Raw genomic sequence first — 71731 nt, 5'->3', positions numbered from 1 at the left:
TAGTTTTATATACTGCCTGCATCCCACAGACGGGGCTTTGCTTGTTTGTGCAGACCAGTTGCTGGCATGCCACAGCCCGATAATGGTCCACGGACTGGGGGTTGGGGACCCCTGTCTTAAATAATTAGGCTCCATGCCATGTAGGGTGTAATGTATTGGGGTGCGTAGGAAGCTTTTTGCTACACATGGGCTGCCAGACATCTTAGTCTCGGACAATGGGGTCCAGTTCACAGCGTCTGAATTTCAGGCCTTTTTGAGGCCCAACCTCATAAGGCACACGTCAGCTCCTTTTCACCCCTCAACTAATGGGCAGGCTGAACGCATGGTGCATACGACAAAAAAGTCACTCAAACGCATTATTTCAGGGGATTGGCACCATAGGCTGGCTGATTTCTTGCCATGCACAGCAACAGGAAAAACCCAGCAGAGCTCTGCTGGGGAAGAAGACTGATCACAAAACTGGACAGGTTGCACCCTGACCGGGTAGCAGCAGACGCCACATGCCCAAAGGCACCAAGGGGGTTGAAAGTGGGTGATGGGGTCTGGGCCCAGAACTATGGGCATGGGAATTTGTGGGTGCCCGCTAAAATTGTTAAGGTCTCAGCACCCTTCTCCTACGAGGTGGTCCTGGAAGGGGAGCAAGTCGTTCACTGACATATTGATCAGCTGCGATGGCAGTTTGCTGAACAATCACTAAACGAGAACTCCCCAGAGGGTCTGTAGCAAGAGCCGGCAGACTACAGTCTAACAGAGCAGTTCACATGCTTTGAGGACTCTTTCAGACATTACAACGGGGAGGTGGCCGTAGATGGACACAGTCTGGAAGTGCAAATTGGGTCTCCAGATGGGGACAACCCGAACAGTGCAGCAACTCCGCTGATCTAGCTACCACACTGGACTTTCGTTTGGGCCGACCAGGAATGGCCGGCCAAAGGAACTTGAATCAATTTGACTCACTTGAACCCAAGAGTCCCGGTCTACTCAGCCCGGCAGGCAAGCAGGTAGACCGGGAGTCACCTGGAGCCCACAGACGTTGTGAATGGTCTCGTAGACCACTGAAATATCTCCAAGACTATGTTATTAAATAATGTGTGTACATTCTAGTGGGGAGGGGTGTAATGTATTGGGGTTTTTACTTGTACTGATTCACGTGTCTGTTTAAATGCTGCTTAAAGGTTGCTCAATGATGTGTCTGTGTAATGGTTACTGACTAAGCCAGACTTGTTGTCTCCAAGAAGTTCATTGGTAGATTTGGGGCGGGAATGGTTTCCTTTAAACCTATTGGCCACTGCCTAGTGGCCAACTGTATAAGTATCTGCGCAGCAGCCACTGTTTCAGTTCTGTTCCTGTTTACTTCAATAAAGCATGTTACTGTTTGCAACCCTCCGTCTCGCTTATTACCTGCAAAGAACCGGCTACACAACATAGGGCTTTAAAGGTGACAAGCACAGAGACCTGGAACAGTGCTACCTTATTATGAACATTTATTTGTCTATGCTATATTTCTCCTTCTCGTTTAAATTGCAATAGAGGTTGAGTGATTGGTTGCTGATAAAGGTGAACACAGGCCCTGCTACCTTTATCTTCTTTCTGAATTACCTTACTTAGCCCAGAGGAAGTTATATATGGAGAATAGAAAAGGCATGATAGATGTACTCACTTATGGTGGATTAAGTCATACCTCTTCTGCTTCTTGTATTAGGCTAATATTTAGCCTTGCTTAGTGTAGATGGAGTCTGACTTACAACCAACTGTGACAGTCATAAAGTAGGTCATCATGTGATCAACTCCATTTTATAACTTTTTGGTGCTCATTAAGTGAATCCCCATGATCGTTAAGTGAACCTGTAGTTATTAAGTGAGCCTATTGTTTGCTATGAGACCTTTTTTTTTGCTGTAAATTGGAAATAATTACCAGTTTTCAGCAAAAACATCATAAACCAGGGTTATATAACCACGGAAAGCTCTAAACAGACATAAATGCGGGCTGGTTGCTGACTGGCCAAAATGCAGTTGTGACCAGTGGATGTTGGTGGCCATCAGAACATTGGAAATTGGTCATAAGTACCTGGGAGGGGGTCGTAACTTTGATTGATCACTAAGCAATTAGTCATAAATCAAGAACTACCTGTATATCAGATTATATTCCTGGATTACTTCCAAATGCATACCTAATTCATCTTTTTCTGTGTTGTACATTTTAAACATTAAAATATAGGAAAAAAGCTGCGAAAAGATAGATGGATTACACATGTAGCATGATAATAAAATATTGTGAATAGCTAAGGCAAAACAATTGCAATATAAAAGCATTGTATGGCAGCCCTCCTGTTTTCTTTGCTTTCTTACTGAGATGTTGCTCTGAATGTTAAAGCTTTCTCTCATCTTTGCTTCATTTGCATGTCTTATCACTTGGCTTGGTCCTGTAAATTTGTTTGAGCTGCTGTAAGGTTTGCCCCAAAGCATCCTCTGTTATGTTTACTTCCTTTCCATATTCTATAAATATGCTCTCCGATCCAGTTCTGCCAGATTTCCTATTTCATATACTTTGGGAATTTAGAAAGAATATTATTCAAAAGAAAATGATGTAAAGGAAAAAAAAATAATTAGTAGGGATTAGGGATTAGTCTGTTTTCAGAGGCTAAAGTAAGAAAAGAAGTTATGTATTACTCAGGATGAAGCATGTATTTGAGAAGTATTATGAACATGTGGGTAGCTTCCAGGAAGTGAACAGATTTTTTTTTCTTTAGATGAACTTCAGAAGCATGAAGAAGAACTGGAAGTTTGTTTAAGGCACCTCCTTCAAAAAGCCACACCTTTTCACATGGCAGCCATGCCGTTTCACGAAAATACACGTTTGCATAAAGGTGGCATTAAAAAGGCAAGACAAGGTACAATGATCGTTCTGCAAATTGCTGATGTCTCTTTAACACAATCGTGTATTTTCCTGGGATTACAGGGCTACCGTGCTAACCTTAGAAAAAAAGACCTTTAAAAACGGTGATAGATGCAACAAAACACATTTCTATTTCCAGGCTGTGAATCTGAATACTGTACATCTTTAATTGCTATTATTTAAGTTAAAATTCACTATTTCTCTCTTTTTTATTGCAATGAACATTGCAATTAAAAACATAAAAAAACAATGCACACTAAAACAAAAAAAATACAAAAATAGAAAGTGAAGAAAAGAAAAAAAACCAAAAATATAAATAAATGATTTTCCCTTCATCAGAAGCATGAATAATTTTTGTAATTTCTCAGCTTCTTTTAAAACATAACAAACGATCTCTTCTTCCCATATTTATTAAATGTTTATGCCGCCCATCTCCCCTGTAAGGTGATTCCAATTTCTTATCTATAAACAAATCCTTAAAGCCTAGTCATTCATTTTTGGTCAGCAAAGGTCCATTAAGAGATAAATATATATAAAAACACTGCCTAACGTGCAAGCAGCCCAGGTTCGAATCTCAGAAGGGTATGACTGACTGATGAGGACTAATGAGTCCGAAATGCATATCAGCCTCCCTAAATTCTTTGTTAGTAATTTAAACAAATATATATATGCGTAGAACTAAAGGTGTAGGCGCAATGTTTCGACGGAATCCCATCCGTCATCATCAGGCTGGTGGCTTTAGCTGATGACGGATGGGATTCTGTCGAAACGTTGCGCCTACACCTTTAGTTCTACGTGGGGAAAAACCCGAATAACCAAAGATCCACATACAAACACCCGCGAAAACCTCAGAAAACATATATATATATATATATATATATATATATATATATATATATATATATATATATATATATATATATATATATATATATATATATATATATATATATATATATATATATATATATATATATATATATATATATATATATATATATATATATATATATATATATATATATATATATATAATCTTGCTCTAATGAATTTTAACAATCTTGATATTTAATCCATTCAAATAACAACCTAGAACTGCAAACTAAATTCTGTAATACCTCTGTTCCCTATGCCATCTGTCTGGTAAACTTGCAAGATTTTTTTTTCTCATCATGCACCATGTATACATAACCCGAACTAGATGGTTGTTTCTCTGTAGGTGTATATGTGCATAATTCTGTATTTATTTATTTATTTTTGTCATATTTATGTACTGTATATGAGGTGGTAACCCTTTGAGAGCTGAATGCAACGAAATTTCATTTTAATGTATGCCAATTAGTATACATTCAAAGTGACAATAAAGTTATTATTCTATTCTATTCTAAAGATCATAACTGAAAAAAGGTCATAAGTCACTTTTTTCAGTGCCATTGAATAGTCATTAAGTGAACTGTTGTAAGTTGAGGACTATCCAGATCCTTTATGTATATCCCTTTTAACTATTAAGACATTGACTGGTTTCATTTGTATATCCAGTATAGCATCTATTCCATATCATTCTTGGAGTTGTCATTTTTTTGATTAAGATTAGTCTCATTCTTGTCAGGTAAAACTTGTTCCTCTTCCATATCATATTTATAGAGGCAGAAGTTCTTAAAATTAACTTATGGGTCCATTGTTCAAAAATATTCTTCAATGCCCAATATTAAATTATTTGGCTTCCTTTTGTATTAGTAAGCCAAATTTAAGTGCTCTTCTCCTGCAATTGTAACTTTTAGTTCCTTTTGGTTCCCTCTAATGTTCAACCTTCATCTTATTTTTTTTGGAAAAAATTCGAAACAAAAGCATTTTCCCATGAGAGGGATTCATAAAAATAATTTAAAAAACTTATTTTAAATCTTTCCAAACCCTGAATCCAATTGTAACTTTCTAAAATCAATGTTCTGATCATCCTTTTGCTGTTTGTTCCAAAAAGCCTTTTTAAAAAGTCTTCAAATTTCTATTTAAAATTTATTTTGCTAAGGATTGAAGGAAATTCACCCATGTTGTAAAACCTGTCTATCCAAAAGTTCCTAATAGCTGAAAAGAAGTTAAGAAGTAATTTCCAAATGTGATTACAAAAGGAAGTATGAGAACTCAGTGCCCATAAAGGCACTAACCACAGTTTGAGCAAAAATGTTGTTCCCACATCTCACGGACCTTTAAACCAGCCAGAGATGGTTGTCTTGCAGTCTCCTTATGAGGAGCAACTGTCTGGAGCACTTGTAGCTAATCTCAGGCCCTTCCCTTATCTGGAGAGGAATTATGAAAAGCCAGTCTATTCACCAGCACTTTATTTTGCTGTGGTGGTCAGCTCCACTTTTAGTGGAGCCATCTTCAGTTCTCCATTTCTTCCCCAATTCCACAAAATTTATTATTTCTCCTCATAATGGAAAAAATATACTAAGTGATCCATGTTTGTTTTGCTCACTGTTTAGGAGGTAGCTCTTAATGATCAGCTTTAAGGCCTCTGTTCCTTATGGTCCAACCCTGCAGTTCTTCAAAGACAGGATTCTTTCAAATATAGGTTGTGAGGAATCTATGGAGGGGCACATGACAACCCATGTGTAACTGCTGTATATCATAATGCAAATGCCATAGCCTATGTACTTTAGGGGTGCAATTAGGTAAGAAGCAAACTTTGTGCAATGATGTCATCTCCTGCATGTTGTGATTTTCACATCATCATCATCATGGCTAGCTGTGTTGGAATGTCCTCTGTAAAACTGGACACATGGCCCACTTTGTTGATCCTGTAGGACCTCATAGTACAAAACATGTACTTACCTGTAGAACACAGAAGAAATCTAAGGAATTTCAGAAGTATTTCTGAAACCAACACAACATGGTCCTGGAGCATGGACCTGTCTCCAGAATCTGCTCAAAGTGGCAACATTTAGTGGAGCCTGCCTTTGCTGAATGACCTTTCCTCATATTGGTACATTTTCCAAGTCCTCTTTCTACTATAAAATCAGCAGATGCAAAAAACCCAGTACAGTTGCTACAATTAAGGTCGCCAGCCCATTCTGTTGGTGATATAAATACCAAGTGAAGAAAATATGCTAGAATAGGCAACTTATTACCTTCATTGCAAGCTGCCCTGGCCCTGCTATTAGTAAAATTGTCCTTAAAAATGAAGCCGGTTATTCAGTTTCAAAGTTTTCAACACTATGGCAGAACTGTCAGAGAAAGGAAGTAGATCAGTTCAGAGATGGTAGTTGTTGGAGAACTAAACAGACATGGTGGGGTTAAGAAATACAGTAGCTATCTCCGATTTTCCTCTCCTGCCTCACAATCGTGTACCAGGAAGAGAATGAGAGGATAGAATCCCACGTCTGTGAAATACAGTTGAACATACGTGCAATTCTTAATGTTCCTCTTTTCCTGAGGCTTGGAATTGTAATGCATAATTATTTTTTCTTTTGATCAAAAGAAACAAGCTCTCTGTGAATCAGTGAGTGTTTTGCAATTAGTCATAATGTAATGACATGCCTAAATTGCAGAGAAACCTAATTAGATTTCAGTAACCTACATTTCAAAATCAAAATCAAAAGTTGGAATTAAGATTGCCGGGAGAAATATCGACAACCTAAGATATGCAGATGATACCACCCTAATGGCAGAAAGTGAAGAGGAACTAAAGAGCCTCTTGTTGCGAGTGAAGAAGGAGAGTGCAAAAGTTGGGTTGAAACTAAACATTAAGAAAACCAAGATCATGGCATCCAGCCCTCTCAATTCCTGGCAAATAGATGGGGAAGAAATGGAGGTAATGACAGATTTTATTTTCCTGGGCTCCAAGATCACCGCAGACGGGGACTGCAGCCAAGAAATTAAAAGACACTTGTTCCTGGGGAGGAAAGCCATGGCAAATCTAGACAGCACACTAAAAAGCAGAGACATCACCCTGCCAACAAAAGTGTGTATAGTCAAGGCTATGGTCTTCTAAGTTGCAATGTATGGCTATGAAAGTTGGACCATAAGAAAGACTGAGCGCCAAAGAATTGAGGCCTTTGAACTCTGGTGCTGGAGAAGACTCCTGCGAGTCCCTTGGACTGCAAGGCGATCAAACCGGTCAGTCCTAGAGGAGATCAGCCCTGACTGCTCTTTAGAAGGCCAGATCCTGAAGTTGAAACTCAAATACTTTGGCCACCTAATGAGAAGGAAGGACGCACTGGAGAAGAGCCAATTGCTGGGAAAGGTTGAGGGCAAGAGAAGAAGGGGACGACAGAGAATGAGGTGGCTGGATGGAGTCACTGAAGGCGTGAGCTTAAATGGACTCCAGAAGATGGTAGAGGACAGGAAGGCCTGGAGGAATGTTTTCCATGGGGTCGTGATGGGTCGGACACGACTTCGCAACTAACAACAACAACAAAAGTACATTTTATTTCCTAGATTAGTCCTGGCTAGTTCAAAAGCCACTTTAATTTGCTCGTTATTTTCTCTAAAGAGTTCAGTGTGTGAGCTTCATCATATTTCTGTTCAATACATCAAGTTCCTCCTGCCCCATACTTGCCATTTGAGTTGCCCAGTGAAGCAGGATAGAGCCAAATAAGAAATAACAAATACAGGTAGTCCTCGACGTCAACCACAACTGAGCCCAAAATTTTGGTTACTAAGTGAGACATTTGTTAAGCAAATTTAGTCCCATTTTTTGACTTTTCTTGCTACAGTGGTTAAGTGAATCACTGCAATTGTTAAGTTAATAACATGGTTGTTAAATGAATCTGGCTTTCCCCCACTGATTTTGCTTGTCAGAAAAAGGTGATCACATGATACCAGTTGCGAAGTGTTTGAATTTTGATCACATGATCATGGTCATAAGTGTGAAAAATGGTCATGTCATTTTCCCCCCCCCAGTGCCGTTGTAACTTTGAACGATCACTAAATGAACTGTTATAAGTCAAGGACTACCTATAATTGACATATACATCATACTTACAAATCCCAAGAGGAAGCATTCACTATTACTAACCTTATTTGAAGCTTGTTGATTACTTATCATGAACTTCATTTCCATTTACAGTCAGCTATCAACAAGTGTCAGTGAAAGTACAATAAACAAACTTAAGCAGCCAGTAAGATGCCATACTTGAAAATCAATACGAATTAGAGGGCAGAGACATAAAGAAATTCTAGATTAATTTATTTCTTTATATCAGTGTTCCCCAATCTTGACACCTTCTATGTATGTAAATATCAACACTCAGAAGTTTCAGAAATGGGTGGAGATTGAGAATCCACAAATTTGGAAAATGACTGATACATTGGCTTTCCTTCATGATGCTCCATGACACACTTCATTCCTCCTCTTTTTAGGTTTACAACAGGCCATTGAGGTAAGTTAAGGTGATGAGTGCTCCATTTTCACTTTAGCTTTAAAAAATTAAAGTGATAATGGAGCATTTTAAATTTAATTAGTAACTGCTGTCAAAAGGAAATGCATTCTCTTGATATTCCTAGATATCGTAATCTAAAAAAAATACTACTTTTATATATTGACTATGAGTCAACAATTTCCCAGAAAGAAAACAAAAGGAAATAAAAGCTTTGCCCACAAACAAATAACTGGCTTGGTCTGGATTTGTGATGGTGTCTTGTTCATCCACATATAGAAGTAATTGGTGCTACAGACTGATGCACATACAGTACATAAATGAATCAGCTTAGTATGTCTTGTTCATCCTGTATTTTTACACCACAAAATGATGTGGTTACATTTTTGTACCCTCAAGCATGTACAGGTGAAACTCGAAAAATTAGAATATCGTGCAAAAGTTCATTTATTTCAGTAATGCAACTTAAAAGGGGAAACTATTGTATGAGATAGATTCATTACACGCAAAGCAAGATAGTTCAAGCCGTGATTTGTCATAATTGTGATGATTATGGCTTACAGCTCATGAAAACCCCAAATACACAATCTCAGAAAATTAGAATGTTACATGCAATCAATAAAACAAGGAGTGTACACAGAACAATATCAGACCTCTGAAAAGTATAAGCATGCATATGTACTCAGTACTTGGTTTGGGCCCCTTTTGCAGCAATTACTGCCTCAATGCGGCGTGGCATGGAAGCTATCAGCCTGTGGCACTGCTGAGGTGTATGGAAGACCAGGATGCTTCAATAGCGGCCTTCAGCTCTTCTGCATTGTTCGGTCTCATGTCTCTCATCTTTCTCTTGGCAATGCCCCATAGATTCTCTATGGGGTTCAGGTCAGGCGAGTTTGCTGGCCAATCAAGCACAGTAATCCCACGGTCATTGAACCAGGTTTTGGTGCTTTTGGCAGTGTGGGCAGGTGCCAAGTCCTGCTGGAAAATGAAGCCAGCATCCCCATAAAGCTCGTCTGCGGAAGGAAGCATGAAGTGCTCCAAAATCTCCTGGTAGACGGCTGCGTTGACCCTGGACTTAATGAAGCACAGTGAACCAACACCAGCAGATGACATGGCTCCCTAAATCAACACAGACTGTGGAAACTTCACACTGGACTTCAAGCATCTTGCAGTGTGTGCCTCTCCATTCTTCCTCCAGACTCTGGGTCCTTGGTTTCCAAATGAGATGCAAAAGTTGCTCTCATCAGAAAAGAGGACTTTGGACCACTGAGCAACAGACCAGGTCTGTTTTTCTTTAGCCCAGGTAAGACGCTTCTGACGTTGTTTGTTGTTCAGAAGCAGCTTGACAAGAGGAATACGACATTTGAAGCCCATGTCCAGGATCCGTCTGTGTGTGGTGGCTCTTGATGCACTGACTCCAGCCTCAGTCCACTCCTTGTGAAAGTCCCCAACACTTGTGAATGGCCTTTTCCTGACAATCCTCTCTAGGCTGCGGTCATCCCTGCTGCTTGTGCACCTTTTTCTTCCACACTTTCCCCTTCCACATAACTTTCTATTAATGTGCTTTGATACAGCACTTTGGGAACATCCAAGTTCTTTTGCAATTATCTTTTGAGGCTTTCCCTCCTTATGGAGGGTGTCAATGATGGTTTTCCGCACAACTGTCAGGTCAGCAGTCTTCCCCATGATTGTGATTCCTACTAAACCAGACTGAGAGACCATTTAAAGGTTCAAGAACCCTTTGCAGGTGTTATGGCTTAATTAGCTGATTAGAGTGGGACACTTTGAGCCTAGAATATTGCACCTTTTCACAATATTCTAATTTTCTGAGATTGTGGATTTGGGGTTTTCATGAGCTGTACGCCATAATCATCACAATTGTGACAAATCATGGCTTGAACTATCTTGCTTTGCATGTAATGAGTCTATCTCATATATTAGTTTCCCCTTTTAAGTTGCATTACTGAAATAAATGAACTTTTGCACGGTATTCAAATTTTTCAATTTTCACCTGTATTTAAATAAGATCTTATAAAACATCTTAAAGGACAATCCTGAAGGGCCATAGGTTGAAAAAAGTTGTGGACTCATCATAAGAGAAATTAAAGCCCAATCCCATTGAAGATAAGTTTTACCTCACATGATCTTTAATGTGTTCTCTGTTTTGATACAGTTGGATCAGATGCTGCAATGGTCACTTGCATTTATAAAATTTAAGTTGTTGGCTGAATGCGCATTTCAATAATTATGAAGCATTGTGTTGGCAGATTTTTCTATCTGGTGTTCTCATAATAGCACTAGATGAGCTTTGAGAGCATACAGACTGTTGATGCTGGTCAGTTGATGAAAGGAAGGCAGGTGAAATTCTTTGGCCTTTAGCAGATCCTTAACAGATGCCAAGTTGGGCATTTGGGGATAGCTACAGCATTATCAAAGAATAAGCCAATGATGACATTGCATTTGTTCCTAGTTAAACATAGCAAAGAATCTGCTCTCCCACTTCTGTAGATATTGTAAAATCAATAACTCTGCTCTCAGCTGAGTAAATGGATCAGTGCTGATTTCAGCCTTTCAATGGTAGTACAGTAACAGGAACTTGGGCTGGGAAACCACTCTATTAGTGTAAATGACATTGAATTTCCCTCCATTTCTGATCAAAGGGCCTTCATGCACAAAGCCTTCTTTAATCTTGTTGTTGTTGTTAGTTGTGAAGTCATGTCTGACCCATCACGACCCCATGGACAACGTTCCTCCAGGCCTTCCTGTCTTCTACCATCTTCTGGAGTCCATTTAAGCTCACGCCTACTGCTTCTGTGACTCCATCCAGCCTCATTCTCTGTCATCCCCTTCTTCTCTTGCCCTCAACCTTTCCCAGTATTAGGCTCTTCTCCAGTGAGTTCTTCTTTCTCATTAGGTGGCCAAAGTATTTGAGTTTCAACTTCAAGATCTGGCCTTCTAATGAGCAGTCAGGGTTGATCTCCTCTAGGACTGACCGGTTTGAACGCCTTGCACTCCAAGGGACTCGCAGGAGTCTTCTCCAGCACCATTGTTCAAAGGCCTCAATTCTTTGGCGCTCAGCCTTTCTTATGGTCCAAATTTCACATCCATACATTGCAACTTGGAAAACCATAGCCTTGACTATACGCACTTTTATTTGCAGGGTGATGTCTTTGCTTTTTAGTATGCTGTCTAGATTCTCTATAGCTTTCCTACCCAGGGACGTTAAGCTGGTTCATGTATAGAGTGTTCTGTGTAGTTTTGCCACCTCTTCTTAATCTCTTCTGCCTCTGTTAGGTCCCTGCCATTTTGGTCCTTTATCATGCCCATCTTTGCATGAAATGTTCCCTTCATATCTCCAATTTTCTTGAAGAGATCTCTGGTCCTCCCTATTCTATTGTTTTCTTCTATTTCTTTGCACTGTTTATTTAAGAAGGCATTCTTATCTCTTCTAGCTATTCTCTGGAATTCTGCATTCAATTGGGTGTATCTTTCTTTTTTCCCCTTGCCTTTCGTTTCCCTCCTTTCTTCAGCTATTTACAAAGCTTCCTCAGACAGCCATTTTGCTTTCTTGCATTTCTTTTTCTTTTGAATGGTTGCTACCTCTTGTACAATGTTGTAAACCTCCGTCCATAGTTCTTCAGGCACTCTGTCTATCAGATCTAATTCCTTAAATCTATTTGTCACCTCCACTGTATATTCGTCAGGGATATGATTTAGTTCATATCTGAGTGGCCTAGTGCTTTTCCCTACTTTCTTCAGTTTAAGCCTAAATTTTGCAACGAGAAGCTCATGATCTGAGCCACAGTCACCTCCTGGTCTTGTTTTTACTGACTGTATAGAGCTTCTCCATCTTTGGCTGCAGAGCACATAGTCAAACTGATTTCTGTGTTGGCTATTTGGTGGTGTCCATGTGTAGAGCCATCTCTTGGGTTGTTGGAAAAGAGTGTTTGCTATGACCATCGTATTCTCTTGACAATATTCTATCAGCCTGTGTCCTGTTTCATTTTGTACTCCAAGGCCAAACTTGCCTGTTATTCCAGTTATCTTTTGGCTTCTTACTTTAGCATTCCAATCCCCCATGATGATGAGGACATCATTTTTTGGTGTTAATTCTATAAGTTGCTGTAGGGCTTCATAGAACCGGTCAATTTCATCCTCTTCAGCACCAGTGGTTGCGGCATAGACTTGGAATACTGTGATATTGAATGAGCCTTGGTGGAGCAGTGGACTAATGCCTCCTTAAGTAACACCAGCTGCCTGCAATTAGTGCAGGTTCGCATCCCACCAGGCTCAAGGTTGACTCAGCCTTCCATCCTTCTGAGGTAGGTAAAATGAGGACCCAGATTGATGGGGGCAATAAGCTGACTTTGTAATAATGCCGCTGGGGGGGGAAAGCCCTAATAAGCAGGCATATACATAGAATGAAGGCTATTGCTAAGCACATTGATTTGTGCTTTAGATTGTAAGCCGCCCCGAGTCTTCAGAGAAGGGCGGAATATAAATGGGATTAAAAAAAAAGAATGGTTTGCCTTCAATTCGCACTGAGATCATTCTGTCACTTTGGGGATTGTAACCCAGTATTGCTTTTCCTACTCTTTTATTGACTATGAAGGCTCCTCCATTTCATCTGAGGGTTTCTTGCCCGCAGTAGTATACCTGATGGTCATCTGAATGAAATTCACCCATTCCTGTCCATTTTAGTTCGCTGATACCTAAGATGTCAAATGTTCAGTCTTGTTATCTCTTCTTTGACCACGTCCAGCTTGTCTTGATTCATGGATCTTACATTCCAGGTTCCTATGGAAAAAAAATCTTTACAGCATTGGACTTTCACCACCAGATACGTCCACAGCTGAGCATCCTTTCGGCTTTGGCAGTCGCTTCATTCTTTCTGGCGCTACTAGTACTAGCCCTCTGCTTTTTTCCCCAGTAGCATATTGGACGCCTTCCGACCTGAGGGGCTCATCTTCCAGCGTCATATCTTTTTGCCTTTTGGTACTGTCCATGGGGTTTTCATGACAAAGATACTGGAGTGGGTTGCCATTTCCTTCTCCAGAGGATCACGTTTTGTCAGAACTCTCTGCTATGACCTGTCCATCTTGGGTGGCCCTGCATGGCATAGCTCATAGCTTCATTGAATTATGCAAGCCCCTTCACCACGACAAGGCAGTAATCCATAAAGGGGTCTTTAATCTTACAATGCTAAAAAAAAATCTGTGAGAGGCAAATATGAACACAGTTGCTTTCATATTCAGATTGTTAAAGAGACAAAAAAGAGCAACATACATTTATGTTTACATTTATTTCTAATATAATTAACAAAAGATAACCACTGATATGTCTCTTGTCCGTTTTACACCATGTAACAAGATTTAATGATATGAGGGAATGACCTTGGGATACACAGAGAAGAGACGCAGCAGAGCAAAGAGTCAAATAAAGGGAAAGAGCCCACAGCAGGAACAAGGGCAAGGCAAGCATCTCAAGAAGAGACCCTCCCTCTTTTCTTGGGATGTAAAAGGGACAGGGAAAGGAGGGAGACATACCTTCAGACTTGCAAGATTAATGCAACTTTACATTAAACTACAATTCGCTCATCTGACTGTTTCCTATCTGATTTACCTTGCAAGGCTGACACAAAGCAATTAATGATATCACTCTTTACGTATCTATTTCAGGATATTTCAATCTTGAGAAGTTTAAGATGTGTGGACTTCAACTCCCAGAAATCCCTAACCAACAACCTATACAAGTACAGAATCCTAAAGAAGTGTGTTCGCTAAGATATGCTTCCTTTCTCTGTGGCTTTCTATCTTCATGAAAAATATCTTCCACACATCAGGGAAAGGATGATTTTCTGGGTGTATGAATTCTGCATTTCTTGAGCATCTCCTACTGAATTACAGTTACTCAGTAAGAACTAGGCCACTGTAAACTGCCATGCCAGCTCAGGAACGATATTACAGGAAGTTTCCATTGCCCTCAGCCCCACATATGATATGCTTGTCAGTTCTCTCCACCCTTCTCTGAGGAGAAATTCCCTTTAGGACGTAGATGAGGTAATATGTAATTTTCATATGCAAACCTGTACAACAAGAGATGATTTTGTTCCAGAGTCTTTTATGCATACATGACAATCTCAGGAGAGGCGTAAAGATTTTAAAACAGATTTGTTTATGTTACTTTTTATATGAGTTGAATGACTGACTATCCTAATAAATGTCCTGATCACATAAATAAACCAATGACCGGCCCTGGCACTTAGGTAGACAATGTACAATTATATTAAAATTGGGCAATAATATGAGCTAACAGAAATGGTGAATAATGGGGCTGTATCTACAGTAGGAAAGATGCATACAAATAATAAGGCAGGCAATTAATTTCCCTCATCCATAAGCTTTCTAAGGGGTTCCAGAATCGCTGAATACATTTGTTGGAAGCAATCATAATATGACAACATCATGTACATGCTTTTTATTTTTCAAGAACTCTTGACTGAATTAAATGGTACATCAAAGAGGAAGGAAAGGGGCGGGTTATGTCTTCAGATGAGGTGAGATGAACCTGGCACATACTTGCAGATTTAGGATGAAGATTCCAGACAGAAGGAGTGGATTTTAGTGTAGAAAGCCTTGAGTCATCTCAGTGTTTCTCAACCTGAGCAACTTTAAGCCATATGGACTTTAACTCTCAGAATTCCTGACTGTGGAATTCTGGGAGTTGAAATTCACACAGCCTAAAGTAGCATTATGAGAGAAAGAAGCAAATAGAATGTTAGTTTCTACCATTTCTAACCTTAGCAAAGCACTTTTGTTCTGGAGAAGGAGAAATATTCTGGATAATCAAGATTAGTTTAATGGCACATCTGTTTAGCTCATTGTTTCTCAAACTTTTCTTCACCACGGACCCCTTTAAATATCTTTTGTGGCCATGGACCATGGCCACAGATCCCCAAGGCTTAACTCAAGATTTAAATCATAACATTTCTTCAAACCTTTGCAGACCCCCCTGTGAAGACATTGTGGCCCCACCAGGTGTTCACAGACCACAGGTAGAGAACCACTGGTTTAGTTTTTTAAATGTAATATCAAATTACTTTGTTTTACTCCCTGACTTCTCTAGGCAGACAGGTTCCAGGTTTTCTTGGAAATAGACTGCCTGAGACCTATGTGACATTTTATTTGCATCCATTTGGCAAGATACAGGGTGAGCATAAAGGAGACACAGCCGGACATTCAGTGATACATATTCAATCTTCAGAGAATGCCTGGGCACAAAACATTTGCAGGATTTAAACTAAAGGTCTCTGTATTGATATCTTACTGGAAAATTGCAGCCTGTTGGCTTCTGGGAGAAGAAATGGTGAACTGAAGACAGTTCTGCTAAAAGTGAAACCAACAACTGCGACGGAATGGAGACCTGTCAAGCAGATCAACTCTTCAAAATATCTCTCGGGAGAAGAAGAGGACTTGGGATCTTCTAGAAGTGGTCCAGACAATTGCACCTTGTGAGAAGACTGCAAGCCAATGGTCTCCAGTGGATTTATTGTTTTGGGAGATGAGAGATGCCATCTTCACCCAAAACCACTGTCAAATTCTTGATGGACACAGAGTTCGCATGCTTCTTTTCCTAACCACTTTTGGAAATTGCTTGTTAAAATGCCTTTTGGCTATTAGGAATCTTTAAAGCATGTTTTTTCCAGTACTAGATGAGTTTCTTTCAATCCTTGATAAAAGAAGTTTAACTTTAAAAATCTTATTTTTTGGAATAAACAAGAGAGATTAGAACCCTAATTTTGGAAAGTTAAAAATGGACTAAAAGGTCTAGGATTTGAAATAAGATTTTGAAATTAATTATAAGAGTGCCTCCCATGGAAAAATGTTTTTTTTAAATTGTTTAAAAAATAATGATAGTATGGGATTAGAAATGCTGAATACCAGAGGAAACCAGAAGAATTAGGGATTACATTTAAAGAAGAAGTACTCTTAAATTTTATTTACGAGTACAGAATGGAGCAAAATACTTAACTGTTGGAGAATTTTGTAAACAATGGATCCAGTAGTAATTTAAGACTGTCTACCATTATAGATAGATTGAATTTAAAACATGATATGGAGAAGGAACAAGTTTTACCAGACAAAATTGAGACTGATTTGAAAGAGGATTTAGAAATAAAAGGATACAAGAATAATATGGAGAAAGATGCAATTACATAGGATATGCAAATGAAACTGACTACTGTTTTCATAATTAAATGGATATACAAATAAAAAATCAAGTGAGTTTCAGTCTAAGAACCTACTAATCAGGACTGCCCCTGACCTGCGTTCATTCCGCCGGGACCTGAAGACTTGGCTCTTTGAGCTCTCTGGCCCAGGCTGAGAATTTTAACTGGGGTTTTATTTTCAGGGATAATTTAATCTTTTTAATTGTCTTTTAACTTTTGTATTTTGTATTGGTGTGATTTTTAAAATGCCCTGTAAACCGCCCTGAGTCCTTCGGGAAAGGGCGGTATATAAATCTAATAAAATAAAATAAATAAATAAATAATAAATAAAAGAGTGACTTGGATAATTTTCCCATCATGGATTTATCAAAGAAACTTCTTAAAGTTTTGAAGACTTTTGTGAGAAAGGACAAAGAAAAAAATGAAACTTGTAGGGCATTGTTTGAAAGGATTAAAGGTCAAGACTGTTAAAAGGACAAGCAAGGAATATAAAGTTGGCTTACATTGTTATCTCCAGTAACAGTGGTCTTTTGCTGACAAGGATTGAATGATGAGGCTTTGAGGATTTGTTTATAGATAAAAGATTAGATACAGGAAAAAGAGATTATTTGTTATGTTTTAAGAGAAATTAATAAGTTACTAAAATTGTTGGGATGAAGAAGGAACTCATTTACCGTATATATTTCTTGTCTTTACTATATTCTTATGTTTTCTTTCTTTTCTATTTTTCTATTTTTGTCTGTGTGCACTTTCTATTTTTTTCTTTTATTATTTTTGTTTTCTGAGGTTGTATTAGTTTTATTAGAGCCGTGGTGGTGCAGTGATTAGACTGCAATATTGACTTCTGTTCTTACTAGGTCAGTAAAATGAGGACCCAGATTGTTGGGGGCAATATGCTAACATTGTAAATCGATCAGACAGTGCTGTAAAGCACTGTGGAGCAGTATATAGGTCTAAGTGCTATTGCCATTTTTTTATTGTAATGCTTAATAAAATTGCTGTTTAAAACTGACAGTTTGTTCTATTTATTTTTGCAGAACTGTAGAATACATTATGAGGAAGGTGACAGGATTGCCCCCCCTCCCTTCAGTAGCCTTGATGAAGATTTCGTTTATTTCAGGAAATTGGCAGAATTTTAAATCATTCTTTGTGATTTTTGCTCCTGTGGGCATGCTACTGGTTCCAGTACCCCTCTCCTTCCATCTTACCATTCTATATTAAATATGAGTTTTCAGAATCAATGCAATGAATGTATGAACAGATACGGCAGGGATGCAAATCAAGTTGCTTGGCCTAGTTTTCCCCCTCCCCTTCTATTGTAGGGAAAATTCAGATTTGGTGGCACTTGATGGGGGAAACCATCTGAGAATTAAGTTATCTCCAGAGCTCAGCACTTTTTAAATGATAAACACAATCTGGTTTACAACTTAGAAATTAGCAACCCAGTGTCATATGAGAGTAAAGCATTTCCAGGTAAGCAATAAAGGCATTTCTTGTAACATTACGCGGGAATGATAGGATGAAGAGCCACGGCCAAGCGAACAGTCAGATAAAAGGCAATTTAGCCTGCAACAGGAATGTGGAAGGAGCAAGTGGCTTACAAGAGATCCTTCCTATTTTCCTGACCTGTAAAGAAGATGGGTGGGGAGATAAGAGAAACGTACTTTCAGATTTGCAGGATACTGTGAATGTAACCTCACAACAAAGTAGGGTTGCCTTATCTTGCCATGTGTCTTGTTTCCTCGCAAGTCAGTTTAATGTGATTTTTTTCATTGTTAATTTTGGAGACTGAGATTGGGTTTTATATATATATATATATATATATATATATATATATATATATATATATATATATATATATATATATATATATATATATATATATATATATATATATATATATATATATATATATATATATATATATGTTTTCTGAGGTTTTCGTGAAAAACCCGAAAAACCAAGGAGATATATATATATATATATATATATATATATATATATATATATATATATATATATATATATATATATATATATATATAGTAGCTTCATCCTTCCAATCCACCAAAATTACCATCCTTCCGAGGTAGGTAAAATGAGGACCCAGATTGTTGGGGGCAATAAGCTGACTTTGTAATAATGCTGCTTGGGGGCCCCCCGAAAGCCCTAATAAGCAGGCATATACATAGAATGAAGGCTATTGCTAAGCACATTGATTTGTGCTTAGATTTTAAGCCGCCCTGAGTCTTCGTTGAAGGGCGGGATATAAATGGGATTAAAATAAAATAAAAAATTAAAAAATACTGAATAAATTAGTAAAATGTACACCTGAATAAACACAGCAAGTTCAAAACGTCAAAAGAAGTCTGTGCAAAAGTACCAGACGGAGTAAATTTTCCTTGGAGGAAACAAATGAAGAATGTGAAAAGCATATTTCATAGAGATCCTCCTTTGATGTCATTCTGTTTGGAAAGAACTAACCTTTGCAGAAGGGTGATAGAAAGGGAGGAAGGATTTGAGATTGATGCTTTATGTCACTCCTGAATAATCAATGTTACATTAAAAGGACCAATGCTATTTTTCTGGTCAACCAAGCAAAATTAAAAGGCATCTGTTTTTGTATAATATAGCAGTGTGAACTGTGTATGTTGCAAGAAAAAGGTAATTGATATATTCAAGCAACAATAATGGCAATGGACCAGGTATTGACTTGCTCTAAACATCTGTGGCACTTTTAATAGTCTGAGCTACTGTTTTCCAAAGAAACAATATAGATTTGTTCAGGAGCTTCACTATCAAGGTGAAGTTGCTCCTTAGGCAGGAGATGTTAAGAGGCAAAAAGCAATGCAAACTGTGGACAAATCTATGTGCCAAGTGGGTATCCATGATCACTCTAGTTGGGGGTCCCCAACCCCCAGTCCGTGGACCGGTACCAGGCCACAGCATGTCAGCAACCGGGCCACACAAACAAGCAAAGCCCCATCCACGAGATGCAGGCAGCACACAAAACCACGCAGCCTCCAGTCCGCGGAAAAATCTCTCTCCACATAACTGGTCCCTTGTGCCCAAAAGGTTGGGGACCCCTACTCTAGTTAACAGCCAGACGCAGCTGCAACAGAACATACTATAACTATACTATATAATGACATGTGCTTTGCTTCAACTGTCTAATCTGGTGAAGTGCTCTGTCTATGCCCCATCTTGTCCTCTGTCTTAATCAGCAATTTTCCCTGGCCCAATCCTTTCAGTTCTAGCTGCAAAAGAGGAAGAGTGTCTGCTTCATTCACAGTTTCTCCATGTGTATTCAAAGAAGCTTTTAAATTGGGTATGGCAGCTGTGTGTTTAGAGCAGGCTTCCCACCATCTCTCCCACTATTTGGCAGTATTTATTCATACACTATTCCAGGAGTGAGTGGAAGGATAAGAAAAATGGAATAAGGTCCAAGAACCCAGGGCAGCTTCCTTGCTCAGGCATTGGCCTAGCTTAAGTAACGAATACACATGCAATGCAGCAAACCTTTGGATACAGATTAAGGAACCTCCCTTTAACATCTGGAAGCAGCCTAGTTTTTCCCGTGTTTCCCTTAAAATAAGACCGGGTCTTATATTACTTTTTGCTGCAAAGGACGCATTAGGAATTATTTTCAGGTTAGGTCTTATTTTCAGGGAAATACGGTATTAAATGCATCCATTTGGCTGATGGTCTTAATTGGGGCTTATTTTGTGGGTGGGGCTTAGATTATGAGTATCCTGAAAAATCACGCTAGGCCTTATTTTCCAGCTGGGGCTTATTTTCAGAGAAACACGATAAGTTCATTGAGTTGGTGGGGGATATGGATAGATGACTTTATTATCTATCTATTAGATTTTTATCCCATCTTTATCACTTTTAAGAATAATACAAGGGAGCAAACATATCTAAAACTCTCTTATCCTCCTATTTTCTCTACAACAACAACCCTGTGAGGTGGGTTGGGCTGAGAGAGAGTGATTGGCTCAAAGTCACCCAGCCAGCTTTCATGCTTACCATACTGTTGTTCTTTTAATTTTGTGTAGCTGCCCAGAGTTGGGCAACCTAGAATTCAAATAAAGAAAGAAATAAGGTTGAAAAGGTGAGTTAAGGGACAGAACACACCCATAATGTGGTATAGTCCCATCTTTCTTACATCTTGTGTGTCCAAAATTTGAACATTCTTGGTAAAATAAGATGATTTTAAACATATATGGATACAAATGTATTTGAATCAGCTTATATCTCTGTTGTTTTAATGCTAAACTGAATGGACGAAAAAAATGAGTTTGTGTGTGTGTGTTTTCTTTGTTGCAGCCTAATGAAGTAGAATATGTGAATTCTGAATATGGAAAGAACGCAGTGAGAATCCTGTACGTGAGACGGGAAGGCCAGGTACACTGCATTAAAGAACTGTCAATCTCTGTGCACATCAGACTCAACACTGTGAATGAATACTTGAATTCCGACAACTCCAGAGTCATCCCTACAGACACCATAAAGAATACAATTGAAGCACTGGCCAAATGCAATGGGGTAGGTTGCAAAACCGTTCACCTTGTCTTATAGCTAGAATTGGATTGCATTTCCTCTTTTTTTTCATTTATAGAATCTGTCTTCAGACAAAGCAATAAACGAAAAAGACAGGGTGCTATATAGGAGAAAGTTTCTAAATTAGATGTGGAAGCTTTTTATGTTTACCCTGCTTGGATTTTATATACACCTCCCCAAAAATATAACTAGTTATATACACATATATAGTTATATATGTTTGTTTTCTGAGGTTTTCGTGAGTGTTTGTATGTAGATCTTTGGTCATTCGGGTTTTTCCCCACGTAGAATTGGAGGTAGTTTCCGACTCTAGGGGCCGGTGCTCATCTCCGTTACAAAACCGAAGAGCCAGCGCTTGTTCGAGGACGTCTCTGTGGTAATGTGGCCGGCATGACTAGGCGCCAAAGGTGCACGGAACGCTGTTAGCTTCCCACTGTAGTGGTCCCTATTTTTCTACTTGCATTTTTACATGCTTTCGAACTGCTAGGTTGGCAGAAGCTGGGACAAGTAACAGGCGCTCACTCTGTTACGCGGCACTCGGGATTCAACCTGCCAAACTGCCGACCTTCTGATCAACAAGCTCAGCGTCCTAACCCACTGAGCCACCGCGTCCCATATATATTAATGATGATGAACATTTATTGTCAAAGTACAGCCATGTATACATTGAGATTAGCTGAGCCTCCCTTCGTGCTCCCACCCCCCAACTCACAGTGACAACAAACCTCCATCTTATTACACCATGTGAACTATATATATGGAAGAACTCAAGATTTAAAGTAACCAAGCGATTTTAGTTTTGTGAACTCAAGGTTCATTGCTCTTTAAAAACAAATCCTGTGTAAAACTTACTTTTATAAAAAAAAAGTGCTAAGAATTTCAACAGTAGTTTATAATAGCCAGTGGATGGTCAGCAGTTATAGTTTATACTTTGTGGATTTCATAATTTCTCATGAGCAACTTTGGGCTTTCCTAGCCAGTATGACAAAATCTTCTATGATACATAAGGTACAATATTAATTCTAAACACTGATTTGAAAATGGAATCTGATCATATCTAACACCTTTTCTTTTTAGATCAGAACAATAGAGGAGTTTGGGCTGGATATCTGTGAGCACTTCATTAAAACTTTCTGCCACGTGGTGTACTGCAATGCCTTTATCCAAGAGGTCCCCTGGCAGCGCCTAGAAAAGGTATAACGAAGCCTACCTTTGAGTCATATCGTAGACAGGGTACACAGTTCCCTGCACAAAGCTAGGGAAGGGACAATGGCAGGGAAGAAATGTGGCATATGATAAGGGGAGTGAAAGTTTCCGTAGGACAGTAGCTTGGCCAGGAGACCAGCTGTCCGTGGTGAGTCAGCTCTTTCATTTATTTTTAGGAATTCCAAGTGCACGGTCGAATGGTTTATTTGCAACTTCAATATGTCATCCTTAATTTCTAGGACAATACTCCCCATGCCCATGCTTTTCTCTACAGTTCTGAAGGAATTCGATTTTGTGAAGTGGAACGGACTCAGGACAGTAAGGAAATGATTTCAATTCCTTTAGTAGAAACACTAGGTACATATTTGCAGGGGGGCAACCGTTCAGAAGCTTGTGAACAAGATAAATCCATTCGTGTTATTCCTGCAGACCAGACCTGAAATAAAAGAAAAACCAAGTAACAAAGCAACACACAGACTTGCACCCTTTTCTTGCATATATAAATTCTGTTCTCAGTAGTAAAAGCTTACCCAGATGACTTTGGCGGATCAACTTTCTCTCAGCTCAATGTGCCCCATAAGATTGATGGTCGGGAAAACAGTTGGAAGAGATATTGCAATGTATTCTGCCTTGAGATGGGAAACCAATCAAACAATCAATTATAATAACCCTTGTATCTTTTTGTAAGATCTACAAGTCCTTTGGAAGCTGCCAGTAACATGCTATGGAATTTATCTTATATGATAAATTTAATACAGATAGTCCTTGACTTATAACTGTAATTGAACCTGGAATTATGGTCCTACATCACAATGGTGGTTAAATGGGTCACCGAGTGACCGGACCCAATTTTACAATCCTTTCAGGAGGGGTTTTAATTAAATCAATTTTATCCAATGGGCTTTTTTTTGCCAGAAGTAAAATTGCCATTATGTAATTGTGGGATGCTGCAAAGGGCTGTAATGGTGAGCCAGGTGACAAGCACTCAAAATACAATCAGGTGTCCACAGTGGGTGTGTGTGGGTGGGGTGGGGGCAGCTGTAACTTCAAAATTGGTTGAAGTAGCTTTTGGGAGATTTATTGTAACTTCGAATGGTTGTTAAAAGTCATAAGTCAAGGACTGCCTGTATGTAACTTTGAAAGTGTAATGTTTGTAATCTTTTAAAATGATATTTTAAACTATGAAATAATTTAGTTCTTAAAGACCAATCCCTCAGGATATTAATGAATAAATAAACATAAGCACACATCTAAACTGCACCTGGGCAACAAAACCCACAACAGGCTAGGGCTCCATTGGGTGACAATTACTCTGCAGTGCTAATATTTGAAATCAGATCTGAACTTTAAAAATGGATCAGTCCAGAGCATGTTGAATGATCTTAATATTCTTCTTGATCCCTATAACTTTGTGAAGTTACAATACAGTTGGACCCTGTAAGAAAAATGGTGTTGCATTAATGGTATTTGTTTTGATCGACTTAAAAAAAATGATGGTCTGTTGAATCAAAGTAAAGGCATCAGCTTCTATACAAATTGATCAAAATTGATCTAAAAGTGACACGCAGATTTCCTTTTAAGCTTATTTTGGCCCCCAGGCATCCATTATTAGACTTAATAATCAAGACTATCACACGTTTTAAAAATCTGAGCTCCCGAGAATGTTATGTTTTTCACCCAGCCATAGAGAGGTGCAGCTCAAGGCGTGCTTAATTGGAAAGAAATCTCATTGTGCTGGGCTGCAAATTGATTTGCAGATATCATTGCATCTTCAGGGGAAAAAAAGTTCTATGTGTAACTGTAGGACATCAAGTCTTTTATTAAAATTAATTAATGCTGTTCCCTCTCCTAGGTCTTCCAATTGTTTTCTCTGGCATTAAGGACCTAAAACTTATGAAAACAACCCAGTCTGGATTTCAGGGCTTTCTTAAAGAAAGATACACCACACTTCCAGAAAGGATAGATAGAGTGTTGTCAGTGGAAACACTCATCAAATGGTGCTATGGCGAATGCTTGGATGGCCTTAATTACGATGCCATCTGGTAAGTAAAATTTTCTGTATGGATTCTCCTATAAATAATGGGTCTTGACAATTCTTTACAGCGGAGGGGAGGGCTTACGTAAAATAGGACTAAAATTAGCAACACATAAGAAGATCTCTTGCTAAGGAGGTTGCGACAAAATTCCATACAGCTAGTCCTTGACTTACGACCATTCATTTGGTGACCGTTCAAAGTCATGATGTAACTATGACCATTTTTCATGCTTATGACTGTCACGTATATGAGATTACAAATTACATTCCCCATTATAATCAACAACTTATAGGCCACCCAACTCCCGATGACTCCTATTTTTATACTCCTGTTTATTTTGGGTTCTTTGACTAATTTTCTATCAAGAATTTGCTCAGCTCCCTGATTATTTGGCTTCAATAATGCTGCAGTATCTCAAGCTTCCCAGACAGTCCTACTTAATGGCTGAATGTGATTATGTGGAGTGTTTGAGTGTTGAGTGTTACATATATTGCCGTCTCTTGATTTCCTCAGTGTGAAAATTATCCCAGTGTAAACATTACAGGCACAACACACAAAGTTGAGCAAGAAGACAAAGCATCTAATAAAAGACCAGCAATAACCATATGTGTTGCTTTGCAAGTGTAGATTTTATCTGTTGCAGTTTGATTCTAAATGTTATATGGGTTTCCCCCCCCCCCCCGACCTTAAAGGAGAACTGCCCACGAAAGTGTCCTTGATGCTTTTGCTGGACCACCAGAAACAGGCCATTACTCACCGTCTTACCAGAAAACAGTCAACTGTATTCAGACATACATTCTGGAAAGAATCCCGCAGGCCAGTAACTTTATTTCATTTGGGGCTTTCAATGTGATATGTTATTAGCATTTTCAGAAAATGGAGGTGTATTTCCAAAGACATGCTGGCCATACTGTACCTTAAGATGAATTAGATAAATTTGAGGCACAGAGCCCGTTTATTTTTTTTTTAATGATTCCCCAATGGACAAAAGCAAATATATTTCTCGCCCTTCCTATTTCAGGGTCAAAGATCCTTGAGGTACAGTAAGTATAGGATGTATATACTTGTACCTGAAAGAAAGACCATTTCCCCCTTCTACTTCATAAAGGAGGGAGGATCTTCATCTTAGATCGGCTGAAAATAAAGCATAGTAACAGAAGTTTTCTACCTAATCTTCTGTTTTGGTGAAATTGTCTTAAATCCAAGATCACTTTTCCTTTGGGTTAACACCATAAATTAAAACCCACACCATTAGAGCTAAGAAATGACAAATATGGATGGTGTTGCCATGCAAATAAAGAACATTTTACTGTATGTATCCGTACTAGCGCTACCTCTGTATGAAAATAGATTCTGTCCACTGAAATGTTGGCAAGGTTAAAGTTAAATATATTGTCAACTCAATTTTACAAATGGAATTTCAGTCACTGAAAAGATCTTGCTGCCCGGTAACTGGCAAGCTAAATTCTGAATAAAGTTTGCCTAGGGAAGGATATCTGAGGGGCCAGTGTAGTATAATAGTCAGTTCAAGTCACCCTCAGCTGAAAACTCACTGTATGTCTATGGCTAGTCTCAGCTCAGCTCAGTTTCCAGGGTATGGGGAATAAAATGAAGGGAGAACTCTTTGCCATCTTTCTTGAACTCTGGAAGGAATGGCAGGATATAAATCTAAGTAAATAAAATAAAATATTTCATATAATTCATGAATCTGTCAAAACACAAAACTATAAATATCAGGAGTCAGTCTACTTTATTGAGTTTATCTGTTAAGTCTGTACATATGTTTTCTTTATAAGTCATAATGGTATTTTTTGTATTTTCAGATTGAAGAGGTAGAAGTGATCCTGTCTAACATCCACTATTCAGTGACAAATTTAGAAAAACTGGGAATATCCAATGACAAAGAGGTGAGAATTATGTTTTCTTGGTCATCCAAACTATTTACTATTGTGGATTATACACTGGGAAGAGTGGGATCAATACAAATTTAATTGAATCTACTTTGGGTCACTTAGCCTTCAAAACAAAATGAACAAACACACAAAAAATGTTATCCAGACAATTAGACCTTTTTGACACCAAGAATTCCTGACATTGGAAGATGCCAATCATGGAGGTTATTTGAAAAGTGGGAGAATTCCTTCTCAAAGTCTAAATTTACAGGAGTAAACCTGAACAATCTTGAAGCCAATGGAAGATTAGCCCAGATTATCTCCTGTTTCCATCTATTTGCTGAGCTTATTCCACTTGCTACCTGGTCTGACTAAATCTGAAAAATGATTATTATTCAGTGAAGCACAACCATGTCATTTTTTATTAATAATCTAGCCCTTTCCAAATTACCAGTCACCCAGGAGGTGAAATTAATGGTACAGACCAGTTAAATCCTTTATGTGACTCCTGTATGGAGGAAGAAATATAGTCTTGGTTTCTCTTGTGATAATAATGAGTGTTTAAGTCAGAGACCAATCATTCACACATATGCATCTTTCCTTTCCAGATTTTCACACCTCAGGAGACACCATTTGGTGCTTGTGCATCCACGCTGCGTAGGAAGGATTGTTCAAAAAATCTGCGTCATATGCCAATAGACTGCAAACCCCGTTGCTCTATTGGGTGGAAATTCAGCCGTGGATTTTACTGAAGACCAAGTTCTTTTCTGAGAATATCATCTTACATAATACTGAAATCATACCAGCAGGCATTACTTACTCCATGCTTTTCTTCATGTTACCATAGAAAGCCAGTCATGGACAATTATTTCCAAGCAGAGTTTCAAGGAAGTCATTAATGAATTTCCTTTTCTCTCTCTCTCTCTCTTGAAAACTAACAGCCAAATACAAAGTTCTCAGCACAGCACACAGTAGTTGTATCCAGATTTAACCATGATTCAAAATAATTGTCAATTACAGTCCGTTCTAATATAATTAAGTCTGAAATCCAATTGCAGGATTTCTACATAAATTAACTGGGGCTATCAGGTAAACAGATGTGCTATATGGGAAGTCGCAGGAGGTACTTTCCAATCATTATTATTGAATTCATCTTCACTGATTTTTGAAAAGAGGAAGAAAACAATGTGCTAAGAACCCATTTCTTTCCTGAATTGACTAGCGCTGGAGACCTAAATTTCTCCTACTCGTTTAATAAATTCTGTAAATTGAATTAGACCAGCTTTGTTTAAAAGAAACAGAAGACCTGCAATTTCTACATACTGTAGATGTTATATAGTGTGTCAAAAGTTTAGAAAATGCCTACCTTAACTCTGCCGATAAGTCTCTCTCACACACACATACACACTTTCCTTTCTGGATCCTTCAAGGCCTCTGGAGCTTCAGAAAATTATGTGAGAATGCTTACACAATTTTTTTTATGCCTCAGAAGCTGCGAGAGAGCAAGTCTGGAGGCATGGTGTATCACAAATGTGTGTCATAGGTTTGCCATCACTATCATAGCACAACTGTGACTGACACTTAAGTAATACAAATATGATTTTCTTGCATTTTACTTTCATAACTAAACCTGGGAATCCAGGTGAGAAGGTAAACAGCTATGCATTTATATAATCACACAACATACTCAAACTACCACCTAGCTGCACTCAGAATATATGGCTCCTGAACACTGACATTCAATTTGCTCCAAAAGATAAAGTAAGCTGATTCCAAATTAATTTTTATAAAACATACATTAATTCAATTAAACAGAAGATTTCAGAAAATCTAACTGCAGATGAAAGGAGCCGGATGAGAAGAAAAAAAATATTTTTACAATATTAACTGCAAACCATCTGTTTTTAACAAGGCTTCTGATATTTTATGAGTGTAAATAAGATTCAATTTATTTACTTGCATCAAGTTTCCACACAACCAAATAGCCTTACACGTATTATAGGTAGACACCTATAAATTTGATACAGAAATTCTGTACCAGAACTTCTTTATCAAATTTGAAACTGATTGCCAAACTATCCACAAAAACACTTTAGTAACTTGCCATGTCATTTAGAAACAATTTGTTCAAATAGACTTCCACAATTTGTGACCTGCAGATAGACAATAACCTATCACCAGATTTACACTTCTGCAAGTTTATAAAATTACAGTCTAATATGGTCTAGCCTCAAACCTAGAGGCTATTCAAGGAAATCTGTACCATTCATACTTGCATATTTGCAGCTTTCCTTGTCTTATACCATGTTATTTTCAGAAAATATTAGATCAACAACAAATCTGAAATAAGCTTTTTTTAGTCTGCTTTCCAAAAACAAAATTTCTAGAAACTGTTTGTAAGCTGCCCGGAGTTATCTTATCAGTGAGTTGGGCAGTATATAAATTTAATAAATAAATTTAAAAAAATAAAACCCTTTTTTATTTTAGATTTCATCCTTTGTAGTAGGATTGCTTGGAGAAAAGTTTTCAAGGATTTCAGTCTTTCAGAATGGGACTTTTCATCACATGGAATATGGAACAATTTTATCTAAATGTTTTCATTTACTGTTCCTTTACTTTAATACGGTATAAGTAGTTTTCAAGTTTCTCTTGTTTCTGTGGCCTGTTCTTTAGGGTTAAACTTTCTAAACTGAAAAAAATTAAAAATGTCTCTAGCAAAGGGTAAAGAATTTCTAGGTGCCTCCTCTGTGACAGCACTTTTCTTCATTTACAAATCTCAAGACAGCAGAGAAGGATATTTACCAACACTTTTAACATCTGCTTTTTGTTGGGAAACCTACACTAAAGTCTTATGAAATGGGAGAGCTTAATTAAATGTGACCTATTGGAGAAAAAAACACCTTGTTGGCCACTTTACAATTTGGGGACACACCCACTCTAAAAGAAAATCTACATATCACCATTAAAAAGTATGAAAACTGCCTTATCAACAAGGTTTTTAATAAGAAAGCCCAGAAAATTCTCCAATATATGAGCTAATTAGTATCAACTGGTATCGTCTTTTCTGTTGTTCAAAATTTGACTGCATAATTTAATCTGTTTACTTTTTTATTCTATCTTTCAACTAGAGAATTACTAGAATTAATATTAGAATGTCTCAAATGTCTTGTTTCCTTACTATCAGTTTTTCGGTTCTAAGGTTTCTAACTTTCTAGTTCTTTTATGGGTGAATAAAGAGCAAAGACAAAAACAAACTGAATCCGTTTATTCAATTAAATATGAAACTCTGTAGATATCAAAACATAAAGCATATAATTATTAAGATTCTAGACCCATATAGTTTCTTACTTATCTTGCAAAGGTGAAAGCAATGGAGCTGAGCTGATGAACTTATTATTTAGCATATAGCAGGGGTGTCAAACTGCCGGCCTGCAGGCCAGATGCATCATGCCGAAACCGCACCCACCCCAGCTCCAGCAATAGGAAAAAAAGTCGTGATAGATCACGACACGTCACGTGACGCAGCGAGTTTGACACTTTGGCCAGTCCAGCAGTAGTTGGTTTCTTGCTTCTACTGTTAGTCCCATCAGAGTGGTACCTATTTATCTACTTGCATTTGCATGCTTTTGATCTTCTAGGTTGGCAGAAACTGAGGTGCCAGGAACTCACTCCATTTTGTGGCGCTGGGGCTCAAAAATTTATTTATTTTTTTTAATTTTAATTCCATTTATATCCCGCCCTTCTCCGAAGACTCAGGGCGGCTTACAAGCTTAGCAGTAGCCTTCATTCTATGTATATGCCTGCTTATTAGGGCTTTCACACACACACCCAGCGGCATTATTACAAAGTCAGCTTAATTGCCCCCAACAATCTGGGTCCTCATTTTACCTACCTCGGAAGGATGGAAGGCTGAGTCAACCTTGAGCCTGGTGGGATGCGAACCTGCACTAATTGCAGGCAGCTGGTGTTACTTAAGGAGGCATTAGCCCACTGCTCCACCAAGGCTGGAGTGCAAAAAGCTGACCTTCTCCGGCTGACAAAACCGGCATCTTTCAAGTGCCTGAGCCACCATGCCTCTAGCTGATGAACTGAACAATGATAGACAAATGGGGGCAGACCACACAGTGTGCTTTGTTTTTGATGTTCACCTCTCCCTTTCCACTTGATGAAATCTTGAAGTTGTGTACCTTGGAAGGTGAGAATAGCCACCGTTATCTGGTTATTCTCTTGCTTCAAATCTTGGAAGACCTGCTGATAATAAGTCTGTTCTCTCCTGCCTTGAAGTCCTTGGCCTTAAATGGAAAAGAAAGGGATTCCTTCACAGCAAGATAAATTTCTTCAAAGATTGGAGCAAGACAAGAGAGGTGTCCTATAATTTATTAGGTGTGCTGTGAGTAGTCATTCCCCTGATACCTGGGCTCAGCATTTGTCTGATGACATTAGCCCTGAAATAGTTGACTGGATAAGAAGGCACAATGCATACTTAGAAATAACTTTGCATAGTGCATCTAGTCATAACGCTGCTAAGTTTTCTTGAGTCATTATGTTTGTGCAACCTGGGTACACAACTGGAGACTCTATGACCTTGAGTATATCCTCCAAAGCTCTGCCACTGTAAGTTTTAACACAATGGAAAAATATTAAATATTTAGGGTAGGGGTCCCCAACCCCCGGTCTGTGAACCGGCACCAGTCTGCAGCATGCCAGCAAGCGGGCCGTACAAACAGGCAAAGCTCCATCCTCAGGATGCAGGAAGTATTGAAAACCACAACTCTGGTCCACGGAAAAATCTTTCTCCATGGCACCGGTCCCTGATGCCCAAAAGGTTGGGGACCTCTGATTTAGGGGACCACTCATATTAACTATATTTAGCTAATTTAAATTAGCTTTACATATTATCAAAAGCAGGTTAGTGGTTAAGGCAGCAGGCTAGAAACCAGGAGATGGTGAGTTCCAGTCCTACCTTTGACACAAAACCAACTGATCTTGGGCCAGTCATTTTGTTCAGTCCTAGGTAGGAGGGAATGGCAAATCACTTCTGAAAAATCTTTCCAAGAAACTGTAGGGACCTTGTCCAAGAATCAGACATGACTGAATGGAAGAAAAAATGAATTAAAATTGGTTTTTGATCTGGCCACACACATATAGTACCCAATAATCTGGGACTACACATTTCACATGGCTAACTACAATATTTAGTCAAAGCTCACTGTACTGAAAAATTCTAACAAACAAAAATAGCGACCTCATTTATATGTAACACACAGGTCCAGAATGGGTGGAATTGCCAATTTGGATGTCTATGCAAGCAAACATTTATATTACAAAATTGTTCCAAGGATATAATGAGCACCAGATTATAAAATTATATTATCATTCTGAACTCACTAAGGGGAAAACACTTATATGCTGCATTTTGCCCTACTTTTCATCTCAGTGCTTGGTTTCTCTTCAACAAAATCCTATGATATAACTTGGTCTGTTTGTATGTATGAATATTATCTCTCCAAAGTCACTTCATAGTGTTATAGCTGGTTAGAAATCTGAATCTTGATCATCTCTAATCACAGCAATTTTCTAACCATTTCTCCATTGTCTTCTTTTTAACACTTTTTAACTTTTCTCTCAAGATTGCTGTTGGATCTAAGATAATAGAACAATACAGCTCTATTTGCACAACCATAAAATGGTTAGTGAATGCAATTATCTTGCATGAAGCTAGTCAAACAAGCTTGTTAACACAATTCCTTAAGGACAAAATACAACACCAAAGGGAAAGTGAATTAAGCTCAGCTCATTCCACAAATGTAGCCCATTTCTGCAACTTCCCACCTGAAAACAAACTCAGATTTGGGAAAAGAAGGGAGCCGTGCCATTGGCTCATCCCATTTGGAATGCCCTTTCTGGGTTATGAGTATGGGGGGAGTCCCCCACCTTTTTTAAAAAAAACATTTGAAGGAAATTGTATTCGATATGAAATAACAAAAGTCAGATTTGGGGTTAGGAAAGATCTTGCCTCTCTCCTCTCCAGATGCCATCTGTGAAAAATGTGAGTGGGGTGTACAGACGTGCAGAAGTTGTTATATTCTCTCATTTGTTTAGAAGGCCAATTAATTCTGAACTATACATACGAATATGGTACACTATATCATTGTAATGTACATATAGCTGTCCCGTATGTACAAAACATCATGCAGAGACAATAAAGGCAAGATTCTCTTTAAAAAAATACATCAGCTAAACATCTTTATTTCCATAATGATTGTCACACAGATTATCTTTCTTTTTCCACATTCTGCTTATCTTCTTTTCCTTTCTCTTTTCAACTCTTCCCCTCACCCCTAGTTCCCATGAACTTTTTATTTTCTTTTTTTACAAGGAATTCTCCAGTTTATCCTTGTGCTTCAATAATGTGCAAGTGATCTGCCACTTCATGGCAAACCTCACTGGGCATGCTAAGACTGAACATTTTCCACACATTCTTGCTTTGTGGCATTCACACAGATAATTTTCACTCCCCACAGTTGACAATGGAGCAAGCAGACTGCTCTCTACCGCCAAAGTTGCTTTTCTTAGCTATTACACAGATATAAATTAGACTGAATTCAACAGAATTTAGACTGAGTTCAGTTAGCAGTTTTCCTTTGTATCTTTATAACATGATGGAACTTGCAACATACTCCTCCATTGAGTCTTTAAATTTTATTTAAAGCAGAGTTTGTTGTGTCATCTCTAAGCTTTGGTGAGGATCTGTGCCTGACATGCTGAAGAAACTTACTCATTTTTTTATCCTAAGCTGCTGGAATATTCCATCAAGCCAGCAGTTAAAAATAAAAAGTAATTCAGGGCTAATATTGCACTTAAGCAGTACATTCAATTAATGTATAAGAATCATGTTTAACCTATAATTTCTTATAGCATTTCTTATGATATATCTCAAGCCTTTATCTTTAAAAAGTGGCACATAGAGCCAGAGGCTAATGTTGCCCTTTTTAAAATTTGCTGAAGTAAAGATAAAAGGCTGAGGTAATTACAATTGTTGTCACAAATTGCTATTCCCCAGTACTGTAAGACAATTTCAGCAGGAAAAAACCTCAAAGGGGTTAGACAGGAAGTTTTTGCATTCTCCCAAGGTGACATAATTCTAGACGGTGTATTTTTATTGATTTAGAAATGATCTCGAAAAGATCAAAAGCCAGCTAACACGAAATGCAATTAGGAATGCATAGGTCTAAAATTTAGCAAAACATGTGAATGTACCATGCTGTTATTCAAACGCCTACAACTTGCAAAGTTATATAGCCATGTCAGTAAGACAAACTGCTTACTTTTGGAACTGGTTCTGTACATTATTGGTCGTATCACTGTGTTCTAGTCAAGCCCTGATATGTTCAGGTAGCTCAAAAAGCAAGACTGTTTCTCACAGTAAATTTAAGCAGGATCAGAATAAATCTAAACAACTTTTGATGGATGGCAAGGAGCAGATTATTAATCTTCCTGGTTATAAAAAACCAAAAAGGTGGAATAACTACGAAATGAAGTCAATGAAAGAGCCAGTCCTGGAGATTTTTTTTATAATTTCTCCCTTTTCTTAAAGTTGTTTACTTTTCTAGATTTCCCAAAGTAAAGAATCCTCCTAAGTGGAAATAAATAAATTCCTGCATATGTTTTTAAAAGAACAGAAGTCATATCAGTTCTGCTGAGTCAATTGCTGACTTGAAAGACACTCAGTGAAAGGCAAGACTCTCACAAGAAAAAGTCAAAAAACAAACTGAATCAGAACATAGGTAATATCTTTGTTGATGCAAAATATCTGCAATTAAAATCAAGAACTGGTTGAAACAAATTGAAACTACAAGTTTTCCCTTAGCAGGGATTCACAGTTGTAAGATAGCATTCTTTAGCTTTCCAGAAATAGATATTTGGCTCATGAATCAAATTACATATCAATATAATTTTTACCACACCACAAACTGCAGTGTGTAAAAATATGCAGGGATTTACATTTTTTACACAAGTGTAACAAAACTTTTAGCAAATAAGTTATAAATTAGAACAAGAATTTTGTCTCACAAAACAATACATTCTCTAAAATTTCCTTCACAGAACACCCTTTCAAGTTCAACAACAACAAAAAAACTTACAAAAAAAGTTTACCACCTCTAATGCAACTTGTATCCTTCCCAAACGGTTCAAGGATATAGGCTGCACAACTTTAAAACATTAGTCTATGAACAAACGTTAGTAAGATAAAAATAGGTGCTCCCTCTGGAAAAAAAGTTATTTTGGCAAATTCAAAATTTGCTGTTAATGTCATGAAAAGAATTATGACTTTTGCAGAACCTCTAGAAGTGTCTCTTGCTCATGTAATACTTTTCCTGTTTCTTTTCCAAATTAAGAACAATTTTTATGAAATAAAAGGGATCTGTGCAAAGATATAACTGCGCTTTAGTGGGCCTTGTGCAACAACAGAGGTGTCATTCTCCTGTTTTAAGCAATAGTTTTTAAAAAATCAAGTGTATCCATTTTAAATACTTCTGCTTTCAGTTACCTTTTTTGTGACTCCATAGAGCTATTAAAAATCAGACTGATTCGATATTTTGCCAGAATAATGAGAATTTCTACACCCTACCAGTTCATTTATTAAACAGCATATTGCTAAAGTTATCCAATAGGATATGTATAAATATAAATATATATTTATTTCAGTGCCATTTGGTTTAATTTCATTATGCACACATACAGGTTTGTTGTTGTTGTTGTTTAATAAAGTTCCAGTGCCAAAAACCAATGCTGCTTGTTTATTTTGAAGAGCAGGAGGAAAACACGGTCCCAGTTTGAAAATCCACTATAGTGAACTGTTCTTCAGATGCTGTGTCTGTAGAGGCTTTACATGATATTCATAGATCTTCAGTGCAGGCCCCAATTTTAAAGAAAGTCCAGTGAGTACATCGTTCCTTGTCATCAACAGTAAAGATTTCCCATCAATTTCCTAAAGCAAAAATGAATAAATGCTTAAAACAATCTAGAAATGGGATAAAGATTCAAAAAGGCTCTTACTGTTTGTTTTTAAAGGTACCTAGAATGTGGGGCATTTTTTAAAGGTTTATCAGTAGTTCCTATTTTTAATCAAAAGGATGTAATTCTTTGATTCTGCTAATGCTGTTTTCCCTTCAATGATGGCTGAGGAGAATTTGAGGCATTTAGCAACCATCCTGACTTCTTCTCCCAGAAATACTGAATCAGGTTCACTGGTCTAAATAACCCACCATTTTCAACACCAACTAGCAGCCACCTTGCAATTGTAATAACCTTGCAGGATCCAATCAGGATTGGTCACTGGGACCAGAGATTTTGTCTTCCGAGCTTCCAGACTCGTTCTGGAGCCCAGGATTGCAAGTTAGAAATCTTATTAAAACTCTAAAAATTGAAACTGGAGACCTTATGTACACAAAGGGTGTCCCTTGCCATCAAGCTATAGCCTCTCTCTGGACCCACACTTTCACGACTTGAGAATGCACACACTGTGTATTCCCTGCTTTTACTGCTATATAAAACAAGACTTGCACCATAACCAGAGCTTTTTTTCTCATAGAACGCTCAGAACGGAGTTCCGGCACCTTTTTGGGATGGAACCTTGTAGGGTAGGCAAAGCAGGTTGTATGACATGTGTGAGTTCCGGCACCTTTTTCTTTTACAAAAAAAGCACTGACCATAACTATAATGGCTGGGAAATTTAGGACACGGCAAAATCTTCTTTCTACAAGCTCAAGTCTGCCTGTTTCAAATCAGCTAATGGTCACTTCTTCACGCCAATTAATTCCAACAAGTGTACTTGTTGGAATAGGCACCCAAACACTTTTCGCTTGGACAGAGAAATGACGGAGACTGGAAGCTTCGTCTGCTTGCAAATGGGGTGCTTTGAAACGGAGTGATTCGCTCCATTTCAAAGCGCCCCATTTTCAAGTAGACGAAGCTTCCAGTCTCCGTCATTTCTCTATCTGGGTGAAAAGTGCGTCTGCCCTGGGAAGCCCTGTAAGTCGTTGCACAGTCCTTGACATATGACCACAACTGAGCCCAAAATGTATGTTGCCAAGCGAGACAGTGAAGTGAGTTTTGCCCCATTTTACGACCTTTCTTGCCACAGTTGTTAACTGAAACAGTGCAGTTGTTAAATTAGTAATATGGTTATTCAGTGAATCTGGCTTTCCCACTGAGTTGGCTTGTATTAAGGTTACAGAAGCTGATCTCATGACCTTGGGACACTGCAACCGTCCTAAATATGACCTGAATGCAAATTCCTGAGTCAGCATAGCTGACTAAGGAATTCTAGGAGTTGAAGTCCATGAGTCATAAAAGAGCCGAGGTTGCCTACCCCTGTCCTAGATCCATTAGGGCAGGTTCTTTCTTTGGTTGTTAACTGACTGTAGGTTCCTGCCTCTCCTCTGATGATTTCCTAGGAACCATCTCCTCTCCTTTTCCCTCAAGGTTAGCCGTGTATTCCATTACAAATCCTTACCAAACTCCCAGCAGTGTGGGCTCTCAGCAGATTCCTGCTTCTTTCAGCACTTATTTGGGATGAGTGACTATGAACCTCTGCAAACCTGTAGTCACATAATCATTTCAGAAAGTTCCAAAGAGCAGGAACAAGTAGTCTATGAAGAAAATAGGATGCAACTCTGAGGTGTCGCATTTTTCCTATTAATATAATGAAATGGAGTCATGTTATATGCGTTACATATGTGTGTTAATCCGCATTTAACGACCACAATTGGGGCTATCTCAACAGTCATTAAGTGAAAAAAATCGCATGACTGTGAGTTTCTTTTACTTCACAGTACTGGAAGGTTACAACCCCAAACAACTGAGGGAATCCAAATAGTAGGGAGGGTTTCTGGAACTTGCTGCATGAGGAAGCTGGGTAAAGGGCAACACTTCCAACCCTTTTCTCCCACTGTCCACTCTTTGAAATGCTGGGATAATTAGCAGTAAGACAATTAATGTTTGTACTTACATTTATTGGAGAGAAAGGGATTAAAAGAGACTAAGCTGGTACATAATGGGCAATGTGCACAGAAAGGAATGCGCTAACACCGACTGTTTGCCTAGTATGCTTGCCATGAGCTGCTTAGGTGGTGAAAGCAAGCCTTTTAATGTGAAAATAATTAAGGTCTTGTCCATTTGAGGAAGCAGATGTAAGCCAACAGGAAGATTCTAATCAAAGTAATTAACGTGACAGAGCTGAGCTTTTTAATTTGTGGTTTGCACTTTTTAGGGACATACTATGCTGCAGAGAAAAGCTGCTCAGGAAGAGATAGGTTGTTTAAGCAATCTTTCGTTCTGTTTGTGTCATGTCCGCAAGAGTGACATGTGGAATTACTTCTGAGTAGTTTCTTTTTTCTTTTTCACTACAGACATAATCTTGCCAAACCAAAGTAACTATCTGAATAACTATATACTCTGGGAACTACTAGGGAGGAGCCATTTTAACCCTCTTCCTGGCGACCAAATTTTCTAACCTCCACTGCCTTTTTGTCCTCTGGGAAGCAACTCCTCCCTCTCCTGGGAATCCAGACCACATTCCACCACATTGGTGTAGGAGAAGATCAGAAAAAAAAGGGTCAGGCACAGGATGTGTACTTACTGACTGTAATAGCAAACAGATGACATAGAGAGAAATGTTGCAAAGCACGTAAGTGTGGACATTGGTTGCAAAGTTACTGCATGATTAAACAAGGATTATTTGCATTCAGGTCAAATATGGATCTATACCGTTTCTAAATTAATGATATGACATCCAATTTGTATTGACTCTTACGGTAGCAGCCACGAAGATAAACCTTTATCAGGATAATCTGTTCCAACGTGGCCTTTCAGAACTCCCAATGCCGTTCTAATTGAGTTTATCTACCTGGCTGCTGGTGGTTGTCTTCTTTTCCCTTCTACCTCTCCCACCATTAGGAATTTGTTAAGGAAACTGCTTTCACACAATGTGTCCAGTCCTAGTACCTCTGTCTTAACTTAGAACTCTGGATTAATTTGCTCTTGGATTCATGATTTTGGCTACTCACAATATTCTCAGTAGAAGATTAATCAATTTCACATATTCTACTCTTGTTTGCCTTCTAATCTTTTCCCTGCCTTTGGAATGCTCACTACAGTGCTGGGATAATTAACAAGAAATAAATTAATGTTTGTATTTACTTTCATTGAACAGGAAGGAATTATAAGAGAGTAAGCAGGCACAGAATGAGGAAAACAACAAGCTGTTTGTGCGGCATGCTCAGGGCTGTCAGCACCAATAAATTGCTGGATGTGTACTGCCCACTGTGTACCTACTCTCTTGTAATCCCTTATTCTCCAATTTCTCTACGCTGCAAGGTGAGAAAGAGAAAAATGATAGGTCAGGCACAGGACAATGCATACTGACTGGCAATCACATGATTGAGGGATGTTGCAAAGGTTGTAAATGTAGGCATTAGTTATAAAGTTATTTTTTCAGCATTGTCATAACTTCAAATAGTCACTGAACAAAGCAAGTAAGGACTACCTGTACCATAATATTTTGTTGTTTTGTGGTGATTGTCTGAGTTTCTGCAGCCAAATATGACAGCCCTAATTCATGGTGATTCCATTTTAAAGTCATCCTGAATGAATGACTTGAGAAATTTTGGATCTAGAATTCCTAGAATTTCTACTCACGTATGTGGTTAGCAATTCCAACATTTAGGAATGATCAGATTTCAAAGGACTTTTGTAGCTTATCAGATTCAACAGGCACGGGTCTTAACAAGGATCATAAAGTCAGCGGCTTCCGGTGGCTGCGCGGCGCCGGAGACAGCCTTCCCGGGCTGCCCGCGGCTCAGCTGAGTGATTTTCGCCCGAAACAGCGCCGATCAGCTGTTCGGGCGAATTTGAAGCCCCCTCCTCGGGAGAAGAGGAGGGGGTGAGGCCCCAGGTAGGGGTCGAGTTCTCCGGGGCCGCCTGAGCTTGCAGCTTGGGCGGCCGAAGGATCGAACTCCCCCGTAGCCTGGGTCGCTCCCAGCTGGCCAGCGCCTCTGCTCCTGATTTCATGGAGCAGAGCCAGGCGTCTGCGACCACCCCTGCCTGAAGGAAGGACTATGGAATAAAAAGAGCAGGCAGAGCGGTACAAGAGGAAAAGGTGACGAGGATTATTTTATTTTACTCTCGAGCTTGATGGACTTTTTAAACTTAAAGTGAAAGTGCGTCACAATTGAAAGTAAAAGATGGCGGCTAAACCTCCCCCTAAAACTCTTCGGAGTGCTGGAACTTCTCCGGTGCAACAATCATCATTGCAGGCATTGCATCCTCCTGATGTATTGACATCGAAGGACTTACAAGATGCTCTTGAAAAACATACCCAGGTAATTTTGAAATCAATGGGTGATACATTTGCACAGATGGAGGAGAAATTGAAGAAGTTGGAGGAGAGAATGGAGGAGAGGATGGAACAGAAGTTCAGGGTGATGAAGGTAGACATTTTGTCTTCAGTGTATAAAGTGGCTGAATGTGTGGAAGATTTGGATGAAAAAGTGGAAGATTTGACTCAAAAGAATGCCATATTAGAAGCAAAAATATTGGAGAATGAAGATTTAAGAGACAAAATGGATAGAGAATTGAGTCTTGCTCAATATTTCCAGATGCAGTTTGCCATTAGAATCAGAGGTTTAAAGGAGAATATTAAGGAAGATCTAAAGCAGCTGGTTTCTGAGGCTCTCGAAGTGGTATTGAATCAGCCAGCATCTGAAATAAAAGGAGGCATGGATAAAGTGTTTCGTGTGAACTCATGGATTGCTAGACAGAGAAAGTTGCCTAGAGATGTGGTGGTTTATTTTGTAAAAAGGGAAATTAGAGATGAAGTTATACAAGCTGCCTATGATACTAAAGTCGTGATTGCTGATCAAGAAGTTCTGGTTCTAAAAGAAATTCCTCCAAAGATTTTAAGGAGAAGGAAGGATTTTACATTTCTTGTGCAAGAGCTCAAGCAACGAGATATAAGGTTCAGATGGGAGATCCCAGCTGGGTTGATGGTGATGCATGAAGGTAAAAGGTACCGTCTGGTTACTGTGATGCAAGCGCGTGATTTTTACAATAATGTTTTAAAAGCAACCCCATTAACACTTCTGGAAGCTGCAAAGGGATCTGGAGAAGGTGAACATCAAGAGGCTGAAGATGGACAGACAGAGGAGAATGGTGCTGGAGGAGATCAAGTTATAACACCTTTGGATGATCCCAGAGAACAGAGGGTGACGCGTGCTGCTTTAAAACGATCAAAAAAGATAAAAGAACAAGATCAGCAGAAGTCTATGGAACTTTCACAACGTACTTACAGCCAAGTAGTGGGAGGTGGGAAAAGATTTGGGTGAGGAATGTAAAATTTATACAAGTTTGAAATCTAAGAGAGTTTTATAGATGGTATTTAGATTTTAAAAAGCTAAGTATGTATCTGAATTATTAGCCTAAATGTTGGAGGTGCGGTGATGAAGACGTAATATATTTTCATATATGCTGGACTTGTAAAAAGGTTAAGGCTTTTTGGATAAAAGTCTGGTGGAACATACTAAGTTGATGTTGAATTTAATTACGGCAGCAAGACTTTTGATAGGTTAGTACTGGAAAGAGGAACTGCCGACCATAGAAGAGTGGACTTTAAAGGTTTCCGACCTGGTTGAAATGGCGAAGATTTCGGCCTATTTGAAAGATTACTTGCAGGAACGCTATATTATGGAAGGGAGAAAATGGCTTGAGTTTATCTAGAATAAGTATAGGGTTAAGAAGTTTTATATTTGAATAAGTTCTTTCTTTGTTTCTTTTTCTATATTAGTTTTTTCTATATATATTTAATATTACTAAGGTTTGTTTCATCCTATATAAGCTAGAGAGTGATAGATTTTAGAGTTTATGGTTGTTAGTATATGGTTGTTTATGATTGTTTTTTTTTATATACCTTGTACTTAGCTCTGGGAAGTCGGGGGGGGGGAGGGGGGGAGGGGGGAGAGGAAGGGGGGGAGGGAGAAGGGTGGGGGAGGGGGGATTTTTTAAGGGAAAAATTGTATGTTAAAACTTTTCAATAAAAAAAGGATCATAAAGTCTGACTAATAAAGCTAAGCTATGAAACTGGGTGTGTTAAAGATTAATCACTGGCTAAATGTTTATATAATCCCAAAAGCACCTTTGGGATTAATCACCGGCCACTTTCTGTCCTTCTGAAATTCCATTTAGCTAATATTTATTACAAACTATTAGAAAAAAAGTAACACCAAAACATTTTCAACCAAATCTTAAACTTTTTGCTATAAGCTCAGCAACCAAAATGTTATTAATACATATTGTGGAATATTTCCAATTAACTTTATTGGCAGCATGTACTAGGTTATGACAAAATCATGCATGTGAAGATAATATTAACAAACCAAACCTATATTTACTATTTTCAAAAATTAATTAATTACATTTAAATGGCCACCCATTTCACAAGAAGCGACTCTGGGCAGTGTAAAACAGTCAATAAAATAACGTATAAATAAACATGCCAATTAAGAGACCTGTGTTTTATATCCTCGGATCTTTCAGATTGCTGAACAAATAGAATGCATTTTTTAAAGTTGCCAAGTCATAAACAAGTAAATTAATTATGTAACTAATATAATTATGTAAATTATATAAAGAGCAATTGAAAACCCATATATTCATTTGTAATGAGTTTAGGTTAGGGTTCTTAAAACTCCTGTAAGAAGTGCTCCAGCAAAGATCTACTTTTTCAAACAGATGTCACTAAAAATGCCACATTATGAATATTAAACACTTCTGACACCTCCAGTATAATAGTGATTTAAAACATTTGAATATGTAAGCAAGAGCATATATTTACAACTTGTTTCTAACAAGTTCATACAATAAACTAAATCTAACAAAATGATTAAAGGTTTTGCAAATATAGGCAATAAGCTAAATATGGAAGATATGCATGAACATTTTGCCCACACAAAATGTGTTCTCTGGTTACTTTCTTCATGGCACAAACAATAGAAAGCTCCTAATCAACCAGTTTCCTGTTTTTTTTCTAAATTAGGAATCTATGCCTACAGTTTCAGAGAACCCCAGGATATTAAACCAGTTTGAAACTCGTTTAGAATGCAAGTTTGTTCCAGAGCTGGTAAGATATTTCTTGGTCTGAATGAAATGGGAAACAATATTTAATTCTTATCTGGAGGCCCTCTTGTATGTTTTATATTACAAAGGGTGGAGCAAAAGCATATATGCAGTAAAAGGGATAATTAAGATATACTGAGTTATAATACAAATACAGATGCCATAGTTGGGTCATTTAAGGAAAAACATTCAGGAACATATCTTACTTCAGATAAGTTATATCCAAACTCTGATACAGTGTCACAACCATGGAAGCAATAGTCTGTTCTATACTACACTGGTCAGATCACATCTGGAATACTCTGTCCAGTTCCAATCACCATAACACAAAAAGGAGGCTGAGCAACTGGAAAGAGTGCAGAGAAAAGCAACGAAGATGGTAAGGAGTTTGGAAGCTAAATCCTATAAAAAAAGTAAAAGGAACTTGGTCTGTTTAACTTAAAGAAAAGGCTAAGGGAAGTCAGGAAAGAAGTCTTCCAATTATGAAGGGATGTTACAGGGAAGGAGTAGATTTACTTTCCCTAACACTTGAACATGACAAGAACCAGTGGGTGGAGCCTTTATTGTGAGATCCAAAGACGAACTAAGGAGGAATTTCTTGACTGTAAGAACTATTAAACAAAGGAACAGCCTGCCTCCTGAATTTATAGATGCCCCATCACTGAATGATTTCAAGGAAAAATCAGGCAGCTCTTGGTCCAGTAAGGTATGAGGATTCCTGCCCAGTGCAGGAGCTTTGACTGGGATCTTCCAAGATCCCTTCCTGCCCTATGATTTCATGATATACTTTATCTTGTAGATGACATCTACCGTTAGATGACATCTACCATTTTCTGTGTGCTAAGATTAGGAAAAGACTCATACTATAGTTCTTTTTACATCAATCCTCCATTATTCTAATGAAATGGAATTTATATATTCACAAAGTTGGAAGATAATGCCCCTGGTTCCTATATCTCATATCATTTGCACCAACTGATTTTGTTCCTATAAGAAACAATAACCCCTTTAGGGGCATGCTACAAATGCAACAGCCTTGGTTGTTAGAATTGAGCAAGATGTCTATCCACGAGTAATATGCAATGGAAAAATAGAGTGTTCTGTGGACTAATCTGCATTTAGTTGCCAGGCTGATGTCCTTGCTTACCATAATTAATGCTTGTCATTGCTGGGCGACTCAAGGTGATTCAATGTTTTGTTTCTGGACCACATTCACCATTCGATCAATCTCCTATCTTAGGAAAGAGAATTCTTGCATACATTTAATCTCTTTGCCAATAATTGTTATTTGGGCATGCCCATTCCTCTCAGTGGTCATGAGGTGGACCTTTTTGAGGTTCAGAAGGAGACCAAATTTCTTGCTTTCTTTTTAAATCCTTTTGATCAGAGGCTTTAAGCCTTATTTGTTTTCCTATTTGACTTCAGAGCTGTTTTTCAGATTATTGTTGATGTTCCTCTAGTCTTTACTCTGATTTCTGCTTCTTTAAATTCAGCTTCCTTCTGATCATTTCTGCATATGGGCTGAATAAAAAAGGTGACAGAATGCAACCTAGCCATACTTTTTTTTTAAATCTTGAACTAACTAGTGTTTCCATATGGTGTTCACACAGTAGCTTCTGATTTATGTATAACGACTGCACCAGCCTGACCAGATATGTTGGCACACCCAGGTCTTCAAGGGATCTTCACAGCTTGTCTTGGTTAACCTAATCAAAGGCTTTTTGTACTCAATAAAGCAAATGTAGACGTTCTTTTAATATTAATATTTTAATGGTAGATTTGCAATATGATCACAAGTGTCATGACCCCTTCTAAAACCAGCTTAATCGTGGTAATTCCCTTTCAATGACTAGTGTCAACCATTATTGTATGATCTTAAGCAGAATTTTACTAGCATGAGGGATGAGAGCAATTGTGCGTAATTTTGGGAATGGCCCTTTCTGGCAATGGAATGAACACTTATCCTTTCTAATTCTGTAATCATGTGTTCATTTTCTATATTTTTTTTTGACCCAAGGCTGTGATGGTTGTGGGCGATGCAAGCCTCAGTAAATCTGTGGGAATGGTATCAACACCTGGGACTTTAGTCATTGTCCGTACAACTTCTTCCTGAAGAATCACTGGTTCTATTTCGTTCCCCTTTCCTCATCATCCTGAGGAGGCTGTGCCTCTTTGTTACTGTATTTCAGCTTTTCTGTACGTTCTTGCTATCTGTTCTTGACACCTTGTTGGCCAGACAGTTCTTTCCTTTGTTTGTTTTTGATGATGCTTTTATGAGCACTAAATGGTGTTTGCATCTTTTTGATTTGCACTGTTCTGTACCAGCCTACTACTGGCCCTGCAGATAAGGCAGGGACAACCCCTTTTACAAGAAGGCAAGAGGCTGGAACTAAGCCTGCCAAATTTATGAACACAAAAGCAAACAGAGCAAAAGCAAGACACGAACCATGAAACAGGAACTATTCAAACGGTTGCCTTCAGCAAACCAGCCCTCCCACGCATTCCCCTTTTAAACAGTTCAGGGCGTGGCTTCTCTCTGCTTCCTTCCGAGGTGCCCCATTGCCTTCCTCTGTTTACTCCTGATTGACTGCCTCCTGCGTCGGGCGTCCTTGAACAGGGCCAGCTGTGGGTCATCTTCATCCACGCTGTCAGGCTCAGACAGCTGGGTCTGCGTCGTAACCAGGTGGGAGGGGCCTGGCTGAGGGCTCTCATCAGCAAGCTCTCCAACCCCCTCAGCAACCTCTCCAACACCCCCCCTCCTCCTCCTCTGAATCGTCCGACCCAACTGCCGAACCCAGAGGCTGACCCTGAATCACAACATGCACAAATGGAATCCTTGTATGGCTCCTCGTGCAGTCCTTTCTTACATGTTACTTAGTTTGGTAATGAAACATCTGCAAGAAAACCTTCAGGCTAAGAGCATCAAAGACCCCCACATCCCTTCTTACTGTTTGTAATGCTGATCCCAGTAAACTTCCGTCGTCTTACCTTGCCGCTCTTTGGAAATTCGGATTCAATCTCCTTGCTTCCTCCCGTTTGCCTGATGCTTTGGTGTCTTTTCTTTGCTCAGCTATTCTGAGAGCCATTTGTGCTTTTCTCTAGCTTCTTGTATGATATGTATTCAAACTGTTTCAATGATGGTCAGTTGAATTTCCTGTCAGGGTTCATCTTGCATCTTCTCAGATGATGTTCAGCAGTTCAAACTTATTTTTTACTTGGCTTGCACAGGGATTTTGGTCATGTCCAAACTCTTTGCCTGTATGTTGCTTTTTGATGTTTCATAATTTCACTCTGATCTAAGCCACCAACAATTCATGAACTAAACTGCAACTGGTACCCAGATGTGTTCTTGACAGCAAGAACTGAACTGGACCTTTGATGGATGCACAGAATGTAGTTGATCGGGTTATGGTGCAGTTTATTTGGCAATCTCCAAATGTAAAAGCAACGCCTGTGCCGTTTGAACCAGGCATTCATGATTCAAAATCAACTTTTGTGGCAAAAATTGAACCAAATTATCACCTGTATCATTCCTCTCCCAAATCCAAAGCTGCCAGTGATGCCTGTTTCTGCTTGGCTCCCAATGTTTGCACTGAGAGCATCCAGTGTGTAAATGATGTCTTTTGGGGGCACTTGCTTTAACACGTTTTCTGTGCTGCCATACAAGCTCTGTTTCAAGTTCCATTGCATCAGTTGCTAGGGCATAACTTGGACAATTGTGATGTAAATGGCATAGATTTGGATGGTCATAATATGATAATTAATCATCAAGAAGCTTTCTACTGCTTAGGGAAGTTTTTTTGCTTGTGATTCCTCAGAATGGAAATACCTGTTGTTTATCCAGCACAGCTCAATGATGCCGGAGAGGTTGATTTTCAACCTGGTCATCTCCCACTGGATAACCAATTTACATATATATTTTTAGATTGCTAACAAAGAATTAAAGGGAGACTGATATGCATTTCAAACTTATTTGTTTTCATCAGTCAGCCATACCCTTCTGAGATTCGAACCTGGGCTGATTGCACATTAGGCAGTTGTTTTAACCTCTAGGCCACAAGCTCTATCTCACTTTGTTAGCTGAGAAGCAAGGGAGATATGTGTTAAATGCTTGTTAACTATTTAGATTACCTTGCTAGGCCCCAAACATGGGACAAATCTTTATTTCCTGTTTCAGCCTAACCAAAGGCCATCAACAGGCAGTAGTCACAACAGTGACAGCTCATATTTGTGTAAATTTTTAGATTGCTAACAAAGAATTAAAGGGAGACTGATATGCATTTCAAACTTATTTGTTTTCATCAGTCAGCCATACCCTTCTGAGATTCGAACCTGGGCTGATTGCACATTAGGCAGTTGTTTTAACCTCTAGGCCATACACACCAGGGATTAAAACTAATTAGTTTGAAAAACAGTAATTAGAAATATTTCTTTTTATTACTGTTAATGCTTTATTGTGAGTAAATATTGTGAATAAAAACATTAGCAATAATAAAAGGAAACCCAATCTCAAAATGGAGAGGCTATTACAATACACCAGTCATTCTGGCTTGGTGGAAAGTTTTCTCGGTTACCTAAATGCTAGAAGGAAGGGTTGTTTCACATCAGAAGGAATGGTATTCCAGAGCAAAATGGCAACTGAAAAGGCATGCTTAATGTGGTCCCTGGAAGTGGCAATCTCTTATTAAGGGACACACAGTGGCTTTGACCACTGTGTTTATAACCCTGGGTGCAGTTGGCCTGCAATTTGGGGGTGATTCTGGACCTAAAGCCCCTCCTGAGGTTATAGCTCAAACTCAGACCTCTGTGGCTTTGACCAACTGGATCTTATCAGGTCAACAGAAGTTATTGGTCCAGAAGCACCCCCAAATTGCAGGCCAACTGCAGCCAGGGTTATAAACCATATTCAGAATTAACAATGCAATTTCACTGAAATCAGCAGTCCTTCAAACTCACAGCCATTCTGTATGCTGGGACTGAGTTCCACCCTGTTCCTCCAGCCACCATCCTTTCCAATTTACAACCAATACCTCACCACCTAACCATTCTGCGGATGACTAGGTCAATAGAAGTACCCCTTTCTACAGGAAGTCCACAGCTCACATGGTAATTGGGATCAGGAACTCTGTTGCTAAATGGTCACAGTGGGACGTCACGTTACTCTCCTCACTTACAGCGGCAGTTCTGGCAGTTCTGTTGCAATTGTTAAATGAATCCTGTGTGGCCATTAAGCATGACATCATACCGCACACAAATTGCCACTTGCGATCCTTTTGCCAGCTTTCCCGCTTACTTTGCTTCTCAGAAGTCAGCAGTGAACGTTACAAATGGTGATCATGTGACCGTGGGATGCAGCCACTGCTGTAATTGTGCAACATGAATGAAATGTAATCATGTGACCGCAGGAATTCTGCAATGGCCACAGCTTTGAGGACTGGTCATTAATCTTCTTGTTCAGCACCATTGTAACTCCAGTCACTGAGTTAGTTGACAACCAAGAGCTACCTGTACTACTTATTCTCCTGTCTGTCCCCCCTCTCACCAAGGTCTAAATGGGAAGAGTTCGATTCATTCCCTCTATAGCCTTATCATACCCTTCCCTCTTCCAGTTTTTTTATTCATCTTTTCTTGTCCTATATCATCAGCCCATTTTTCTAGCCTTCCGAACACAGCGTAATTTCTCTAGTAAAGTTATCCTCATGACGTAGCCCTTGCTGAAACCCACAGCTAGTTGTTTTCCAGGAATAGATTAGTACTTCAGAAAGCAGGAACGCGAGTCTCTCCAATCCTGGGCTCTTCACGGCAATTAAAACAATGGTGTATGCTTTGGCAGACACAGTCAGGCACAGCTATATTGGGGCTTGGTCAACAAACGCCTGACTCTCAATGTTTGCTGCTGATAAATCTTCTGCTATGCCCAATTCTGCATAGAATGGCTAAAATCAATCCACTCCAATTCCTTTACTTTTTCTCCCCCAACCCCTGGAAAATATAATCTGCTCTAGCTAAAACACCCATCAGTAGCAGCTACAAGGTTAAGACAGAGCTGCCTCTAATATTGTTTGGACAGTACTAAAGCCGAACTAGCTCATCTCTACTTTTCCTTTTCATCTGCCCCAAATTCTTTCATGCTGTCTCACTACCTCCAAGAGGTCCTGACACCAACACAGCCCAGGATAAGGTTTGGCATTCTCAGTTCCACTCTCTCCTCAATCTCAGTTTCTTCATCTCCAGATACTCTAAACCTCCTTTATGCTACCTGGTACTCAACCACTTTAATTAGCTGTCACACTTTATAATAGATTATTTGTTGTTTTTATTTTTGTACTTTTTAGATTTATTTATTTTTTTAGATTTTTGCTTTTGTATTTTCTAGCTTTTAGGATTTTAATTTTATTTCTGTATTTTTTTTTCCTTTTAAACTTTCTATACTCCACCATCCTTATCCTGGTCACGGGCCGAAATAAAAGTAGATTGACTGATCAATTACAACGTTTCATGTAATCCAGACATCCTAAAAGTCATCCATTTTGAAAAAGACTGTTCTAAAGGGTGACCAGCAAAGGTCACAAGGGTGAGTGTATGTGTACGCCAGAATATGCCAGTGCCCCAGATCCTGGGAAGAATGTATGTCAATCTACCCACATGCAAAATATAGGATATGTTTTAAAATAATTTCTAGCACAGCAGCTGTCCTTACCTGGAATAGGCTGAAAACACTTCAGTGACCGATGGGTTCTTCTTCTTTTTCAACACTTTCTTTGCCATTCACTATCGTTCTCTTTGTAATGATTTTCTTGCCATCCACAATTTTGCTGGTTGTGATGATGGAGCGGAATTTGCCATTTTTGCCCCTGTTGAGAGAGGTGATGGAGGAGCAGGAGGAGCCCCCTGGGATGTTAGATCCAAAGGAAGTGAAACCAGTTCCTGCAATCGGGGAGACGCCCGTGATAGAGAGCGAAAAGCTCTTGTCAGTTTTGCTTCTACTTCTGCGGGGACTTAGCTGAAGCCCAGAAAAGTCTTCAAACAGATTGTCAAAGATATCTTGAGAAAAGGAATCCATACCCATCTGTATGTTCAGGTGTGGTCCGAAGAAGCTGAATTCAGGGTCCACCTGCCTTCTCCCACACCCTTTATCCCCATGTCCATTTCTCTGCACATTGCCAACTCTACCTTGTCCCCTTGCAGGCTTTTTTTCATTTAACTTCTTTTTGCTGCATTGGTCGTAGGCGTCTCGTTTTTTAGTATCAGATAAGACTTCGTAGGCTTTAGAGATTTCTACAAATTTCTTTTCAGCCGCTTCTTGGTTTCCTGGATTCTTATCAGGATGTACTTTTAAGGCCAACTGTCGGTAGGCCTTTTTAATATCATCGGCAGATGCAGTTCTTGATACTCCTAAAACCTCATAATAATTTACCATCTTCTTCAAATATTGGTAACAACAGGCAGGTCTGAGGCAAGTAACCAAACAAGGTCTAGGGACCTTTTTGGAACTCTATCAGTCTCACAGTTGAAGTATAAAATACATTTGAAAGCAAACAAAAGAAACACACACTCAGAAACCCCTGACCCCTGTTAAATATGTGATATTTCTACATGCTGTATCATGTCAGGGCTTTTAGTAATCTTAACTGGGGTAATAACCGATCGGCTAAAAAGAAGGAAACTGTTGATTTCAAAATTATTCAAACAGTTCCCTGTAAAAGATTGTGACATCATCACTAGATAAGCTAAATAACGGTTAGATTTTGTTCATTTGCATACCGCAACCCCATTGGCTCTGGGGTGGCTTCAATTTATCTGACAGGCAAATCAAATACAAGATATGGAAAGATCCATATTATTTCACAAATTCAGCCCAGCTTATTACCAAAACCTATAAAGCGGTAGATATCAAGCAGAGGTACAGCATTCTGGCAACTGACTTGGTAATTTTAGTGAATGGCACATCTACAGATCATTTTAATCAAAATTTGAAATTTCATCTCCACAGTCTCTTTTTTTACATTGGCATGAAAATCTGGAGTTGAGTGGGGCACAGATATTAACTGAAAGGAATATTTCAGGTATAAATAGTTTTTGCCAGTTTTTTTTTATTGGCTTATATTTCCATTTTGGGTAAAAACCTTTCCGTTTGCTGACTTTATATTTAAATGAATAACTTTATCTGCCTGTGTATTTAAAAATTAAATGACATCTAAAGAAAACAAAACAATTAAGCACACCTGAATTTATATCTCTTCATCCCATTTCCTAGATAACCTCTTTCAAGTACCGTTTTAGCAAGATGAGTGTGATGCTTGCCAAGTCTGTTTCTAGTGGAATGTGAATATTTGTCCTCAGAGAAATTTACTTTAAACAGTTTAGTGGGCAGCAGATCACAGTGCCTACCCACATTAGCCCTGTCACCCCTAAAAGTACGTAATGGCCTCCACATTTTATGTAATTCTAATAGCTAAACTTTGCAAGAACTCTATGATCTCATGCCTATGGAGATTCTCAATCATCCTAGTCATGGTTGTCCCAAAGGTCCTTTTACAAAAGGCAACTGGACTTTCTTGGTTTTTTTCCTTGAAAACATTTTGCTTCTCATCCAAGAAGCTCCTTCAGTTCTCTGAATAATATGCCCTAAATTATGTCAGTTGAAATTTAATCAATCGCAAGAGGTTTTTAAAACTTTTTTAAAAAATTAAAGAAAATGGATATTATAATTTTCAAAAGAATTCCAATATAAGAAGTAACACTTTATTAAAAATGCAAAAATTTTTTGCCAATCACAGAAGACACGAGTGATTTAATTACTGCAAGAGAGGTACCCCAAATATGCTCAACCCCAATAACATACGTCTGGGCAGTACACATTTGAAACTTCACTGACCTGTTTTGCAAAAGAAAATCCTCAGTCAGGATGGTAAAGCGGTGAAGGCATTTACAAGTAAAAAAAATAATATACATAAAAAACATACAAAAATAAACAAAGTTTAAAAAAGACAAACACCCCCCCCCCCCGCCAAGCTGTGTCTTATTTTTGGATCTTCATGCTAGTTGAGAGAGCTAAGTCTTAGTGCTTCTGAAAACCCAGCAAAGTGGGGGCCAACCTCACCTCATGGGACAAGATGCTCCATAGAGACTGTCTGTTATAATTCTTTAACTAATGAATTCTGCAACATGAAGCTCCTGCCTGACCAGGTGAGATGGGTTGGATAAGCCAGGAGTCCCAGATTCTAGTCCAATTTCAGCCATGGATGTTCACTGCCTTTGAGCCAGCCATTTTCTATCTGCCTAATCTACCTGTGACAGGAGCGTTGTGGAGAAAAAAACAGGAGGTGGGAACAGTACGTATACCGCCTTGAGCTCCTGTACAAAAGGTGGATTAGAAATGTAATAAATAACACAAAAGTCTTGCTTTAAAAGGTGCTGTTTTTAAAAAGCTGTCCTTTACACAAACAATGTCTTTCATGACAATTTTTCAATGGAATAGCAGCTGCTGAACTTCCTTCGATTTATGACATGCTAAAAAAAGAAGAAGAAGCAGGGATTGAACTGAACTGAAAGTTAAGATACCCACAAGTACAAAATGGGGGTAGTGCAGGCATTAGCAAGCATGATTTTCAATTGTTTCTTTTAATCCAGCACTGTAGAAGCTGATGAAATATTAGAATCCTATGCCTGGAACTGATCACAAAGCCAAAAAATGAAGGCCATGATTTACTGTCTCGTGTGTGTGTGTGTGTGTGTGTGTGTGTGCATGTTTGTTGTTCTCAAAGAAATTAAGATGGCTCAATCAAAGTCCTCTCTCTTTTTTTAAATCTGCATTGCATCTGCCTCCCTCCAATATCTGGGGAGGAGAATGACTCATGCAATAGACTCTAGTCATGCCAAACCAGCCTTTAAAAAGTTACTGCAGCAGCAGTAGACAATAGAAAAGTGACTCCTGTAATAATGTGTACAAGACAACAAAGGAAAAGAAGGACATATGAAACATCTAAGAACTGAAGGTGTGGTTGAAACATCTACAATTCCTTATCTTTGGAAAGTTGGTATCACAGGACAACAATTTATCTAGATGAAAAGAATTTTTGTTTCTTGTAAAGTTAACTCGACATTCATTATCTCTGAAATGGATGTTTTCTCCATTTATGTACTTATAAGCACCATTTTTCTTACGGTTAGTGGCCCTACCGCCACCATTGTGCAATCCTATGCAAAACCAGAGTCCTATCAAGGAGTTAAAAGGAATCCTCTCCAAAATATGGACAAAGTACGGACCGTTTAGCATACAGCATCAAATATACAGCTACCCTATGGCTTTAAAATCCTGTTTCAAAAGCCAGTTCAATTACTCCTCCTACTGTTTTCCCTGCTGAGTTTCTTTAGCAGTAAAATCTGAAGGGTACTTAAAAAGAGCACTCGGTTAATAACGAGTACTGAGGAATAAATAAACACTGCCGGATTAGCAGCTTTTCATTAGACAGTCGTAGCACCTAGTGGCAATTACAGGTAGTCCTTCCTTACAAGCATAATGGAACCTGCACATTATGGCTCTAAGTCATGACAGTCATAAAGCAGATCATCAACATGATGACCAATTGAATTTCATGATATATATTTTTTGCGGCAGTCATTAAGCAAATTCATTATTATTCACTATGGCATGTTTGTGCCAAAACTGAGGCAAACAATGCTCTTCAGCAAAAACACTGTAAATTGTAGTCACGCGGCCTCGGGATATGACAGACAGCCATAAATGTGAGCTGGTTGCCAAGCATCCATAATGTGGTCATGTGACTGCACACACCCCACCCCCCCACTGGCTGTTGGAATTTTAGAACTGAGTTGCATCTTTAGGGAATCTGTCATAACTTTGAACTGTCACTAAATGATCAATCATAAGCCAAAGACTACTTTTATGTGTCACTGTGAAAAACCTGTCACCTCCTCCCTTTCATTCATTTGAGATGTGTTGGTGCCAACCTAAGCAAGTCTATCAAGGGATTGGAAGGGTACAGGCATTGTCCTGGTAATGTTGTGTCGGTGATTGACATTCCCATACTCATTTTCCATCACGTAGCTCAATTTTAAAGCGCCAACCAACTCACTCCTAATTGCATTCATTAAGTGCTTATTTTATTTACTTATTGCATTATTGCACTTTTCATTTATGAGCTTGAAGCAGAGTACAGGTGTACGTGGCTGTGTCTTTCACTTTACTCTCATAACAAACCTGGGAGTACATTGGTCTTAATACAACTGATCCAAGGTGACTCAGTGTTAAGAGGAGATCTGAACCCAGGTCTTTGCAATATCAAGTATTTGCCTGTCATGGTCTCTACTCTGAAATCTCCCAAGCTGGAAATTAAAAGTAAAAAAGCTTTGTGCAAACAGATTTACCTGTTCTTGAAAAGCATTTGCTTGTTCTTCAAAGCCCACTGTTCTGAAATAATTCACCACATCTGTAACTGCCCAGTCAGCCGGATCAGGAGGTCTTCCATTCTCTACCAAGCTATGGAGTTTTAAGAAAGTCAAACAAAAATGAATCTTTGGCATGGATGTACAAAGTAGCACATAGGCTACTCAATTGCTCCCGCAACAAAAAAGAAAACCATCAAGGTAAGGAATCTATCTTGCTTGTTGATAAAGACCTTTTAAACCACCACCTCTGTATGTCAATGAGTCCACTCTGAATCCTACCTCCTCATAAGCCTAAACAGTCGTCATCACTTTGGTATCTGTCGGACCAAATTCCTATCTCTCCAGTTAGCATGCGTGGAGGTATTTCCCGTACAACACATGGCCTACTTTCACCATTGGTCTGCTGCTACCTTGTAGTACCCTCCAAAAAAACTGCCTTGTAAAGATATTTCTTCTTGAGTGTCCTTCTAGATCCTTTGTAGGTACAACGAACTATCATGCAAGTTGGGCAGAGAGATGGCATAAAATCTCCAGGCAGAAATATTAGGGCTAACTGAGGTTTTGAGCCTGGCTTATTCCAAATCTAGCACTTAAACCATCAGACACACGTACATGCACACACACAATGTATAATTTGGTAGAAAATACATAATAGTTTTTAATCCTGTAAGCGTGAAGTGAAAAATTGTATCTTAGAACAGGGGCTCATGTTAGGAGTTCCTTGCCCTGAATTGAGCGAAGATAAACTTTGTCCATCCATTAAGCAACAGTAAATGCCCAATGTTTGGGTGCACTGTTGCTTATTACTCTGCCAAAGTCATGTAGTGATCTTATTGGAATTAAGATTTGAATCCATCACTTCCTATTCCAAACCTGCTTTCTCTTTCACTATGACATACCACTTGCTAGCAAAGTAATTATCCACATTATCTAATAACTACTTAATATTTGGATGTTGTCCAAAAAGCATGGACTAATAAGGAGTCTATGGCATTAGGCACATATGCTATCTTTATTGTAAATGTCAGAGAGCCCTTGTATTATTACTTTCCCTCAATAACGCAGTATTATGCAGACTAAGCAACCTAATAAACTAAGAGCTCTGAATAAAGTTTAGCATTAAGCTGGGCAGGACTAACTGCACTATTCCTACCTCCAAAACAAAGACTGAGGATTGACCTTCACCAATTTAAGTCCAGGATATTTCCTCCAATGTCTGCATGATTCAGAGCAGAGATGGATGTGCAGACTCTGTGCCAGACAATCGAGTATATTCCAACTGAGCTCGCAGGAACACAGTTGCTAAGCGAAACATCATGTGACTGTGATAGACTTAAGATGTCACTTTCCATTTGGTTGTTAAGTGAGACATCAGGTGTTTTTATTGCCAGCGTCTCCGTTGACTCTTATCTGTTGGAAGCTAGTTGCAGAACTGTCAAGCCCCTCGGGCTTGACATTCTCACGGGATACGGGGGAGCACCTGGAGAGGGATTCAGCCGCAACCGCGCCCAACAGCTGCACGGCGGCCGGAAACAACCCCGGGCGTCCACGCCGAAGCCGCACCTGCCCGAACAGCTGTTCGGCGGCCGGAAATGAGTCCCGGCGGTCACGGAGGAGCCGCGCCAGCCCGAGCAGCTGTGCAGCGGCTTGAAGCGGGTCCTGCTAGCCACAGAGAGGCCGCGCCAGCCCGATAAGCTGTGCGGCGGCCTCAAGCGGGTCCCGGCAGCCAAGGAAAAGCTAGGGGCTAACGGGTGGGGCTGTTGATCAATTATTGGCAACATTTAAAAGACGCGTTGGGACAAGTGGCTCCCAACGCTGACTTTGCAATTGCTTGGATATCCTGCTAGTAAAGGTACTCTCGCAGTCAACTGTACTACGTCGTCGTTCTTGCTTGCGTTTTCCCGGCGTAGACGAGGTATTGACAAGAACAAGCAAAATAGAAATCACCTTTGTACTTTTTACTTTTTCTGATCTTTTTCTTTCTTTTAGTTTGTATACGTTTCTACCATTGCAATTGCTGTGTAATTTTTAATATAAAATTAATTTTTCAAAGGAAATGGTTTTCAGAAATTGCCAGCAAAGTGATATGTAAGACGTCTTACTCTCCACACTTGACTTCTGCATTTACATATTCTGTTATCCCTACAGAAGCAAACGCATCTGCTTACACACATACGCAGGGCAGTTTCTTCTCCCTTTTACTATTTGCCCTTTCCCTGCTGTTGTGTTCAACCATCTTTTTAAACATCTATTGCAACAGGAAGTGAAAGAAAGCCCACAAAGCACATCTTATAAAATCTTCAAACAGGAATGTGCTAGCACAAGCATGATAACAGCAATTGCCCAATTCCAGATGTGCAGTCTGCGCATCATTTGCATGTCAGCTCTCTATTTATCTAAAATTGACCCGTGCAGATTCTGTAGGTAAAAAGCGTATCAGTGTACTCCTATGCTAATTTGGTTCACATAAGTTTGGATGCTAAAACCCAATTCTTTCAACGGTCTTACAACCACCTCATCCAATGTAGTACCTATGGCCGGACGTTAGCGATAATACGCTAGGAATTGAAATCCTACATATCCAGAGAACAACTGGTTACATCAGGCTATTTTAGAAGTATGAAGTTAAGTAGACTAACTTTATAAAAAGACCTTGTATAATGCTGGTGGAATAGTACTCTTAATTTACCGAACTTTATCCAAACTTCTTAGTACAATGTGATTTAACCCAACCTATATGCTAGGAGTATCCAAAGTCCTCCTCTTGGAGAATAATATAATAATTAGAAAAATTCTACTTAAATGTATGCCTTGGGTTGTGTCTATTTACTTGCTGATTGGTCTAATTTAATCCAATTATTTATCTACGTTTTGAGAAAATGTACCAGATTTTGAGTCCAACCAAACCACTAGTTTTTAGGCTTAGTTCGGCCAATACTATACAAAATTAGAAATATAGAGAACTTTAATTATAAGTGTAAAGATTAAACAAGCTTTGTCTTTGAATAACAGTGCAATAACGCTAAAGGTAAAGGTAAAGGTTCCCCCGCACATGCGTGCTAGTCGTTTCCGACTCTAGGGGCCGGTGCTCATCTCTGTTTCAAAGCCGAAGAGCCAGCGCTTGTCTGAGGACATCTCCGTGGTCATGTGGCCGGCATGACTACACGCCAAAGGTGCATGGAACGCTGTTACCTTCCCACCAGAGTGGTCCCTATTTTTCTACTTGCATTTTTACGTGCTTTCGAACTGCTAGGTTGGCAGAACTTGCTGATTGGTCTAATTTAATCCAATTATTTATCTACATTTTGAGAAAATGTACCAGATTTTGAGTCCAACCAAACCACTAGTTTTTAGGCTTAGTTCGGCCAATACTATACAAAATTAGAAATATAGGGTACTTTAATTATAAGTGTAAAGATTAAACAAGCTTTGTCTTTGAATAACAGTGCAATAACGCTAGTTGTCCCCTAATTAGTTGTAAAATAAAATCTAACATGAACCTGCATGCTATCTCTGTAGCAAAAACTAAATCTTAATTCCACACAGTATTGTGAATATACATGGGAGCTAACCTGAAAATGTGTGCATAAGGCTTACAATGATGTAATTTCAGGTTCCATTCAAGAATCATACAGTTGAATACAGGCTCACATTTCCACCTTGTGCTTCTTTGCTGCATCAGTGACACCTACTGGCAGGCAGTTTAAAATACACCTAAAGGAGGCCATGAACTCTTAATTCAGTTTTCACCTGCTTGATAAACCAAATATACTGTGCAGAATGGACAAAGTTGAAGGGCTGAATTTATGTTGTTTACCCTGTCACCTAGTATCTGACACCACCAAGTCTTTCAAGGGGAAAGACCACTTGATTGTTTCGATTCCCTGCCTCAGGCACTGCTTGGATTTTTCTCTTGCTTGATTGGATATTATGCACATGGATGTGCACCTTTTTTTTAAAAAAAAATCCCTTTTACATAGTTCAGAGGTTGGAGGTTTTTTTATTACAGTACTCCAAACACGTCACCAATTGAGACAATCATGACATTATTTTCATTCCTTGTTATTTAGATATGTGAAAATTTATTTAATTTAACAAATTTTGACAACTGAATTTTTGTTTCTACAGCGGGGCTGTACTGCAATTTATACGACACTGTACCACAGCTAATGTTTTCTTGCAACACTGCTGAGCTTGTGGATGTTCGTTCAATTGATAAGAATTCTTGCCCTTCTGGTATTGGGGCGATCAATACTCTTATCTGTTCTCACCATCCAAATCAGAGTTTCAACATTTTGTTCTTGGGGCCTGTAACAAATACAAGGTTGTCCTCGGCTTACGACTACAATTGAACCCCAAAGCAAAACATTTGTTAAGTGAATTTTGTCTCGCTTTACAACCTTTCTTGCTACAGTTGTTAAGTGAATCAAGCTTCCCTACTTGGCTTTGCTTGTAAGAAGGTCGCAAAAGTGGATCACATGACTCTGGGACACCACAACCGTCATAAATACGAGTCAGTTGCCAAGCCTCGGAATTTTGATCACCTGACTAAGGGGATGTTGCAATGGCTGTAAGTGTGAAAAATCATCATTCTTCTGCTACTGCAGTAATATCCAGCCACATTATAACTATTCAAGAGAGCAAATGATGGCAAAATTGCCAGAATTCTCTCCTTTCATCCTCACAGTTTCCAAAAGGCTTTTAGCAGCAGGAGGAATGCCAGCTCTAGAATCAGACATTTCCCCCCTTACAACCACCACTAGGTTTTGTTGGATTGTGTTTGCAAAGAAGGGAACAAAAGCATACCAGGTGAATTAAAAATACAGATGGGGCAGGCTATTAGCAATTACCTTTTATTTCCCTTTTGTGTGAGGAGGTGGTGAGGGGATTGTTGTTACTTGAGGGCTGGCAACAGCTGAGAGCACGGGTGTCAAACTCGATTGCGTCACGTGATGTATCGCGACATTTCTTGCCTTTGTGGAGCTGGGGTGGGCGTGGCCTGCACGTCACGCATCCGGCCCGCGGGCTGCCAGTTTGACACTCTGGCTTAGAGGAAGAAACTTGAGTGATGTCATTATTAGTCACCTAGAGGGAACCTGATAGGCTCATAGCAAGCCCTGTATGTTCTTAAAAGTTAAGGTAAAGGTTCCCCTGCACATGCGTGCTAGTCGTTTCCGACTCTAGGGGCCGGTGTTCATCTCCGTTTCAAAGCCGAAGAGCCAGAGCTTGTCCAAAGACATCTCTGTGGTCCCGATACTCCCATGTAACACCTCTTCTCCGCGAGCTGCATTGGCTTCCGGTTGCCCTCCGGGTGAGATTCAAGGTGCTGGTGATGACCTATAAAGCCCTAAATGGCATGGGCCCGGATTATCTAAGGGAACACCTGCTGCCAGCGTCAATTTCCCATCGTCCTGTGCGCTCCCACAGAGAGGGCCTCCTCAGGGTACCGCCGGTCAAGGATTGCCGACGGGCGATCCACAGGGGGAGGGCGTTCTCTGTGGGCGTGCCTGCCCTATGGAATCAACTGCCAACGGAAGTCCGGACTGCCCCCGACCTTTGTTCATTTCGCCGGGACCTAAAAACCTGGCTCTTTGAGCTATCTGGTCTGGACTGAGGGGTTTAATGTTTTTAAATTGTGATTTAATTTTTGCGGCTAGACTTAATTTAATTTTATTTTAATTTTATATTGGATTGTTTTTAAATTTTGCCTTGTAAACCGCCCTGAGTCCTTTGGGAATAGGGCGGTATATAAACCGAATAAATAAATAAATAAATAAATGTGGCCGGCATGACTAGATGCCAAAGGTGCACAGAGCGCTGTTACCTTCCCACCGTAGTGCTCCCTATTTTTCTACTTGCATTTTTACGTGCTTTCGAACTGCTAGGTTGGCAGAAGCTGGGACGAGTAACAGGTGCTCACTCTGCTACGCAGCACTCAGGATTCGACCCGCCAAACTGCCGACCTTCTGATCGACAAGCTCAGCGTCCTAACCCACTGAGCCACGGCGTCCCTTTGTATGTTCTTAAGTGGCAGGTAATCAGCATGAACTACTCCACTAACCCTTTTCATTTTATAACTGCTGGTACCCTCCGTGAAGCCCCTTAGTAGTAAACAGGCTGTTTAAACATTTAGAACAGTGATTCTCAACCTTGGCAACTTGATGATGTGGGGACTTCCAACTCCTCCAATTCCCCAGCCAGCATGCTAGCTGGGGAATTCTGATAATTGAAATCCATACATCTTCAAAGGTGAGAAACTGTTTGATACTTAAATAAGTATCAAACAATTAGGATTACAAGTGAGCCTAGAGAGTGCTGATATAAAATGCTTTAAATCAGATATATGCTTCAGACATGAGATCCCTAGTCCAACAAAAATTTCAAAGTCAGAACCACCTCCTCTTGTACTGGCTATATTGTGAAGTTAGCAAAATAACATTTTAACAATTTTTCAAGATAAAACTACAGCTCAATGCCATTTTTGGTACGTAGAAGAATTAAACATCAGCTCAGTCAATCAATATACAACATTTAGGAGGACCACTTACTTTTCTTTGTCCAGTGATCCATTTTCCTTGTTTTCCATGTCAATGGACAGCATGGAGATGTCAATGGGATCTTTTATATCAGGAACTAAACCAATAAAGAAAAAAGGGTCCACATATTTACTAGCATTGTAGTGAATGTTGTAGAATGTATTAAACCTTGCTTTTCCTGAACTGTTTTAAAACAGAGAAAAAGAACAGACACAGAGATTGTCACACTGCATAAGTTTAAAAGCACCTTCCACAGAGCTTATGGAAAAAGGTCTTTTAATTATCAACAAAAAGTTTCCAACAGGTTGCATATTAATACATCTTAGCAAGGATTTTCTTGGCCAGTGGAGAGCTTTCTGCAAGCTATTATCTTTTATCCATTCTCCATTTAGGAAATGCACAGGTGAAGGGAACTGACACTCTAGACATGTCACGGAATCCTTTCTACAAAACGTATTTGTATTTTTCTTTAAAGTTCATCTTCTTTTTCAATATTTGCCCCTCTACTTAACTTGGTGCTCCAGGCAACTGGATGGGCTCCCACCGCCCCCCGGCAACAGGTTTGACAACAATGCTGAGGAGATGAATGAAATATGGGAATTAATAGTAGACTTTGAAATGACTCTCAGAATAAGAAGGCAGAGAAAGCATGCAGGGCATGCCTTGTGGAATTCTTTCCAACTGCTTAATAGCAACACCACATGGGTTATGTGACCAGGAGATGGGAGGTGGGGGAGGTGGGCTGAAGAACAAGGCAGTCAATACTGTCACAAGTTGTTGCCCCTCTGCCTCCCTTGTTTTGTTTTTTCTTTGCAGGTCAAAAGGAGTCCATTTCCAAACTCTGTTTTGCTCTGACTAGTTTCTCTCCCACATCAAATTTGGTCCCATTCTATTTTTGGAGAGATATCCTGATGACATACAGACGTAGCAATAATCCCTTGTACGTAATTTCTTTCTAATGTTCTGTTGGTTAGAAAGAATAAACATGGATATAGAATAGATATCTGGTAACAACATAGACCTCTTCCAACAACGGCCTATTCCACTCCATTAAAATTATATACCGTATACCGACAATTGGAGATATAGTTATTCCAAGTTTACAGGTAAGATTATCCCCAATATTGTAGTGATGTCAAATTAAAATCACGTATCTGAAAGGTAACCTGATTGGAGAAGATTGTTGTAAGCCTTCTCCATTTGCCTTAATTTCTGTTATCCTTTTCTGCATCTTTTCTAGCTCTACCTTATCATTTTTTTAGGTTTGGTGACATCTCTGGTTGAGCCTGCCAAGTAAAAACAGATTGGGACTACAAGAAAAGACCTTCCAGATCCCATAGCATGTGATAAAATTTAAAATTTTACAATACTTGCTGTATATATAACAATCTAATCCAATCATGCAATATAATGTGAAATTATTTTTTGTTGGTTCCTCCAGTCTAAGAAGTGGAAAACAATGGGGAGAATTTAGAAAAAATATAGGGCTGCTTTTTAAAAAAATCTTTCAAACTTTTCTTCCCCACCCAAATGAAAAAGCACATGATGTGTTTGATAATTTTTTCATTCAGTTTTGCACAAATTGTTTAAAAAGTGAAAGGTCTATATGGGTACAAAAATATTGTGCAAATATAATTAAGAAATAAACTAACATTTTTATTGCAAGAACTAGAGAAGCTTGTTTGAATACAGAAAATCCTTCAGTTTTCCTACACAGAATGCAACAGGATCTCTTAACACACTGCCATCCAGATTTACTACAAAACTTTTTATTTAGGGAGAAAACCCCACATTAAATATAAGATATTACAAGACACAAAGGAAAGAAGAGGATTGGGCTTATCAGATATGAAAATATATTTTGCTGCCTGCTGTTAGGTTTGGATGAAAGAGTGGTTATTGTAAGAGATAGGCAACTATTGGAGTTTGAAGCTCACAATTTTGAGATTTAGATGGCATGGTTATCTATGTTTTAATAAAATTAATATAAATGTAGGTTTTAAAAATCAATGTGTCGGGCAGACTATTCTTAGAATATGGAATAAATATAAACTTAAAGCACCTTTGTGGCATTTAGCACAAGAAGCATTTTATGGACGGAAAATAATAAACAAACATAAGTAATTAATTTATTATGAAGTATTAGAATTTACTCAATGGGATTGTAAAATGAAATCAAGAGAAGATTTGATAACAGAAGGATACTCTTGTTAATGGTTTTCTTATGTACAATTAACAAAAAAGTTTAAAGTGGATAAAAGATTTTATGGTTTGGAAGAAAGTAAGACCAAGTTTTAAATAGAATTGTATAATAATAACGAATCAGTCAATCTGTATAAACTTTTGTTGAAATATGAGACAGAAGAACAAGGGAAAAATGAATGACAAAATTGGCTAGAGATTTGGCTAGAAAAAATGGAAAGGTTTGACACTACCCACAATGGAGAAATAGATTGTGAAGGTGGTGAAACTTGAGTACATAGATAAATTCACCCTGATTAGAGAAAAAAAAATGGCCATATAGACTTTTTGCATAAAATGGAAAAAAATGCACTTATGATGTGGTTTTTGATGATTAGGAAAAAAAATAAGATTTGTGGTTGTGATCGTTAGGAGAAAGTGAGCATTTCTTTTAATCCTGGACTAAGAAACCTTTGTAATCTTACCTGTATTTGATGCAAAGAAAATTAGAAACTTTTCTTTTTTCTATTTGTTCTTTCTTTTTCCTCTTCTCCTTTTTTGTTTTCTTTGTTCTGAATTAGTTTGGGCTAACTTTCATGTTCTCTGTTAATAAAATTTATATAAAATACCACTTATTTAGGGAAAATATCTGTTTTCTTGGTGAATAGCTTTCAACATCAGGAAATTTAAATTATTTAAATTAATCTAAATTAATTTTCTCAAGCCTTTGGGTATAATTTGAACCTCAGGAGACTTTTACTTAATTAAGGTAGATGGAAGTTTTCTAGCCATTTACTTCTGTGCCTTGAGCCCCAAGTCCACATATGTCTTTGTGTTTGTGTGTGCGTGTGTGTGTTTGTGTGTGTGTGTCTGTCTGTCTCAGGTTCTTTTACATAATCCCACTGTTTTTTGTTTCCTTTCCTTCTCCTTGATCATCTTCTTGCTCTGAAAGTGATCAAAGGAAGCCATTTTTAGCATTCCTAAACAAGCCTCAGCAAAACTGAGCCTTACCTTTCCTACCATGATGTTTTGAAAAATTCATTTTCTCTTTCGTAATATTTCTGTTTTTAAAAGAGACTTTTTATTAATGAGTCCTTGATAGAGCTACACCAGATTTTTCCCTTTCCACCTGTACTAATTCTTGATTATACTACAAGTATTTGAGTCCTTAAAATTGGGGTTTTTTTAACTTAATTTGGAATCATGGATGCTTTTTGGCTTTTTTTCCTGAACTTCTAAAAATCAGATTTCTAAATAACCAAGGAATTTATCTACCATTAATATTACAAATTCCCAAATGGCATGGACATTCCCTCTCTCCCAACATATTGCTTATAACTCCACTTTATGAATCACTTCATCCTAGTTGGTCAGGATTAAGTTTTGGCCGATCCCTTGTTTTTCTCCAGCTGGGACCTGAAGCTGTCAGCAAACGGAGTCCAAAACATATTAGATATTTAAATCCTAACAGAGTTCCTTCCAACAGTGATTATGTATTGTCTTCTGTTGCATGAAAAATGCTATTCCTATTATCTATTCATTTCAAAGTTTAAAGGCTGTTGAGTTACACACAACAGTGCCAAAAGAGATATAATTAATGCAATTTCCCAATGATTTTTTTTCTTTAAGTAAAAGCAGGAAGTTGCTAATTTAATAATTTGACTAGAGGCAAAGGAGTCAATCCTGTGACAGCAGCCAGTTCCATATTAATTCTTTTATCTGGCATTGTTATCCCTCAGTACTGAAACATTATCATGATCAGCCTATGGCTCACTAGAATTTCTTGTACTGTATTCTCACCTTTCTCTGATCTGACTGGTGGGCAACTTCTGATTTTGACCTAAATTCAGTTGCTGTATCTGGTGTAACCTGGTGTATATTTTCCTCCCCACAGCACTTAGGCTTTACTTTTGGACAATGGGAGCAAAAAATTTAAAATTGGGAAGAAGCAGGCAAAGGCTTGATTTTAGAGCACTGTGTTTGCAACTACTGTTCAGCCATTTTAGTGAAAGGACAGGATGGAAGGGAATAGAAATCTTTTCAGCATCTTTAAAGCCGCAGAAAACTGGGATTGCTTGACAACTGATTCTCTTGTTCCTTTCTCCAGATTACCTTCTGGAAGAACAGCAGGAAAAAAAGAGAAGGGAGACAGCAATCACAGCTCCAACATTTTTTACTCTGTGCTGGCAAGAAAAATAGAAGAATAGACGAAGTATTTTCAGGCAAATAAGAGGAAAGGATCCAGAAAGGTGAATAAGCTAATTTTAGGGATACCACAGCTTCACCAAGAGTGAGAAAATGTCAACTCTTGCCTTTGGACATGTCTAAGGAAGTGTATTTCCCACATCTGTGAAAAAGTAATGCAGATGTGATTCTAGAGAGCTTTGATACAGAACCATGCAATAACGGCGGGAATCTGAAGAGAAAAAACACCATATTATGGTTTAGACAGTCTTTTCTCATCTGGAAACTTGCTTGAATTTTTCTGCCTTCCTTAGTCTATACATCTTGTAGCATCTTATAATGCTGTATCTAGAAAGAAAGGGAAGGTGGTAGCATGTAACATACACCTATAGGCCTATTATACAGATCAGGGAAAAGACTTCATCTCTGTGGTGCCATAGAGTATGACTAGATTTCACAGGCTTATATTAAAGGAAGGTCATCAGGAAGAGGTAATGATAAGAGCATGTGTAATAATAACAGTTAAATTGTATTGTTTTTCTATACCTGCATATTACTGGAGAGTTTGGTCTAATGATTAAGGCACCAGGTTAGAAAGCATGAGTTCAAGTTCTGTCCCAGCCATGAAAGCCTGCTGAATAACTTTAAGCCAGTCACCCTCTCTTAGCCAGCTCACCTCACCTCAGCGGATTGTTGGAGTAGGGAAAATAGCAGGATGAAGGGGTATTAAATATGTTTGCCACCTTATTTATAAAAGTAACAAAAGCAGGGTATAAATAAATATACGCATATAAAATCAAAGTAAGGTGGATGACTTCTCTCCCTCACTAAGAGATTTTCAAGCAGAGACCAGATATACCTACACCTATTGAAGTATACACTAATTCTAAATTTCTGGCACCAAACAGATATTTGGATAAGCTTACAAGTCTTTCTCCAAGTTCTATGATTCCGTATTTTGTAACCATAACACATCTTAACATCAAGAAAAAAAGAATTGCATTTTTTTTATTCCTTCAACAACAGGCAGACACGAATTGGCTATTTAGGTAAATATGATTCAGAGGTTGTATTCAGGTCTTTCTTTTACGTAATGTCTTCACTTACTGTAAAACCTTTCCCAGCAAACAGAAAAGTGAAAGAAAATATTTCACTTCCTAGGTGTCTGACTGTTTGAAGTAATAGAGTTGGGAAAGCAAGTTAAAAAAAAAAGGGGGGGCACCTCTTACACTTAGAAATTAAAGGAAGCCATGATAGCCTTCTTTGCATTTTCAACAACATTCCTCCTGTCTTCTTCAGAACAGCACACGAAGCTACAAAAATCCAGGATTTGCTAGTGTTTAAGCAACCCAGGAGAGAAGTTATTTTATGACTTTACACCCCAAGCCACTTTCTTTGGATTGGATTTTTCTTTAGCAGTAACCATAATGTTTGCTAGTATGAAGATTCAATAAAAGCAAATGGCTTGAAGAGATTTAAAAGAGCAAAATAACGTATTTTAATTTAATTTTGTAGACAGAAGATATACAGATTTTACAGACAATACTCAATGACCAGATTATTTCAAACCGATTCACATTCACATATCCCTAAGGACTGTTAGCTATGGCTGTACACATTCCTCAACTGCTATGACACCAAGAATTTTATTCTCTTTATTCACTGTATTCAGTGAGATATGAAAATCAAGGGGAAACCCACTTCTTTGAACATATGTAAGTAGAAAACTGGAGAACCGGTTGGATGTAGTCGCTAAAGTGAGTTCTAGTCTTCCATTAGGCATGAAAACCATTTAGAACAGGGGTCTCCAACCTTGGGAACTTTAAGACTTGTGGACTTCAACTCCCAGAATTCTCCAGCCAAGGTTGGAGAGACCCCTGATCTAGAAGACTTTGGGCCAGTTACTCTCTCTTAGTCCAATCCATTTTATATAGTTGTTGTTGTGGAGAAAACAGGGTGCAGGAGCATTAAGTATGTATGATGCAAGTTGACAAAAAATAAAGGCAGGATAAAAATGAATGAATACATAAAGTAGGGTTTTTGTAGGGAGACAATGCCAAAATTTAAGTTATGCTTGCTCCATAGAAGCTTATCCATTTATTATTATAAGTAATCCTCAATTACCAACTGCTCATTCAGGGACCACTCTAAGTTAAAACAGTTCTGAAAAAGATTTATGACCAGTCCTCAAACTTATAGCTGTTATAGTGTCTGTGATGCCACAATTCAGGTGTCTGGCAACCAGAATGCATTTACAACTGTCGCAACATCCCGCAGTTACACGATCACTGCTTACTATCATCACAGCCTGCTTGAGAAGTCAATAGGAAAGCTGGCAGTAAGTTGTAAGTCATAGTCATGTGACGTTGCACTTAACCACACACAGTGATTCTCTTAATGACTGTTGTACTGGAATTGATGTCAAAAATTTGGTGTCATGTCATGTGCAGACTTTATGATTGCATCGCTCAGTGGCAGAGTTCTTATCCAACTGCAGTCAGTAAGTGAGGACTACTTATAATTTTTCCATCTCTTCTTCACTGTTGTCGTTAAACTTATGTGTGAATGGGAAGGACAACGTGAATTGGAAATATTGACTACATATTTCTGCAGCTGTAGGTACAGAAGTCAAAGGAAAAAGCATTATTCATTTTGCTTAGACACTAATTATCTGCATTTTAAGTGTAAGCAAGTAAGAAATATTTGTAAAGTGCCACATTAACTGTTCCATCATGTGTGCCCAGTTCTATACGGTTGCATTCTAATTTGGTTTTCTGTGATCCTTAAGAGTTCCCCAGGGCTTTCCAAACATGGCTTTAGTTTTGTAAGAAAGAAATATAGCTGCTTGCCCAAACAATCAACAGTGTTGCTGAATGCTTATAACAGGTCAAGGTTCTAGCTTCCATGTGCTATGATGGCAAACTTTTTTGTGTGTGGAAGTTACTTCCTTCTACAAAACCTTGCCATCATAGCTGGTAGAATATAGGACCTCGTGCAATTAAAAGGGCCCACATACTTTCCCCTATACCGGAATCCTTGCCTGTAATGCTATTAACGCACATAAGGCAGCTTTTAAACTGAAGTCCTACATTCCTTTCCCCCTGTATTTATTTTCTCTTTCTCTCTCTGATTTTGAAATAGACTTCTACAAACCTGGAAGTCCCCCTAATTTACTGATATTTCTCTTATGAATCAGAAGGGAAGAGGCAAAAGAAGAAAATTTGACTGCATGAAAATGTGCATGTAAAGCTTGAACAACAGAAATGGAAGGAGAGATGAAAGGAAAAATTGTAGGCATATGCTGAAAACTGTCAATTTTAAAGGCACTACATATCTGGAAGCAAGAGTCCATTCACTAAAAGAGGTTAGAATAGTTAAAAATTAAAGAAGCTAACGTATAATGTATCTGAATAGCATCTGTGTAGAAAAGGCTTATTTAGAATTTGCAGTGGTAACAGCAGTCATTCTTCCTCTTAAAGGGTTTCCTAAGCAGTACTTGAAAACATCATTAAAAACAAGTAACACTCAACTTTTTTTAAAAAAAAAGCCACTTAAAAATTACTTAATTGACTCAATAACAAAGCTGTAAGGCAAAACACACAACTATCTTTGCTTAAATTCTGTATTATTCTTCCTTACTACTTTGGCTTCTATAACGGTTTTGAGTGTTCCAAGCACTTTACCTGCAACTTTTTTTCAACAATCACTTCAAGGAAACATAAGCATCATATTACATATTTGGGATTGGGAAAATTGAGACCTGCTCTATGAAGCCCCAGCTTGGTGTTGTGTGCACCCCACCTTCCAAAATTGAAAACACTGGGTAAAACTGCTGTGCAGCACTCAGTCTCTTCTTAAATTGGGAATGATTCTTCTCACTGGCTCATGAGGGAATGCTAAAAGCAACAGTTAGCAAGCGCCATGCATTTCACCTATAATGGTTTATTTTTACGGTGTGGAAAGTAGTTTTAAAAAAAACCTGACCAGCTTTTGGGGGAATGATGCGGGTAATCAAATTGTCCTTTGCCACGATATAAAAAATAAAATCTCTTTCTAATCAAGTCCTGGTCAAAACAACTGTGGCCAAGGAAAAAGTCCTGCTCACCTCACCTGGTAGTCTCTGAGCTACCCAGTTCCCCAGGATTGCAAGGTGGGATAAGAGATGATTCCTTCCCAAATCCCATAGAAAGCTTATGTTCAGGTGAAAGTGGTTTGCCAGGAAGTTTGCTTGGGAGCAGTCAGGACACTTATGGATAGAACAACATCTGAATAAGTAATTTTCCAATCCATAACGTTCCTTCCTCAGCCACTACATGGGTACAAATAAATAAAGACAAATAAAGACAAAATAAAGACAAAAATGGTGACTTTGTGAATGGAGCTGATCGTTAAAAACGTCAGAGCTCAGAATTGCCTGAAAATCTTTTCTACTTTCTGATAAACTGGATTCTACTTATACTGTACCTCAACAGTGGCAGCAGTTAGCTGATTTTGACTGATTTCAAAAAGCTAAGCAAGGTTGGACATAGTAAGCACTGGATGGGAGACCACCAGGAAATCAGGAAAGCATAGTTAGCCCTTAGATGAGAGACTATTAGGAAAATGGGCTATCCATTTGAGTGGAAAATCAAAACAATGTTCTGGTAGAAAGCAATGCAGTACAAACAGGTTTCATATTCCCAGGAAAACTACACAACTGTGTCTATGAAGTCACCAGGACTTGATTACAGACATCATATTTTTACATCATGACAAAGGACATATTTAAGACATGCCCCAGCCTCATCACATTTCAAAGTTGAGGTTTGTACTGAAAACGGAATTTAAGGATCAAGCCCCAAGAAATCTTGCAAATCTTGCTTGTAAAAATTCACATTTGTGTAGACACAACTGTCAGTAATATAATCTTCATTCTTTTCCCCTATCCTCCCACAAAGAAAGTATCTGCAATACAAAATAGCATCTTGCAGACTGGCTGCATGTGCTTGCATGTACCTTACACTTTGGCATATAAAGAAAATGCAATTCTTCCTCATGCAGTCTCCGTTTATTCATCCAGAGGTTGCTCAATTTTTATAACTAGCCTGATTGCTCAGGGTTTTTGCTGAAAAAATACTCAAACTCCTCAGAGATGGTTATCTTTTGATTCAATTATTTATTGTTACCCTGGCTCACAGATGCCACGCATAAAAGCAAGAAAAAATGTGTAAAAAAAGAAAAGAAACTAACTTGGAAAGAATTGGAGGTCAATTTTTTGATGCTGTCCACCTGAACCTTAGCCTATTTAATTTGAAAAATACAGATGTGTGAGAAATGAAGAATTTTATGGGTAGCTCTCCACCTGCAGTGTCCAAACAATTTTCTTTCTCAGATCATCCTTGGCAATGTTATCATGGCTGAAAGTGAAATCAAACCACAAACAGTTTTCCAGTCATTTTAAAATCATAGCTGAAAGTTTTGCTGTTCAGAAATTATTGCATATATAATTTGCAGTCTTAAATTTCCCCACTAGTTTTAACGAAAAAGATGCATGTCCTTCAAAATGTCAGAATCTGCTTTTGAAAGAAGAAAAACAACTTCCTAACCCATTCTGGACAAACTTAAAGAGGGGGGGAAAGCAGCATTTCAACTGTAATGCAAAACAGGATTGAAATAAGCAACCCGAACATCTCACATTTTTCTCTTTGCAATGACTTTAAGAGAGCCCAGTCCTCTCAAGGATACCTGCTAGTAAAAATGATAATGCAAATACATGCTTCCCACATTAAGACTGCACTTTTCTTGCCTGTTAATAAAGCTTCCCTCCAAGAAGAAACAGAAATACCGTAGCAAGCATTTTATGTTCATGGAGGAAAAATCACTACTGGTGTTTTCACAGCTCTCGGGCTGCATATATTTCTTTATCCCTTTGGGATCATCTTCAGTGCATCACTAAGTCTTGCTTTTCCAGTTTCGGATTGGTTCAATTTCCCTAAACACACACCAATATAAAACATGCCTTTTGAAAGCAGCTGCTTCAGGGCAAAGCTCACAATTAACTAGATCAGGAACAAAGAAATGGGGGGTGAGAATTAAAAGGAAGGAAAACATCCCACTCTAAAGAGAGGAGCAGCAGCAGAAGAGTTCACTTACCTTTTCTCATATATACATACATATAAAGCCTGCAAAAATATTGCCTTCCTCCCAACACAGCAGCAGCCACATGCCGAGTTCCAACTAGAACACCGAGCGGCCAATCAGAAGAAGCTGTCATGGAGGACGGCATGCTGGGAATCGTAGTCCCAAACTCCAACATAGACCGTTTGGGAATAAATCGTATTTATAGACCCTCCATTTTTGTGTTTGAGGACAGCGAGTGCTTCGGGCTGGCTTAGCAGGTCGGAGTTACAATTCCGAAACATACCTCCTCGGGTGTAAACTCTACTGAAATCACAGCAGCATCTTGCAAATAAAGGTGCGGAAGGACGGGATGTTAAAAATTCAACAAATCCGTCCATCCTTCACTTATGATGCAGTCCTATTTTAAAAGCACACATTTATAAAGCCATGAAGTAAAACCTTGCACAAGGAAGGAGGAAAAAAAATAAATAAGGCAAAGGATGGCGTGGGCGCGACAGTGAGAACTTAAATTATTTTTCCCCGAACTTAACCCTTTCGTCTGTTAAGGACTGCCTTGTAAGGGAAAGGATTATTTTAATCCGGAAAGTATGTGATTCACAATTATTTGAGAAGTAATATATGCACCAAATTTCCTTCCAGTATACCCACTACTTCTCCCAGTAGTACTAATATTATTAAAAAGAGATCAGTGTAGTTTATAATTGGGAATGGGCGGAAGTGATGAAAACATAACATGAATTTGCTTGAATATATGTTAAAAAAAACCGGAGCAAATAAGTCGAATGTATTAAAGAGCCGAGAAAACCGCTCCATTGAGGAACAGGAGTAATGACAAACTTACCCAGCCTAAATACTTTTTTCTCTCTACTTACACCATCAACTAAATAAAGTTGGAATGATTTTCCTTACCTGGGTTCATAGATTCCA

General features: G+C 38.7%; 3 protein-coding genes across 3 annotated transcripts; 1 reads left to right on the top strand and 2 right to left on the bottom strand.

The window, feature by feature from the left end:
- Positions 1–18020: 18020 nt before the first annotated feature.
- LOC308666607 (uricase-like) lies at positions 18021–26950 on the top strand (the record flags this gene model as incomplete). The annotated part of the gene is made up of 9 exons (XM_081325500.1): positions 18021–18207; positions 19753–19829; positions 20831–21049; positions 22142–22258; positions 22510–22588; positions 24123–24312; positions 24999–25122; positions 26130–26213; positions 26807–26950. The coding sequence occupies 9 exons, from the start codon at positions 18021–18023 to the stop codon at positions 26948–26950; spliced, it is 1221 nt and encodes a 406-aa protein (XP_081181626.1).
- A 7962-nt stretch (positions 26951–34912) lies between these two features.
- Positions 34913–70880, bottom strand: SAMD13 (sterile alpha motif domain containing 13). The gene is made up of 4 exons (XM_081322399.1): positions 70817–70880; positions 60332–60416; positions 53763–53874; positions 34913–35190 (listed from the first exon to the last, which is right to left on the bottom strand). Exons 1-4 carry the CDS (start codon positions 70836–70838, stop codon positions 35047–35049), a joined length of 363 nt encoding a protein of 120 aa, XP_081178525.1. The 5' UTR covers positions 70839–70880; the 3' UTR covers positions 34913–35046.
- LOC308664853 (dnaJ homolog subfamily B member 6-like) lies at positions 48577–49791 on the bottom strand (the record flags this gene model as incomplete). The annotated part of the gene is made up of 1 exon (XM_081322398.1): positions 48577–49791. One exon carries the CDS (start codon positions 49789–49791, stop codon positions 49093–49095), a length of 699 nt encoding a protein of 232 aa, XP_081178524.1. The 3' UTR covers positions 48577–49092.
- Positions 70881–71731: the final 851 nt, after the last annotated feature.

Source organism: Vipera berus (assembly GCF_964194415.1).
Source record: "Vipera berus genome assembly, chromosome: 3".
Classification (NCBI taxonomy): domain Eukaryota; kingdom Metazoa; phylum Chordata; class Lepidosauria; order Squamata; family Viperidae; genus Vipera; species Vipera berus.
The sequence above is the reverse complement of the archived record's forward strand: the minus strand, read 5'-3'. Positions and strand labels throughout refer to the sequence as shown.

What these genes read in the sequence shown, in the direction of transcription:
- SAMD13 (XM_081322399.1), bottom strand. Translation starts at nt 70,838, where the DNA reads ATGTATGTATATATGAGAAAAG. An exon ending in GTATGTATATATGAGAAAAG is followed by an intron (nt 60,417 to 70,816) that starts GTAAGTGAACTC and finishes TTATTGGTTTAG; the next exon opens with TTCCTGATATAAAAGATCCC. An exon ending in GGATCACTGGACAAAGAAAA is followed by an intron (nt 53,875 to 60,331) that starts GTAAGTGGTCCT and finishes AAAACTCCATAG; the next exon opens with CTTGGTAGAGAATGGAAGAC.